A 72089-nucleotide genomic window follows, 5' to 3' on the forward strand; every position below is an offset into this window, starting at 1 on the left:
ATTATTCCTAGGATGCTACAACTATTGTACAGACTAAGCAAGCGTTCTCTTTTTGGTGATAAAGGGGTATAGTTTTAGGTTCCCTAGCTATCCCGATCTCATCAGAACGTGTGTTAGTTATACTTTGGAGAGAATGTAGTTGATCAGGCTACATCCACTCCTTGGTACCACTAAGAACAGTCCTGAATTAACCAAGATACTAGCATTATTTTGTTTGGTTCGGCGTTATGTTCCTCGTTCCTAATGCAAGCAAAGGTGTTTTATTGTTGTATTTTACTTGTTTTGTTCAGAGTTATGTTAGTCCCTTTTTTTTGGTTTATAGTTGCATATCAATGTATGGTTCGATATGCTAGTTCACTATAAACAGAGCTTTGATACCAACCTGTCACACCCCCGAACCAAACAGCGGAAACGTCCGAGGGCTATTGTGACTCAATTGAATACCATCACAATGAATATACATGAAACATAACATCATACAATACCAAGCATTGGAATATTACAACTGATAGCGTTTACATTCGGTACATTGATCCATAATATTACATGCCCAAAAGTAAATTGTTCGGTACTAATTAAAACAACAGCAAGACGTTACTGAGTACATTTTTCCTTTTCGATTTACCTGTTACCTGAGAATACAAGTATTTTGAAAAACGTCGACATATGAAATGTTGGTGAGTTCATAAGTAGTGTTTGAAATATAGTGGTTTGTATTGTTTTGAAAATCACCAGAAAATCCGATATTTTCTGAAAAGAACTTAGTATAAAAAGTGTGAAGATCCGTAAGTATGCTTGTTTGTTTCTATAAATGTAAAAGTACAATTTGTAAAACTCGGTATGTAACTCGTAGGTGTATTAATTGAAAACCCTAGGAAAACCCGATGTTTTCCTAATACTTTGCATCAAATGATTTATATCTTGTTATTTCGTTACGACGGGTGTATTCGTTGAGTCCCGGTGACATTGGATTAATTATGGATTGTGAATTGTTATAAACACACATTAATGAAAATGACTAGTTTACAACCATACAAACGATCCCTTAGGCGTCGCTCGCACTATTCACTTAATCCAAACACCCGGACTTCATGTAGCCCCACAACCGAGGAGGAAAAGAGGGTGCGAAGTCCCGATATTTTCCGTAAGTCGTTCAAGGCTATCGTGAATGCGAAGGGCCCTTAGCCCGACTCGCATTTGGTGAATTCTTGACTTTACTAGCAGCACCAGAGGGCCCTTGGGGTCCAACAGCACAAAGCCTGTAAAAGTCCTTTTACACGAAATTAGGTCGTATAAGACCCAACTACATGTAAGCGAGTTTCCTTCGGGCCTAAAGATCATGCCATTCGGCTAGCTAGGCCCAACAAACACGATTTGAAACTTTTGGGCCCAAAGACGGTGTATCGACGTCTAGTGTATTCTCACGTGTGTATTGACTTCCCGAAATTTCCGCGTGTGTATTGAAGTTTCGTCGTGTTAGTAATTTCGGATTCACTATTGATTCGAGACCGAATCAATTCGTTTGATAACGATTTTGGTGTTGAAGGTGTATTATAATTTGCCGATAGTCGAGGTGCTAGTATTTCATCATGACGGATTTATTATTTAAAACATTAGGATATTTCATTATTGCAGCCCCTTTCTTTTGGATAATTTACACATTTAACCCTTTGTATAAAATAAATTTCTATTTTAGTCCTCAAACCATTTTTCTTGACACTTCAGTATCAAAACTTGTAGAAAAGTTATTTTTCAGCCCAAAGTTATTTGAAAAATAGTTTTAGTCCACCAAATGAAATTTTTCTCGGCTGAAACCCTTATGTTTGCAGTTTTTACACTTTTGGCCCAAAATAGAAAAATTTTGCATTTTTGGTCCCTTTTAAATATGAAAAGCATTTTTAACCCTTGAAATGGACTTGGAGCACTAGTAGTCCCCTGTTTTACAGAAAATCACAGTTTCAGCCCCTCTAATTTGAAAATCTCGCATATTGGGCTTTATTGGGCCGAAAAATTCATTTTTGGCCCATTATGCTTAAAAATTTCACATTTAATCCTTCAAAGAGAATATTTCCAGAAAAATACCTTATTGAAACTGTTTTGACTCATTTCATCCATCAGAATTTGTATTTTGTCATTTTGGGCCCTTTAACTTTATATTTTCAACATTTTGAGTCCAAAAATGGGATTTTTAGCCCAATGAGTTCATATTAACCAACTTGGTTATTTTTCTAGAATTGATTTGTGTGTAATAATATGTTTAACACTTGTTTCATACATCCTAATGCAAATCTCGATTTTAAGGACTTTTTGACTAGTTTCAACACCATAATCACATAAGAACATGTAAACAAACATATAAATCATACAAAGCATACATATACTCATAGATCTACACATTTGCTTGTATTCCCCCCCCCCACAAAACTTATAAAAACTTAAAAATAGGGGGTATGAAGCTCACCTTTGGGTGTGGTTTCGGTTTTGGAGAAAAGATGGAAGAAAATGAGGTGATTTTCGGCCCTAGCACACTTTGATGAAGATCTCGACTTTGAGGTGATTCTAGGATGCAAGATCATGATTTCTTATGAGTTAAGAAGAGATGTTTGATAAATCAAGGAACCTAGATCATAGATTTAAGTATAAACTTACCTTGGATGGTGATTCTTGTGAAAAATCTCCTTGAAATGCCCTTAAATCTCGAAAATTTAGTGAAGAGAGGTGAGGGTGTTCTTGAGAGTGTTTGATAAGTAAAAAGTGATGGAAGTGTGTGTGTGTGGGTGCTTTCGGCCGAGATCAAGAAGAAGAGAATAGAGAGAGAGTTGAGTTGACAATCCTAGATGCATGTTGGTCCATGCATGGAGGTATGTGAGGTATAAGTGAGGTGGCAAGGCTTAAGTCAACTCTTCACTTCTTGGATTTGGGCTTTGGGCCGAGATTTTGGAAGGAAAAGGAGATTATTGGGCTTTAATGCCCCTAAGCCCATATTATAGTTAGTTTGGATGATTTTTGGCCTAAAAAAAATATAAATATGATTTTTATACTTTGTTGGGCTAGTTTAGGTTAATTATGGTTCATAATATTTAATTTATTTCATTCTAGGCCCAATATGGCCCAAATGTTGAAATAAATGAATGTGGGTCCAATTAGAGCCCATTTAAAGGTTCTAATCCCATGATAGTCAAATTGGAAGCTTATTGGTCCAATGAGTCCAATAAGGAAGTCCTAGCCCAAAATGGACCTAACAAGAACTTCTAGGGTTTCCAATTGCTTGTTGACTATTTGTAGTACTTATATGGTGTATTGGATTGAAGTTTTGTTGTCATAGAGTAAGCATCATACATGCTCTTAAGTTTTTGATTCTACCTTTTACTTGAGTGTAGTGATTACAAGACACAAAATTTCTAGTTGTGACAAGAGGGCAAGGCCCTGGTTAGTTTTCGGACTTCGATCCGATGCAGCTTCCGGACTTCGCTCCGATGCATAGGGCAAGGCCTTGGTTAGTTTCCGGACTTCGGTCCTATGCAGTGGGCAAGGCCCAGTATGTGCTTTATATGTTATTGTATGGTATGTGGTAGTTTGGGGGAGCTCACTAAGCTTTGTGATTACAATTTTCAGTTTCAGTTTCAGGTACTTCTGCTAGCAAAGGGAAGAGCTCGGGATGATGGCATCGCACACACCACAGCTTCAGCTTTTTATCCTGGGTGTTTATTTCAGATACTATGATATGTTGATACAGTTCTTTTGTTATGGAATGTAGTTTGTAATAGTTGATTGTTCAATTTCTTGAATGTTTTTGTAATGCAATTGTTAAGTGTATTATAAATGCTCATTTAAGATGGTTTTGATTTGCAATTGAAATGTATAATGTTATTAATTGATCTATGAAGGGTAGTACACAAAACAAATTAATTCATTACCAAAATGTGCATACTGCATACACACCATTACATGCAAATTTTTAAAGTTCTTAACACAACCATCATACTAAGTATCAAAAGACCTACAACACAAGCTTGACTTAAGTTTCAAAAGACCTACAACACAAGCATTACATGCAATTCCTGAAAAGTTCTTAACACATCTTCAAACAATTACACATGAATTTAGTTTCAAAAGACCTACAACACTAGCACCAGGTCCAACTACTAAAAATACTTTTCAGCCCCCTCCAACTTCACCACTACCTCCCTGCCCTTTACATGTTCTGGAATTGTGCCCTTTGTTATGACACTTAGAACAAGTGACTGCCAGATATTTCCTGCTCAATCTACCAGCTTGGCTGTTTGGCTCATCAACACCCCCTCCTTCTCTTCTTCTTAGGCCTTCCAACCTACACATATTGATCCTGCTTCTCTCCTACAAGGTTTTCTTTCTATTCATTTCAGGTGACACACTATCAGGCTCCAACTCTTCAATAACAACTTTAGAAGGAGACTTGTAATAACTAGCTACCCTTGTCTAACCAGTTTCAATATACACCCTAATAAGTCTGTGTTTAGGGACATATGATACCATTTTAAGTATATATTGGTCATTACCTAAAGGCATTAAGCCATAGTCCACAGGGTATTCAGGGATACAGAAATAGTAGTAAAGGGTTTGCTCAGTTTCGTACCCTAATTCTCGGACCATGTCATCAAGCTCATGAACTGAAAATAAATCAATGTAAACATCATCTACATGTTGGATTAGTGTCTAAGTCCATAACTATTTTGGTATGTACTTGACCCGATGGTGCATGGTCCTTTTGGGTTGCTTTCACCAAAGCAACTTGATTGGAGAAATGAATTAAGAGAGAGGTTATTATGATTTATTAATATGTTATAAGAATAATATATTAAAGGAGAAATCATATTTGTTTAATTAATATTGGTCAATAATTAATTAAGAATTAATTTTGTGATCAAATGTAATTAATTAAACTAGAGGGGCTGAATTGTAATTATGTGATAGTTACAAAATAAGGTAAGGATTATCTTATTAATAGGTTGGACGAATTTAAGGTGATAAGGCCTTAGAATTCGACTAGGGTAAGGGTTTTCAAGGCTTATCTTATGGTTACTTGGTGGGCAAGCAACTAGATAAGGATAAGGACTAAAACCCTAATCTCTACACCTATATAAAGACCCCAAGGCTCATGAATTCGTCCATGCCTTCCCAAGAGGTCCTAGAGATGAATTCTAATACCTCCCCTCTCTCTTTATACCTTCTCCATTTGCTCTTGGTGTTTGTAAGCCATTAGAGGAGTGACACTTGTGACTCTAAGCCTTCCAAAGTCAATTCAAGGAGGAATTGGAATTGTTATTGCTACATAACAATCAAGGTAATATCATAAACCTAATTATATGTTAATATCGATTTCCATATGCTAGAATTAGGGTTTATAGTCTTGGATTCAAATCATGTACAATAGAGAAACCTAGATCCAAGCATTAGGGTTTGTATGAGCACATAGGATGTCTTACGACCAAAACCCATCAAGTGGGTTTTATCAATTAATAAGATAATTGTTTCCTTATGATATAAATCCGATTTTATGATATATTTGACTATATTCTTGATCTAATTGAAGATATTTATCAATTAATAAGATAATTGTTTCCTTATGTGATAATTGATTAATTATTTTGATTAAATTGGTAAATTGTTTTGCAAGAAATCATTAAATAAATCAAATATGGATAATTATGTGATTAAATGTTAATATTAGATTATTTGTTATTTGATCCTTGTGTTATGAAATGTTTCATATTTTCCCCTTTAGGTTTTATAGTTTAAATTTAAACCGAAAAGTTTTGTTGTTTTGAAATTTAAATAGTTGAAACCCTAATGTTTTGAAAAAGGTTTCAAAACTTGCCCTCAAGTTTTGGAATTTAAATTTTGAATTAATAGTTTAATTTTGATGTATATTTAAATTCTAAACCCTAATGTGTTGAAATGTTTCAAAACTTGCCCTCAAGTTTTGGAATTTAAAAGTTGATTAAAAGTTTAATTAGGAATGTTAAATTCTAAAACTCTAGTATAGTTTTGAAAAAGTTCAAATCACACCCTTATGGTTTTATTAATTAATTAAGGTGTATAATTAAAAGAAGTTTAATAAATCCATAAAAGTTTTGGTTTACAATTTAATTGAATTAAAAGTATAATTGTTAAATTTAACCGCCTAATATTTTAAAAGTGTAAAATACACCCTATGCTATATATAACATTAAAAGTCTAACATTATATATATGCATGACTAAAAGTCAGTCTTACCGTTAGTAGGCCTCATTCACGAAGCTGGTCTATAAGGGGTGTTTAAGGAAATTGCCTATAAAATGGCGATTGAATGGGTATCCACTCTTACCCACCGCACTCTTGACTAGTGGAGGGTCGTTAGCCGAACAGGTAGGATAGGACGAAACCTTCCATTATAAGTATAATGAATTATTAAAGTAACTAAATGTTTTCATAAAATTCCCAATCTTAGTTACTTAGGCAAAAGTGAATTGATGCAATTCCATGAAATTACACTTTGTGCCCTTGCGAAGACGTTAGTGGAGCGTGTGTGGTTTACCGGCACACTAAATGGTTCTAAGAAAAGGTAGCAAAGGGTGACTCAATGTTTGTCATAGTTCGGTGGAGCGTGTGTGGTTTACCGACACATCGAGTAGTTGACTGTAACATGTGAGGGCACCATGTAAGTTTGCATGGTTATTCACACCCGCTTTGTGATCCTCGGCATCCCAGTCACAAACAAGAGGGGCATATTGAGATTTAAACATGCCATTGAAATGTTCAATGAATCTCAAAGGATCTAGGAGTTTTCATAGATTTAAAACTTAAATTCTTTTTCGTTTTTCGTGGTGGAAATTAGTGAATCGTCATTCACTTACCTTCAAAGATTCTGCAATTAGGGTTACGGCATCCCTCTCCCGAGTTGTAGAATATTGTGTTGGGTCCTTGCCTTAGTATCTCATTTGGGTGATTTACTAAGGACTCAATCAATCAACTAACTTGAATTTGTTTTCTCCCGTTTTGTAGATGTCAAAGTTCGACAACTATGGTCTTCCCAAATCTCGTGGAACAAGTATTCCACATGAAGATGATATTCCACGATTCGATCGAGGAACAAGAGATCATACTTCACTTCCTCCTCCTCCTCCAATTATTCTCCCTAACCCACAAGTTCAAAGGCTTGAAAAGTTCAAGATCACTCAAGCCCTTTTGGCAAGTAAACATAAAGAAGGAAAGTCGGTGTGTGCACACGCCCTAGGGATGAAGTCACACGTTGATAGGTTAAGAATGTTGTGATCCATTGTCTGTGAGGAAATGGCTGTTGATTGGGTTCTTCAGTCACTTCCTAACTCATATAGTGAGTTCGTAAGAGAGTACTATATGATGAACCGCGACGTGACCCTTATAGATCTCACCTATATGCTTATTGCTGCTGAATCAGCAATGGTTTGGCGCAATAGAAAAGCAAAGTTGATTGGTGAATCTGCCTTCAAAGACCTCTATGGATATAGACAATGACAACGACATGCTATGATCGAAACGTTTGATCATAAGAGAAAGGAAATGTCTGAAGTAGTTCCATGTCATGTTCCAAAAGAGTCAATTTGTTTTTATTGCCAAGAGAAAGGGCATTGGAGACGAAGCTGCCCCATTTACCTAAGAGATCTAAGAGATAGGAGAGTCGAAACGTATGGCTCTAATATAGGTAAAATCCATTAACTAACTCTTTTAAGCTTCTATTCTAGATTCTTAATACATAATGTGATAAGATCACAATTGATGGAAGAAGTGAGCAGAATCTAACCGTGAAGGAATGGATTTCGATCGCATTTCTCAAAGATTAGATTCTTGAGCTACTACTTAGAGTTAGAATTAGATTGCCAAGAAAGATGTATTAGCATAGTTTTTCAATGAATTGCATTGTAAGGACAAATTTTTCCGCAATAAAATAAATTTTGATGTTATATTATTTATTTATCCTTGCAATGGCATATATGAAAAATTGATGTTTGAATATTAGCAATAATGGATTTGGTTCTTATTATGTTATTTATGGAAAGTCAAGAATTTACCAAATAGGGAGAGTTTCTCATCGCCCAAGTTTCAATTGGACAGAAACTTGGAATCATGCAACTTGGTTGCACGATGAATGAGAAATTTCATATTTGGAAATTAGACTAATTCATTGACAAAGTGTCAAGTGAAGGACTAGGAGATCGAGCACACAAAGTTGTGTGTTGATCAAGTTCACCATAAGAGTAACAAAGATATTCGTCATGATTTACTAAAGGTTCAGTAAATATGATTATACTTATAAGATTAAGTGTAATTCGGAATTGATTAAAAGGGTTTAAATCAATAGCAAAACGAATAAGAAGAATCAAGTAGGCAGAAAGATAAAAGTTTCTCCATTCTAAGAAGAAGGGAGAGTAGCTTTTATGCTTTATGATAGGTCTTAATGATTAAGAATCATATCTCAATTGATCCTCTAAGTGAGTCTTAGTACAATTGTATGTCTAAGAAGAGGAATCAAGAATTGAAGAAATGGTTAAATCAAGAAGTCTATCATATTTCGTTCCAATAACAAGTCTTAAAGTTAAGATTGTGACAATGAGTGAAAAGTATTAAAGGTTTATAACATTCATCAAATGTGGAAAGTTGTGATGTCTTGAATAAGACAAAGACCAACTAGGACCAATTTATGAAGTGTTTTGATAAAAACTACACTAACTCTTGAATATTTGTTTGTCAAGAAATGTTCATTGACAAGAGAATCTTATATGTCAAGGAGTCAGTGGGAGTCTTATTGGTCTTGAAAGGTTTCAAGAACAAATCAAATAAACCTTATCAATCATCACTAGCACACGAGTTGAGGTTTACAACCTATCGTGTTGACATTATTTGGTTTCTGTGCTGTTCCAATTGAGTTAATTATGCATGTGAGTTCTATGAATTCTCATTTTGAACGCATAAAAGACAAGGCACCTTAATCAATGAAAGGTACATTGATAGGAAAAGGTGAGCTGCTTAACTACTTGGAAGACGTGGTGGGCAGCTGTACTACCATAAGGCAAGAAATCGAGATTAAGAAAGTTTGATCCATATGAGGTTGAATTTGTCGTGAACTTTGGTTTTGACAAATTCACATGGATAGGAACACATACACCGTTTAAATCTAAGTGTCATAAGATTTCCTCCTTCATGAAAATGATTGTGAGGAAATGCTTTCACTAAGAAAGATTTTAGGAAGATAGTGATTGTAAAATTGCATTCTCGAATTCGATTATGGTTACGGTATCCCTTTCCATAAATTTGAATTGTGAGGTTTGGCAATTGTTTACACACACATATGAACTATCTAAGGCAAAGGTGTATAAGTTCAAGAAGCCTTGATAAAAGATTATCAAAGCACTAAGTTTTAGAAACATGAACTTAAGAAATTCAATAAGCATTGTTTTTCTGAAAGTTAAGCTGTTTCTAAAGACATGTCGAAGCTAGTGGGAGCATAAGTGTTATGTTTTATAATAATCATCATGATAGTGGGAGCATAAAAGTTATGATTGTATGATTATTAAGGCACGTATTGCAAGTTGGCAATACTAATTATAGAAAACAAGAGTTATACCTTGCAAAGTCGTAAGGGTTGTAAAGTTGTTTTGCTATAATTAAGGGAGATAGTATTATGCTTCATTTCAAATCTAAAGGCTTAGGTTGAGAAATGTTAATAAATTTAGTCAAAGGTATATAGTGTGTTCTTAAAATTTCGATTATGATTACGGCATTCCTCTTCACAATTCGAATTTTGAGAACATAGCAAATAAAACATTATGTGTCGTGTCCCATACGCTTCGGGTATAGGATCGATTGCAAATGCTTTAATGTTTGACCATTCTAAAATTTTCCAAATGTTGAGCGCATTTAGAGGGAAAAGGGACTAGAATTGGTTTTGACTAAAATAATTAAACAACTATCAAAGGGCAATCCATAGTTTGACGAGGATTGGTCGCTTGTGAGTAGTTGGAAGCATGGTATTGAATGGACCATATCGACTTATTATGAATAGAAAAGATTCTATTAAGAATGAGTTGTCATATGGAAAATATGGAAATGTTTTCATATTGGATGGACCATATCGACTTTATTATGAATAGATAAGATTCTATTAAGAATGAGTTGACATATGGAAAATATGGAAATGTGTCCATATTGGGAATTGAATATTAAAAATCTATGTCTAGATTAGAAACTTTTATGCAAAAGGATGTTCAAAGGAATGTACTTTGAGTGAGAGACATCATATCTATGGAATTGTCTTGTAACAATCTCCGTTAGAGGACTTTGTAATTTCATTGGCAATAGTCTTTGTGACTTTGGTGCAGTGATATTACGAAAGGATCATGGCATAAAATGTTAGAATCTAACATATTCTATAAGTGGCAAGAATTTGATATTCTTACACTTATGAAAAGGGATTTGGAGTTGTGAAATGAGAAAGATTGGAAATGTGTTCAATTTGATCTATTTCACAAAGTAAGAACCATAGGTAAACATTGTGTGCATGCTAGGAGCATGGGACAAGTGTTGTAATTCAAGTAAGAAGTTGATTACCCGAAACGACAAATAATGAGTAATCGATATGGTGATAAATAAAAGGTGTTTTATTTATACTCAAGGGTTTGAGGCCATATGGGATTAGTATTATTCTTGTGTTTCACATTTGCATGTTTTGACTTCCAGAATAATTGAATTTATTAAGAATAATCGAATTATTCGAACGGGCCACAGTCGTTCATATGTTGGAAGTAGATATGAATGAAGACTGTCGTGAATTGGTGTGTGGATTGTCTAGAGGAGTATTAGACATAAGCAAATGTTTGCTACAACGTTCATGAGTACTTATGAATATGATTTGAGCATTGGATTAAACCCACGCTCACTTGGATCACTCCATGAATTGTATCACGAGTGATTGGTGAGACGATAACATCTTATATTCTTGAAACCGAGATGTGTGAGTTGTATCTTGCAAATCGGTTGCACATTGATAATATGTAAACGCACCAGTAACTTGGTGTTATAAAACATATTATTTTGTGTGATTCGGTGAGTGAGTGCAAGCAAGCATTGTATCAAAGTTTATCCATTCCTTTTATCCAAAGTAGGATAAAAGCGATATCTTTGGGCCCCTCGATGATTTAGTGATGACAAACGTAAATGCTCGGCCGGGCTAGGGCTAATTTGATTTGTTCAATTAGTCAGTCGTCATAAATCGGGAATCGAGATATAGTACAAAGAGAATGATTTGAAATCATATCTCATATGATATCTAGAATGGAGGAATATATGATCCCTTATCTAAGGACACGCGTATCTGATAGGATCAGAGTTGACAGCAGCTTTGGAAAGCTACGATTACAGATCAAGATTTGAAGTCATACGCAGAATAGTTGTTAGACTTATCCAAGTGGGAGACTGTTGGATTAGTGTCTAAGTCCATAACTATTTTGGTATGTACTTTACCCGATGGTGCATGGTCCTTTTGGGTTGCCTTCACCAAAGCAACTTGATTGGAGAAATGAATTAAAAGAGAGGTTATTATGATTTATTAATATGTTATAAGAATAATATATTAAAGGAGAAATCATATTTGTTTAATTAATATTGGTCAATAATTAATTAAGAATTAATTTTGTGATCAAATGTAATTAATTAAACTAGAGGGGCTGAATTGTAATTATGTGATAGTTACAAAATAAGGTAAGGATTATCTTATTAATAGGTTGGACGAATTTAAGGTGATAAGGCCTTAGAATTCGACTAGGATAAGGGTTTTCAAGGCTTATCTTATGGTTACTTGGTGGGCAAGCAACTAGATAAAGATAAGGACTAAAACCCTAATCTCTACACCTATATAAAGACCCCAAGGCTCATGAATTCGTCCATGCCTTCCCAAGAGGTCCTAGAGACGAATTCTAATACCTCCCCTCTCTCTTTATACCTTCTCCATTTGCTCTTGGTGTTTGTAAGCCATTAGAGGAGTGACACTTGTGACTCTAAGCCTTCCAAAGTCAATTCAAGGAGGAATTGGGATTGTTATTGCTACATAACAATCAAGGTAATATCATAAACCTAATTATATGTTAATATCGATTTCCATATGCTAGAATTAGGGTTTATAGTCTTGGATTCAAAGCATGTACAATAGAGAAACCTAGATCCAAGCATTAGGGTTTGTATAAGCACATAGGATGTCTTATGACCAAAACCCATCACTACATATGCTGCAACACCATCAATGTATTTCCTTCCAGGTGCTTTGGTGAAGACACCACTGTAGTGTATCCTCAACGTGAAATAGTTGTCATATCCTTTTGCAAACACAAAAGAAAGAAAGAGTAAAATCAATGATTTTTCTACGTGAACACAATCAACCAAGAAAAAACAAATTTTGTTGTAGTGTTGTACCGTATCTTTTTCCTAAGTCCTCCAGTGTTACAAATTTTTCTCGAAAACACCATATTGATAGCACCATTGCAATTCTTGCAGCTTAAAACCCTAAATCCCAATTTATGTTCTTACTTCTATGATGAGAATAAACCCGATGAATATAGATGTAACTGGTTATCTTCTTGGGAGAGGGACGGGTAGTGACGTGTAAGCAATAGGTAATCATTTCATATTAAAGAGAGAAGGTTACAACTTAAATGACGAAATTACCCTTGCAATATAAAATTAAAAAATGAAGTTAACGGTGAAATGCTAACGGAGTGAGCCGGAAGGACCAAATGTTAAAAGTTTTGAAACCATAGAGACCATCTGTGAGGTTTTTTGAACTTAGGGACTAAACTTGATATTTTTGAAAACCACAGGGACCATTTTTGAAGTTTTGTCAAATAAATAAATAACATTATATGAAATATCAAAATAGGGACAGAAATTTGTAATTAGAATCTTTTAGGGACCAAACCCATAAAAATCCGCTAAACTCAAGTACCAAGAATGTAATTTGGAGACACACGGTAGAAAATCGACAGCAACATGTATTGTTAATCAAGTTTGATGAAGTCACCTCGTAAGTCGTAACCGGATTAGATTCTCCTCATTCAAAAATCAACGCGACTCCAATTCCAAACTACAAACTCAAAATCTCAGTATGGGCCTACCGGAGATCGTCGACGTTGCTCGGAATTTCTCCGTCATCATCAGAGTTCAGGGCCCTGTAAGCTTCTAGTTCTACCTATTTTAAAGTCAAAACCCCCTTTCTCCGTAACCTCAAATTCTGAACTGTTTTTTTTCCCCTCATATTTGATTAAATTCAGGACCCAAAAGGACTGAAGATGAGAAAGCACGCTTTCCATCATTACATGTATGTTAATTGCACTTCAAACTGTTAATTCCGTAGTTACTTCAGCTCTTCATTCTTGTTCTATCGATTAATTCCTAATACGTTCCTGTAATTTTATGTTAATCGTAATTATCAGTTTTCTTCCAACTCTTAACTGCTTCGCCAAATCTATTCTATAATTAGTCAATCAATATCATAATCAGTTTTTGACCAACACTTAAACTGATAATTGCGACATCAATGATGCCACTGGTGATTTGAATTTGATCATGAGTAGTGATTACTGATAAATTAAACCTGAATTTGGTTTATTCCAACAAGGAGAAACTCCATTTCTATGTGTTTGGTGTTGGTTTGGAACAAACAAACCCTACTTTTTGATTTAACCCTTTTGATTATCCAAAGTTTTGATTCTACTTTTTGGTTATTGTAGCTCAGGGAAAACGACTCTTTCAGCATCTGGAGTGTTATTGCCTACTTCATTTAACGTTAGCAGTGAGTCAATGTCATTGGTTCTCACAGTTGCATCCATTATCGAACCATTTCTTTCATCAAAACATAGAGATCACATGTCTCAGGTCAAACATGAGTTGACTTTTCTTATAATTTTGGTATCATATGAGATATTGGTGTGTAAATCTGATTTTTTTTTTCTTTTTTGTTTATAAATTTGATCAGGTCAAACCTGAGTTGATTTCTGGTGCTCAGATAGATATATTTGTTGAGGTAAAAGATATAAATTACTTATACTACTGTTTCTCTTTTTTAACTTGATGCAAAAAGAATAATTTAATCAAGAAAAAAAAAACAAGGCCTTAGTGCAGTTTTGTTTATTTGTTGATAATCTTTACACATGCAGGGGAATGCTAAAGGAACTCCTCATTGGATACCTGCTGAACTTATAACGTTGGTAGACATGTTTTTTTGCTTTTACTTCTATTTGTTTTTTTACTAAATTACCCTTTGGTGTCAACAAAAGATGTACACTTTGACTTTTAAGGTCAAACAAAGTTAAATATAATTTGAATTCTCAAAAGATATATAGACGATGTATCATTTATTATACTCAAAGGTCAAAAAGACTATATCTTTTGTTTGGGAAAAGACAGCTGCAAGTTTTTATAGATAAATTGTGTAATCTTTTTTAAAAAAACAATTAACTTTTTTTTTTTTTTTTTTGGATGAAGGTTGATATTCCAGGTTCATCTGTTGCTGTTGAATCTTTAGTAGGAGGGTCAATGGATCATGGGTGGGAAGTTGGTTGGTCTTTAGCCTCATATAATGATGCTCATCAACCGTATTTTGATTCTAAACAAAAAGAGGTATTTAATTTAACAAACATCATTTAAAATTTAAATACTATGAATCATGCAATGGAATTGTTGATTCCATTGAAACGAAAAAAAAAAGTATGATTGTTTTGTGTGATAGAATGGAATGGATCATTCCTGAAAGAATGCGAATTAATGAAAAAGTCCTTTTTTTTCAACAGAAAAGTCCCGATTATTTAACATTTTGCCCAAATTAACGAAAAAAATCCTCCTTTTTTTTTAATAGGAAATGATAGAGTATGTGATTTTCCCAAAATAATGGGATTTTTTGTTCAAAAAAAAAAAAATAGGACTTTCTCAAAAAGTTTCCCAAAATAATGGGACTTTTCTGCATAAAACCCTTATTATTTATGTAAACCTCCAATGACTTCAATTTTTCTTTTTTGAAATTTCATGGGTTTAGTTAAATTATAGTTTTTTGTTTCTGAAAATAACTAGGAGATATATTATTACTAGAGTTAATTACACAAATAGTCCCTATGGTTTGGGGTAATTTGCACGTTTGGTCCCTAACTTATTTTTTAAATTCGGAAAGTCCCTACTGTTTGTTTTTGTTATGCGTTTGGGTTTTAATGTGTGTTTATTATGCTAAAGTCTTCAATTGTTATTTTGGAATTTGGAATAAAAAATTGCAAGATAATCCATTTTAGTTTCCGTTATTTTTAAAGACAATCTTTTTTTTATTATTAATATAATTACAATTTTTAAAAATAACAAAAAAACTCTGATATCTATTGCAACTTTTTGGGGTTTACCGAGCTTTTACTATGTTTAATTTTTTAGTTTTTTTAAATAAAAGTTTGTTAGTTCTAATCATCTATTGTGTTCAGATGTAATATAAAAAATATTAATTGATTATTTCAGACTCAAAGATCTTCAATGCTGGAATCACAATCAACTGATCCAACTCTAATAGGAAATTTCGGGACTCGAATTGCAATACTCAAACTTTCCACAAAAACTTTTCAGGTGCTTTTAATTTTTCTTTCAGCAAATATATTTTGTGTAAAATATATTCTGTTATTTTGTTTTTGTTTTCAGTTGCATAAATCTGGAGAATTAGTGGAAAATGATTTTGTGTAGGATCTTCCAAACCTAAAGATATGTTCTCCAATTAAGAGAGGAGATCTTCTTCTAGCAATTGGTGCTCCTTTTGGTGTCTTGTCTCCTTCCCACTTCTCCAACAGGTCATTCAACAAATAGCAACCTACTTTCTTTTTCTTTTTCTTTTTCTTTATTTATTTATTTGTTAAGTCATTCTATAATATAAACAAGTTTATGAAAAGTTTAATCTTATAATGAACAAATAAATCAAAACTTGGATGGTTTTAGTAACAACTTTTAGACTCCAATCACCAAATTAGAAATGAAATAAAAACATGTTGCTTTTATTGTAATGTGAGTAAATTACACGAATGGTCCCTATGGTTTGGGGTAATTTGCACGTTTGGTCCCAAACTTATTTTTTTTAACTCGGAAGGTCCCTACTGTTTGCTTTTGTTGCGCGTTTAGTCCCTATCTTACCTAAAAAGACTATTTTGCCCTTGATTTTTTAATTTATTTAAATAAACAAACCTCCAACCCCATTTCCACCTCACCTTACCTTACCTACCCCACACTATTTAAATAAATTAAAAAATCAAGGGCAAAATAGTCTTTTTAGGTAAGACAGGGACCAAACTTGCAACAAAAACAAACTGTAGGGACCCTTCGAGTTAAAAAAAACAAGTTAGGGACCAAACGTGCAAATTACCCCAAACCATAGGGACTATTCGTGTAATTTACTCTTGTAATTTTGTCTCTTATTATTTTAGACAAAATTACAAAAATGGTCCCTATGGTTTGCCAAAAGTCACAGAGTTAGTCCCTGTTAATTTTTTTTGACGAACATGGTCCCTGTGGTTTCCAAAACTTGCATCAATGGCCCTTTTTGCTGACGCCGTTACTGTTCATCCGTTAGTGTAAGGGTATTTTGGTCTTTTCAAGTAGCAGGGACTGGGTTTGTGACTATGGGTAAACCATAGGGACCATTTATGTATTTTTTTCTATATTTTATGTTTATGAGTCTTTGACTTTTCCACCCATTTACATTTTAAAATATCACTTTGAACCCTTCACTTTGAACTTTGAAAAATGTTACTTTCACCCCTCTATTTTCTAAATTTTCATGTTTTACCCCGTATTATATATAATTTGTTTTTTATTAATAACTTTTGTTCGCTAACCTAAAAAAACTATTTTTACGTGTTTATTTTCATATATTTGTCGGTATAATTCAAGGTGATCAACGTTTCGACTATAATTTAGAACTTTCTTTCGTTATTTTTTTATAAAGTTACACGGTTTTTTTTATAAAATTGTCGGTTTAAATTCGAGCTTATTTTTCGACGTAGTTCTTTTTTTTTTTTTTTTTTTTTTTTTTTAACTTTATGTACGTTTCCTAAGTATGAGACGGGTCATATATAATAACTTTCGTTTGTTAATTTTAAAAAATATATTATATTCGAGATTGTCGATGTTTTGATGTATTTTTTATACATTATGTGCTTAATTTTATATACATTCCTACGTATCATTCAGGTCATATATAATAAATTTCGTTTGTTAGCTTAAAAAAATGTAGTATATTCGAGTTTGTCTATGTTTCGATCTAACTTTTGTTTCATGTTTTTTACGTATCAATATAGATTCGAGTTCGTCTATATTTCGACGTAATTTTTTTTTATGTTTCGTGCTTATTTTTATGTACGTGTTTTTTTCATTCATGTTTTTTTACGTCGAAATGCAACTTTTATGACTATAATCACCAAAATTCAACTTACAAAATTCAAGCTTATAATTACGCTTTTATCTATTATATGTAAACAAACTTATACGTAGAAACATACATAAAATAAGCACCAAAACGTACAAAAAAAATTAAATCAAAACATAAAAAATAAAGAAAAAGAAAAACTCAAATTTATATCAGCACGTGCATAAAAATAAGTAAGATTTTTTTAAGTTAACGAATGAAATTTTAAATAATAAAAAATATATAATATGTGACCCTAGTCATAAGTAGGAAACGTACAGAAAATAAAGCACGAAAACGTTAAAAAAATATGTTTCGCAAAACGTTTTGGTGCTTATTTTATGTATGTTTCTACCTATAAGTTTGTTCACATATAATAGATAAAAGCGTAATTATAAGCTTGAATTTTGTAAGTTGAATTTTGGTGATTATAGTCATAAAAGTTGCATTTCGACGTAAAAAAACATGAATGAAAAAAACACGTACATAAAAATAAGCACGAAACATAAAAAAAAATTACGTCGAAATATAGACGAACTCGAATCTATATTGATACGTAAAAAACATGAAACAAAAGTTAGGTCGAAACATAGACAAACTCGAATATACTACATTTTTTTAAGCTAACAAACGAAATTTATTATATATGACCCGAATGATACGTAGGAATGTATATAAAATTAAGCACAAAATGTATAAAAAATACATCAAAACATCGACAATCTCGAATATAATATATTTTTTTAAATTAACAAACGATATTTATTATATATGACCTGTCTCATACGTAGGAAACGTACATAAAGTTTTAAAAAAAAACTACGTCGAAAAATAAGCTCGAATTTAAACCGACAATTTTATAAAAAAAACCGTGTAACTTTAAAAAAAATAACGAAAGAAAGTTCTAAATTATAGTCGAAACGTTGATAACCTTGAATTATACCGACAAATATATGAAAATAAACACGTAAAAATAGTTTTTTTAGGTTAACGAACAAAAATTATTAATAAAAAACAAACTATATATAATACGGGGTTAAACACAAAAATTTAGAAAATAGAGGGGTGAAAGTAACATTTTTCAAAGTTCAAAGTGAAGGGTTCAAAGTGATATTTTAAAAAGTAAATGGGTGGAAAAGTCACAAACTCATAAACATAAAATATAGAAAAAAATACATAAATGGTCCCTATGGTTTACCCATAGTCACAAACGTAGTCCCTGCTACTTGAAAAGACCAAAATACCCTTACACTAACGGATGAACAGTAACGGCGTCAACAAAAAGGGCCATTGATGCAAGTTTTGGAAACCACAGGGACCATGTTCGTCAAAAAAAATTAGCAGGGACTGATTTTGTGACTTTTGGTAAACCATAGGGACCATTTTTGTAATTTTGTCATTATTTTAAGATGATTGACAATTTGACATATTTACCCTTTGGTATTTGGAGCAGTATATCGGTTGGCTATGTTTCCAATTACTACCCTCCAAGTTCCTCTCACATATCATTGGTGATGGCAGATATTCGATGTCTTCCTGGTGAAAAACATTTATCTTTTTTATTTTTTAGTTGCATTAAAAAATTAAAATTGATTATATATATATATATATATATATATATATATATATATATATATATATATATATATATATATATAATTTTTTTCCAGGAATGGAAGGAAGTCCTGTTTTTGGAGAACAATCAGAGATAGTTGGCATGCTTACAAGGCCACTGAGGCAGAGGGGTAGTCGTGCTGAAGTTCAGGTAATATTTTTTTTTTAAAATTTTTTTTATAGAAAAAAAAAATACAATCAAAGCACAACGCCTTAATAAGAAAAAATTTGAAAGTTCAAATCTTGTTTTGATAACAGCTTGTGATTCCATGGGAAGCCATTGTAACATCATGTACAAGATTTTTATCACCCAACACAAAAACCCCCTTAAAAAGCCACGTCATCCCTCCAAATCCGATAGAAAACGCCACGTCATCAATATGCCTTATAACAATCGGTGATGGTGTATGGGCATCCGGTGTTGTACTCAACCACCATGGCCTTATTCTCACTAATGCTCACCTCCTTGAGCCATGGCGCTTCAAGAAACCTCATGCAAACCATAAAAACACAATTTCCAATATCTTTTTCACACATTCAAAAGAAGCTAAACAAGAAAGAGAATTCAATCAAAGGGTACAAGTTCGAGTGGATAATCGTGTTTGGTGTGATGCAAATGTGGTGTATGTTTGTAAAGGACCTTTGGATATTGCAATATTGAAGCTTGAGTTTGTGCCTCATAAGTTGCAACCGATTGTTATGGACTTTACTTGTCCCTTGATTGGATCCAAGGTTTATGTTGTTGGACATGGACTTTTTGGACCTCGTTGTGGTAAATATTTTTTTCTTGTAAATGCTTTTTTTTTTTTAATGTTTTTGCTCATAAAAACACCCCCTTTTGCCACAAAATTAGAATATTTCATTTTCTAGACAAGAATAAAAAAAAAATAGAAACATACTTACGTTGATTTGTTTGTTGTAACATTCTACTTTCAAAAATATCGCGCGTTTATTGGACATAGTCGTGGTATGCATTATTTTTCATGACTTCTTTTTAAAGTTTAAGTTCATAAAAAGTATACTTTTGTCGCATGCACATTAGAATATTTCTTCTTTTTGTCAAAATTATAAAGTTAAATGCAAAACATAACAATGCATCCACTTATGACAATGTCATCCAAATACAAAACTATTTTCACTCTTTAATTAGGTAGATTTTTCAAAGTATAATGCCCAAATAAGAAAAAAATTTAATGTACAATTCTACGATTGGGTAGGTTTTTAGAAGTACAATGTACTAATAGAAATAACTGAAATATTGTTACAATGAAATGGATGAAACGACATAGGTGGATTCAGGAGTAGTTTAGAAATAGATTAGATTTGTTGTTCAAAAAAAAGATGAAAGCACATTGCTATTTTTTGCATTTACCACTAAAACGAAATATTTTTGTAATAGGAAGAAATGAAAGTAGGATGCTAGACTAATTACCAAACAAAATTACATTCCTATTCTCTTGCATTTTAAACCATTTATTCATATGAATTTTGCATCAGATTTTCTTCCATCAACTTGTGTGGGTGTGGTGGCAAAAGTAGTTAAAACTGGCGGAGATGGGGATATTCCGGCCATGATTGAAACAACTGCCGCCGTGCATCCTGGTGGTAGTGGTGGTGCTATTCTTAATTCAAATGGTCACATGATCAGTCTTGTTACAAGGTAACTAAAATAAATCAATCTACAGATTAATAAATTAGTAAGAAATTCATTTTATTGCATAAATTTTGAAGTTAACGAGTTTTTAATTTTTTTTTTAACAGCAATGCTAAGCATGGTGGGGGGACAGTTATACCTCATTTAAACTTCAGCATTCCATGTGCAGCATTACAGCCTGTCTTCAACTTCTCAAAAGGTTCATTTTATTCATCATTACAACATTGAGTAGTTACATGAATGGTCCCTATGATTTAGGATAATTTGCTCGTTTGGTACCTAACTTATTTTTTTAACTCAGAAGGTCCCTACTGTTTGTTTTTGTTACGCGCTTGATCCCTGTCTTACCTAAAAAGGAAATTGTTAGGTAAGACATGAAAATGGGTTAGGTACCAAGCATGCAAATTACCTCAAGCCATAGGGACCATTCGTGTAATTTACTCTAAAAAGAAAATGGGTCTCATTTGGTGTTTTCTTGCAGACATGAAAGATATATCAATCTTGAAAGATCTTGACAAACCAAATGAACAACTTTCTTCGGTTTGGGCATTGATGCCAGGACCAGCATTGCCCGACCCACTGCCCGGGCTGCCCGGAGACGAGAGAAAGGGTTCCAAATTTGCCAAATTTATAGCTAACAGACAAGAATTTCTTAAACAAGTATCGCCTCTTGACAACAAAGATGCTGATTCTTCAAAATATCTTCCCAGCAAATTGTGAAAGTATGATGTAATTTAATGCATACTAAGGCGTTTTTTTTTCTGATTCCTATCAAGTATTGTATGTATAAAGTGTTGACTGAATAAATAATAATGGTTAAATAAAGTTTAAAAAATTAACGATTGAGGAAATAGAATAGAAAATTATAGAGTAAATTACTGAAATCGTCCCTAGTCAAAATTGCACGTTTGGTCCCTAACTTTCTTTTTGCACTCGGATCGTCCCTGTGGTTTGATTTTGTTGTTTTTTCGTCCCTTACATAAACATAGGGACCAAATGTGTAATTTTGACTAAACCATAAGGACAAAAAACGCAACAAAAACAAACCATAGGGACGATCCGAGTGCAAAAAAAAGTTAAGACGATCCGAGTGCAAAAAAAAGTTAAGGACCAAACGTGCAGTTTTGACCAAACCAAAGGGACGATTTCAGCAATTTACTCAAAATTATATAAAGGCAAATTTCTAAAAGTTATGACTATGGTGTTCTGATTAAATGTTGTTTGTATGAGTTGTAGTTTGGATAAACGACGATATATTAAGAAAAGGAAAGAGACAATAAATAAGGAAAAGTCTGTAAAAGGTTATAATTTAATTGGGAAAGGTCTCAATTTCTAACTTTTCCCTTTTTTTGTATTAAACAGAATAAAAATATTGATGTATAAATTAATTAGTTGTGAGACCCATGTATTATATGGGTTAATTTAAAAATATATATATAAATGTCAAAATATGTGACAACTTTGAATTTATAAGAAAATAAAAAAGTTTAAATTATTATAATAAAAATGTTTTTTATCTTTTAAAGTTAAACAAATATTAATTTAAATAAATAAAAGAACTAATAAGCTTTAATTTTGAGAAATTTGAAATTAGAAGTTAAGTTCATTAATGAAATTGATATTTATTTATTGCAAGTATTAAATTAAAATATTATGTTGAATTAAATAAAATAGAAAAACTCATAAAATGACACTGACACGTGGAAAATAATTAATTCAAAATAATCACAAAATGACACTTGACAAATTAAATGAAAATGTGACATATGGCAAAAAAAAACATTCATTTATTAGAGAGGATGAATTAGATAGGTCCCGTCGAATATATCAAATAAAATCATGATTTGTTGTAAATATATCAATTTTTTGCATGTCACAACTTACAAACGTGAAATTGATCGTGAAGTTTATGAGATCTTAAGAGGGGATAAGATTTTCATCGTTTTAAGTAAATGTTTTGATTGCATCCTCTCATAACTCTTAAGGTTGCCATTTGATTAAAAAAAATATAGAAGGAAAACTATTCCATTATGATGACCTAGGTACATGAACCCAACTCACACAAATTTAGTTATTTGTTTTTAGGTTTTTTATTCCATGTGGGTTTATTTTAACTAAGGTTTTATGATATATATATATATATATATATATATATATATATATATATATATATATATATATATATATATATATATATATATATATATATATTAATAGTTGAGATATCATCTTAAAAATCCAACATCATCTCAATAAAATTTAAGTACCAAATCCATAAATATATATATATATATATATATATATATATATATATATATATATATATATATATATATATATATATATATATATATATATAATCTTGACATACTTCATATTCAATCTTTACTCTTCATTTCTAATCTCTTTTGATTTCGTATTTGAGATCATAGATCATTTATATCCGAATTTTGTTTTAAATCTTGGTGACGCTTACGATTATCCAAACTTTAAATCTATGAACTATGCTATCAATAGTGTGCTATAGCGGTGTTATGGCGACACTATAGCGTTTTGCGGTGATACTGAACCGCTATTTTAAATTAGCGTTTATGAATAGCGGCGACGATATTATTGGTGCTATTAACCGCTATTTACTACGAACCCCATTAGTGTTATAGTGACGATACACCCATTTTTACAATTTCGTACACATTGGGCTACTTTGACAAAGAAAAAACCGATTGTGGGCTATTTCAATATTAAATCTTTAATTTTTTAATTAGTCCACTGTAACATCCCGGAACTCAGGTATATCTTTTCGATCCTTTTCTTTCCTCAAGTTGTCAAAGTTGGTCCTTGAAAAGAATGTGTGGCATTTGAGTACGTTGGGCGTAATGGGGAGTACGCTACGCGTACTCATGAGCGTGTTCTTGACGCGGAGGCTACCCAGTACGCTGGGCGTACCATAGTGTACGCTGCACGTACTAGGTTCAGATTGTAACCCTAATTGTGGGGGTGAGCCCTATATAAGGAACATATTGGCCTCATTTTTAGCCACCATTTCTAGAGAGTAAAACCCTAAGAGTGCTAAACCCTCGTTCTAGAGCTTGTGGGTGTATGGTTGAGCTTGATAATGTTCTTGTGTGCTTTTGAAGTGAAGAAGGTGCCATTGAAGAAGCTAGAGTTGGAGTGCAAGCCTTGGATCTAAGCTTTCCAGAGGTTGGAGCATCAGTTAGAGGTAAAAAGCTCGAAGCTTTCTTAACCTTTTTGGATTTGTGCATTATGGACCATTTCTAGGGTTTATGTCCCGAAGGTGGAGACTTTTTGAGTAAAGGAGCTCCATAGACCTTGATCTGCACCATTTCAGTGTATATTGTGTTATAGATCCATAAAAACCCAATCTTGGACGTTAGGAGTGAACCATGCATGAGTTATGAGCTTCTTAAGGAAGGACGTTGTGTGATTTGGGTGTTGGTGACCTTTACAACCATGCAAAGGCTTAAAGTCACCAACTTTATGGATTGAGATACTTTAGAGTGACCAGATATGGGGTATGAGCTTATGTCTTAACCGATTAAGAACAAAATCATGAAGATTGTGAAAACTGGGTGTACGTTAGGCGTAATCCCAGTACGCGCAGCGTAGGGGTCGGGTGTCCCCGATTTTATATAGCATTTGAGTACGCCCAGCATACAGAGTTGTTACGCGCCGCGTACTCCTTAGGGTTGACTTTTAGGGTTTAGTCAACAAGTGGACTTTTGGACCATTGGAGGGGTAGAATGGTCTTTTACCCTTCTGAGAGAGCATAGGAAGGGATTAGTTTAGCCTTTGAGAGCCATTATTAATTAGAGATAATTTATGTATGTGATTAGGCGGAGGCTAGATCAGTGTTTTAAGTTTGAGATCATTCGAGTTTACCCGAGGTGAGTCTTCTCACTATAAATTACCTAGGGTGGTATCTATATGTGGACCAGAAGGTCATATGTGTTGTTTGAGATTATGTGTATTGTGATTATATATACTATGTGTTATTTTGACCGGACCGGAGGGTCCAACGATTTACGAGACCAGAGGGTTCTCAACCAGACCAGACTGGAGGGTCCAACGAGCTAGACCGGACCAGAGGGTCCAATAAGCTACGGGACTGGAGGGTCCCGCTGAGACACACTGACCAGAGGGTCGTACAGAGTATAGCCTCGAGTGGCGAATTGTTGTATGTGGTATTTTAGGTAACTCACTAAGCATTCGTGCTTAGTGTGTTATGTGTTATGTGTTTCAGGTACCCCAGAGGATCGCAGGAAGGCACCGGCGTAATTGTACACACACTCGAGATATGGAGCTATGTTTGTGGATCCTGGATTTGAATAATTGTTTTGAAAACTTGTTATTGATTTTAAGAATTAATGTTGAGACATGTGTTTTATGAGTATTTTGCTCATTTTGAAGGAAGCTTTGAAGATTGAAGGTGCTTAGCTTGGAAGGAAGGTCATAGATCCAAAATCTCTCCACTTGTTGCAATCTCTTTGAGGTATCAAGTTCATACCTTGACTTGTAGATGATTAGATCTCCTCATAGTTTGTTTTATTATGCTTTTAGCTCCTTTTTGGGTTGTTTGAGGAGTTAAGTCATTTTGTGGGCTTGTTGTGTTAGATATGAGCTTCATATGGTCTCCTTTAGAAAAAAGGTGCAAGCTTTATGAGATTATTAGTCACATGTATGCATTAAGTCCCTTATTAAGCCCCTCTTAAGCTTAAGAGCTTCATTTAGGCATGCATGAACGTAATGTTTGCAACTTTATGTGGTTTTCCAACTCAAGGGAGTCAAATTTATGTTTTAGGGCTATGTCTTTAAAGATTAAGTGCTTATTGGTTAAGCCCTTACTCCATTAAGCCTAGGGTTTGGGTTTTGGACCCATTTTGGTAGTTCCTATGAGTAAAGTTGGAAACTTTACCCTTCTAAATCTTATTTTGGTTTAGATCTGAGCTTTGGAGCTTTTGGAGTCGAAAAAGGCAGCTTAATGTATTAAGTTGTTGGAACTCAGACAAACATGGCGTGTTTGCAAGTCAACACGGCGTCTTGGCTCCCAATCATCAAAGTCAGTGTCGAGATAAAATAGTACTAGCCGTCTCCCTAAGTGAAAAGTGTGCCACTTAGAACGTCACTTATGGCAGCCCTGCACCAATTGTAAGCAACTATGCGCGGAGCACGATCTACTAATCAAGGACCGTTTTCCCCTGCCACTTCTGAAAAGGTAAAAGATTCTGTCAGGGGTTTGCTCCCCCGATTACAGGTATAAAAAGGTCTCTTCTCCTCCAAGTGAGGGACCGAAAAAAGATTATCTTCTAGCCGTTTCATAAAACCTTCACATTCTCTCTAAGAAATCGAGTAACTTGGTCATCAGAGCTTCGTTCTGGGACTACCTCCTGGACGAGGACCGATGGGCTTGTTCACCTCGCTATCCAAAGTCGCCACCTGAGCTTCCACAATAGTATTCTCCCCGGACAACACGAGGTAGCTCATCAAACTTGCGCCACTCCTCTTCGAGAACCCAAACCTTCTCCGCGAGCTCATCACGCTTGGATTTAACAGTAGCCAGCTCCGCCAAATCAGCCCCTATGTAACAAAGACGACCAATAGCCACTACCAAGTAGGGAGCAACCTGAGTAGTGATATATTGAATATCGTTCACCATGTGAGTTTAAGAAAGAGCGTCGAGAGCCTCCAGGGTAGCCGAAGGAAATGCATGTCGACACCATTCACAGACATGTCCTTGTTTCGAAAAAAAGGAACCAAACGTGAGACTCCGCCCAGGGAGATATACACAAGTAGCGCCCAAAGACAAAGGAACCGCTGCCAACGGGGTATCACCAGGAATAGAGGGAGGTACGGAGTAAGTGCCCACAACGCCTGGCTCCCCCGGTCGATGCAAATCCGCTGCTTCCATCGCTTGCGGGTCGTCAGTATCAGCATTCTCAATAACAACAGGGGACTTAGAAAATAGAGGATCAATGTTGCGTTTCTAACGCAAATGCCGGCTAATAGAACTTCTACCGACATCTTCCTCAAGGGCGAAATCGACGGCAGCAGACCGACGATGGGAGACGAATTTACCACTAGCCACACTTGATCCGCGGACCCCCGCCTCAACAGGAGGGACATCGCCTTAAAAATAGGGCCAACTCTTGCTGGAGCCTCTAGCGTCTCCACTTGAAGGACTTCGTGATACTTTAGGTCCCCTGTAAAGTCCCCCATAGCACTTGTTCAAGAGACAGAAACCTCTCGCCACCTGCAACGACAAACAACGCACCCCCTTTTTTCTTAGCAAAAGAAACCATACACCAAGCAAAGGAAAGCAAAAAGGGGGAGGGGTGGGGGGGAGGTAACACTTACCATCATTGCCCACAAAAAACCGAGGCATCTTTCTACATGACCGCCAAGCAGCACTCATTCCGGCTGTTGCCAATACACAATCCAACTAGTCTTCGCCGTTGAAACAAATTCCTCTTAACATGCGAGCCACCAACAAACCGATCCCCGACACTTGGGGTGCCCAATCCGAAACCATGGGCACGCGAGGATAGCCTACCCCAACCAAATCACTGTTAACCCCAGCCACCGATCCTGCCAGTTCTTCCGAGGTGCCTTCTGGTTAGCTATAAAGGAATGTGTGTTACGACATTGAGAGAAAGTGCGAACGCCCGAATAAGTAGACGAATTGAAGAAACATTGGAATACTTGGTGATGGGAAAGCACCCCCAACACTCGACACCCTAATTCAAAACTAACTATCTTGTTCACAACATTCGGGGTCAAGTCTTGGACAGAGAAACCGCATTCCTGCATAACCTCATCAAAGAAACCAGAAACGGGAAGTCGAAACTCGACCTCGAAGATCGCCACCGGAATACCCAATTTCACGGCCGGTGGTTGATATATGGTAGACCCTTCCAACGGGAATTAAACCCCATGGTCAGGCATGAACCCAAATTGGGTTTGAAGGGACTCAAACTCCTCGGGTGTAGGAGCGACTCCAGATCTAGCAGAGGCCATCAAGAATTAGAGAAAACAATATAGGTGAACTAAGAAATGACAATAGAGGATGGGACGATGTAGTATGGGAAGAGGAAGCGTATAACCATTCCCAAAGATAGAGAACCCTTAAATAAAAAGAAAAAGGAAGAAAGAGAAGAAGAAAAAATGAAGCGAAGCGACGCTGTCTCGCCAGAACAACTCTATTACATGTCAGGGATCGTTCCCACCAAACGCGTGCCTAGATCTAAGCTAGAACTACTCAGCTACCCTAAGAAAACGCTGATGTCTACTAGCCTAGGGGACTTGTTGACATATCCTACGAAGAATATGTCAAAAATAATGGAACCATCAGATGGTCTGAGCAAAGACCGGCGTACGCCTAACGCTGGGCCCCTGCTCTCACCCTCGTTCTCGCGATCCCAAACTCATTCCTTGGCGCCCAAGCATTAAAGCCGGTGTCGAGACAAAATAGTACTAGCCGTCTCCCTGAGTGATAGGTGTGCCACTTATAACGTCGCTTCTGGTAGCCCTGCACCAATGACAAGCAACTACGCGCATAGCACGATCTACCAATCAAGGACCGTTTTCCCTTACCTCTTCTGAAAAGGTAAAAGATTATGTCGAGGATTTGCTCCCCCGATTGCAGGCATAAAAAGGTCCATTATCCTCCAAGAGAAGGGACCGAAAAAAAAAAGATTATATTCTAGCCCTTTCATAAAACCTTCACATTCTCTCTAAGAAATCGAGTAACTTGGTCGTCGGAGCTTCGTTCCGGGACTACCTCCCGGACAAGGACTAATGTGCTTGTTTCCTTTGCTGTGATTCTCAGGCACTCTATCCCATCCATCAAAGAGACGAAGTTAGGTCGGAGACCTGTCACAACACTATGTTAGTATGCTATTTGTTTGCGTGACTCTTACATGTGTTATGTGTTTATATGCTTACCGAATTGGTCCCGGTGTCGGGTGGGGTCTGCTGACCATTTTGTATGCTATGTATCTTTGTGACTATTGCATGTGTATGTACTGGATATATTTTATATATGTATGCTGGGCGGGGCTCGATTTGTTTACCGAGCAGGGCTCGATGCTGGGTGGGACCCGATGCTGGACGGAGCCTGATGCGGGTAGGGTCTGATGACAAGGTGGGGCCCATTATGTGTTTATTTGTGTATGCCTGTTATATTGTAGCACCTGGTTCTTGGTACGTATTCTTTGTAATTAACTATTTAAATATTGCATTTTTGGCATTGGACTCGGCGAATTGAAGAACCAACTCGCCAAGTAGAAACGGGATAAGACGCGGGGTCTAAGCTGTGGACTCAGCGAGTAGACCCTGTCTGGGCAAAAACCCTAACCCAGGTGTTTTCACCCTATTTAAACGCTCTAACTCGGCCTCTGTAACGTCCCAAAATACGGGCCAAAAATTTCATTTTTTAATTAAGTGATTTGCAAAATGTTTGTAACAAAATATCATTCGACCATATCATTTAACAAAACATGTCTCGTATCTGTAAACCAAAACGTAAATCATAATAATATCAGAGTACAAATCCCAGAATGTCTCATAGCGCGGAAAAACAAGAACGTGTGTGTGATATGCCGCTACCGCGCCAACTCCTTCCCCTTGGCTGAAGAGGTACCTGAAACAACAACTAAAAACCGTAAGCACGAAGCTTAGTGAGTTCCCCCATTGTACCACATACCATATAATCACATATCATACATATATTGTCAGGCATATCTGGGTGCCCGACCTACCCCTTCGGTCCTCTCGACCGGATATTAGCTAGCATATCTGGGTGCTGGCCTCCCCTTCGGTCCTCTCGACCGGATACTAATTAGCATATTTGGGTGCTGGTCTCCCCTTCGGTCCTCTCGACCGGATGCCGGGGACTATTTCACCCCTACTACTACCATATAACACATATCACATAATCTATCTAGCATGGATGGGCATGACTGCCCTTTCGGCCCTATCGACTGGTAAACTGGGGACTATCTCCCCCACTGTCACTAGCACATAGCATCATATCATACTAGTACATAAGCATAATGCAGGTGGTAGCAACCCTAGATGAATATCACAGAGACAATCATCTAATCATACTACTACTAGTGGGCCGACATTATGTCACAATCAGGAATTTTTGTGCCTTGTAACTACAATACTTAAGTCAAATTATGAATCCAAAAACATAAGAGCATGTATGATGCTTATTCTATGACAACAAAATTTCAATCAAATACACCATACAAGCATTACAAATAGTCAACAAGCAATTGGAAACCCTAGAAGTTCTTGTTTAGGTCCATTTTGGTCTAGGACTTCCTTATTGGGCCCAATGGACCAATAAGCTTCCAATTTGAGCATCTGGGGCTTAGAACTCTTAAATGGGCTCTAATTGGACCCACTTCCATTTATTTCAACATTTTGGGCCATATTGGGCCTAGAATGAAATAAATCAATTACATGAACCATTTTGGGCCATATTTAACCTAATGTAGCCTTAATAGGTCATAAGAATCATATTTATGGTTATTTGGACCAAGCACCACTTAACATAAACATGAAAAAGGCTTAAGCATGCAAGGCCCAAATTCTTTTCTCTCCCTCTCTAATTCTCGGCCCAAGCCCATGTAAAAAGGGACAGTTGACTTTCATGGCCACCTCATTTTTACATATTGGGTTTCCATGCATCTTATCTCATATTTCCATGCACATATCACTTCAAGATCTATCCCTTTCTCTCTCTTGCTCTCGGCCGAGTTCAAGCACACACACACACACATTTCACTCACTCTTCTCTCAAGAAAACTCTCCCATACCTCCTCCATATTTTTGAGATTCAAGGACTTTGCAAGGAGGATTCTTCACAAAACTCATCATCTAGGTAAGTTGATGCTTGAATCCACACTCTAGACTCCTTGTTCTATACAAAAATCTCTTCTTAACTCATATGAAATCATGATCTTGCATCTTAGAACCACCTCAAATTCGAGATCTTCATCAAGGTGTTGCTAGGGCCGAAAATCACCTCACTTTCTTCCTTTTCTTCTTCAAATCAAAACCACAACTCAAGGTGAGCTTCATACCCCCTATTTTTCGGTTTTTATAAGTTTTGTGGGGGGAGAATACAAGCAAATGTGTAGATCTATGAGTATATGTATGCTTTGTGTGATTTATATGCTTGTATATATGTTCTTATGTGATTGTGGTGTTGGATCTAGTCAAAAAGACCTTAAAACCGAGATCTACATTAAGTTGTATGAAATAAGTATAAATTATATTATTTCACACAAATCATTTCTAGAAAAATAACCAAGTTGGTTAATATGAACATCTTTGGGCTTAAAACCCATTTTTGGACTCAAAATGCTAAAAATATGAAACTAAAAGGGCCAAAATGTCAAAATACAAATTCTGAGGGATGAGATGAGTCAAAACAGTTTCAAAAATGTATTTCCTGGAAATTTACCCTTTTGAAGGATTAAAATGTGAATTTTTAAACATAATGGGCCAAAAATGAACTTTTCGGCCCAATAAAGCCCAAGTTGCGAGATTTTCAAACTAGAGGGGCTGAAACTGCACTTTTCTGTAAAACAGGGGACTACTAGTGTACCAAGTCCATTTTAAGGGTTAAAAATACTTTTCAAATTTAAGAGGGACCAAAAATGCAAAAAAATTCCATTTTGGGTCAAAATTGTAAAAATTGCGAAATTAGAGGTTTCAACCAAGAAAACTTCACTTTGAGGGACTAAAACTGTTTTTCAAGTAAATTTGAGCTGAAAGTTACCTTTTCAACAAGTTTTGATACTAAAGTGTCAAGAAAAATGGCTTAAGGACTAAAATGGAAATTCTTTTATATAAAGGGTGAAAAGTGTAAATTTATACAAGAAAAGGACTTCAAAAAGAAAAATTCTAAGGTTTTAAACAATAGATCCTTTATGAAAAAATACTAGTACCACGATTACCGACGAAATATAATACACCTTCAACACCAAAATCGTTACCAAACGAATTGATTCGGTCTCGAATCAATAACGAATCAAAAATCAAAACACGACGATACTCCAATACACACGCGGAAATTACGGGAAGTCAATACACACATGGGAATTCACCAGACGTCGATACACCATCTTTGGGCCCGAAAGTTTCAAATCGTGCTTGTTGGGCCTAGCTAGCCCAATGACATGATCTTTAGGCCCGAAAGAAACTTGCTTACATGATATTGGGTCTTATACGACTTAATACCGTGTAAAAGGACTTTCAATAGCTCATGTGATGTTGGTCCCCAAGGGTCCTTTGGCACTGCTAGCAAAGTCGAGAATTCACAAATGCAAGTCGGGCCAAGGGCCTTTCGCATTCACGATAGCCTTTAACGACTCGTGGAATTAACGGGGGCTTCGCACCCTCTTTTCTTCTTAGGTTGTGGGGCTATGGGAAGTTAGGGTGGTTGGATTAGGTGAGTAGTACAGATGACGCCTAAGGGTTCGTTTGTATAGTCGTAAGCTAGCCATTTTCATTAATGCGTGATTACAACAACTCACCACCCTTAATTAATCCAATGTCACCTGAAATTATCAAATACACACGTCACAACGGTATAACCAAATATAAAACGCGTATTTTAAAGTATTAGGAAAACATCGGGTTTTCCTAGGGATTTCAACTCTTACACCTACGTGATGCATACCAAGTATAACAATTTTTCACACTTATAGAAATAAACAAGCATACTTACGGATCTTCACACTTTTTCTTACTTACAATAATCTTTTCAGAAAATATCGGATTTTCTGGTGGTTTTTCAAAATAATACAAAACATTATGTTTCAAACATTACTTATGAACTCACCAACATTTCATATGATGACGTTTTTCAAAATACTTGTATTATCAGGTAACAGGTAAATCGGAGGGAAAAATGTACTCAGTGATGTCTTGTTGTTTGTTTAACTAGTATCGAACAATCTACTTTTGGGAATGTAATGTTTTGAAACAATGTATTAATGTAAACACTACCAGTTGTAATATTTCAATGCATGGTGATGAATGATGTTATGTTTCATGTATATTCACTGTGATGATATTCAATTGAGTCACAACAGCCCTCAGACATTTCCGCCGTTTGGTTCGGGGGTGTGACAGGTTGGTATCAGAGCTCTGTTTATAGTGAACTAGCATATCTATCCACACATTGATATGCAACTATAAACCAAAAGAGGGACTAACATAACTCTGAACAAAACAAGTAAAACACAACAATAAAACACCCTTGCTTGCATTAGGAATAAGAACATAACGCCGAACCAAACAAGATAACGCTAGTATCCCGGTTAATTCAGGACTGTCACACCCCGAAAACCAAAGGCGGAAACGTTCCCGGGGTTGACTCCATGTTGTGTATCAAATCCAATGTACATAGTAATCACAGTAAACAACCATTACATTATATATATATATATATATATATATATATATATATATATATATATATATATATATATATATATATGAAAGTTTACATTTGGTTCAAAAGTAAATTGTACAAAGTTATACATATATCATATGAACAAAAGAGACGAGTCTTCGGAGCACTCCATCTTCACCAAAAGATATCGCCGGGTACCTGTCTAACTTGGACCTGAGAATACAAGCAGTTTGAAAATCAGCATAAAGCTGGTGAGTTCATAAGCGGTTTTGTTTTGTGAAAATGTATCGATTTCCTTTAGTTTTCTGAAAAGATTTGATATCCAAGAAAATCCCATATTTTCTTATGTAAAGTAGTTAAGTTATCTTTCGTTACAGTTCTGTTACAGATATAAGTTAACCCCAGGAAAATCCCATATTTTCCTAGTTGTAAGATTGATTTGGATAACACATAGTATAGTTTAATTCACAAAACTATAATTTAGACGAACTGTAAATAGGAAGTATTTTGAAAACCTTGGGACTACATCCCGAACCAGTTATAAGATAATTCGATAAAAACCATGGGATCACTATCCCGAAAGTAGATATAAGATAGTTTGATAAACCATGGGATCACTAACCCGAAACTAGATATAAGATAGCTTGATAACCATGGGATTACTAACCCGAAACTAGATATAAGATAACTTGATAAAATCATGGGATTATCAACCCGTAAGATTTAGTTTCAAAACCATGGGATTGCCATCCCGAACGAAATATAGACACAAGATCATGGGATTATCATCCCGAACGAAATATAGACATAAAACCATGGGATTACCATCCCGAACGAGATATAGATTACAAGACCATGGGATTATCATCCCGAACAAGATATAGATTCTAAACGAAATCCTAGCTGTGAATAAGTTTATATTAATACGTATTGTGAGTCGGGTAACCATACTAATACGACAACGAGACCTCCTTGACGTTAGTCAGACGTCGAATGATATCCAGAATTTGTCACCCTAGGCGTGCCCGCCTAACTGTAGCTAGCAGTTAAGGTGTGGGATTGTCAGTCCCGAATAGATCTATTCACAAATTCCTCGCTCTCCCTCCAGGAGACTCTGGTTACACTTCCGGAGAGGATTTACTTGATCATCCATAAAGGGTAGTGACTATCTCACAAGCTAGTATTAAACTATTCACAGGATTCTCATACGATACCAAACATATAAAGATTTCAAGACATGATACAGTGAAAAATAGATATATACAACGAAACTATCTGGCAAAACATTCAAATGATATAGAGATAAACTGAATCAGACATAGTTTATCTAATAACTTAATACAGATATCAGTACATGATATAAAGAGAAACATAGAACCCCAAATTATTCCCATAATAATTTGATTAGTTTGGTTATTTTCTTAACTAAAATCCATTTAGTTGTAATTGATAAATCTTTCCTTATGCTCAACATAATACATAAGGAGTAAAAGAGTTTATAAGATTGCCAGATATTATTTGAAACACATAAATGTTATGATTTGAAAACAGTTTTGGTTTGCTTGTATTCCCCCATGAAAACAGTTAAAAACAGTGAAAAAGGCGTAGGGGTATGAACTCACCGGACGAGAAGTATGACGATTTGGATGCTAAGAGTTGATCCGGGGCTTGTAAATACATGAGGTTCCTAATTATAATGTAAATATACACATTTGTATCTAATTAGGACTTAGATTGATTGTTGGATAGGGACAATTGCTTCTAGTCGCGAAAACACTCCGATACGAGTGTTTGGAGGGACCCGGGTGGCGTTTAAGGATGTGAAATGACACTAGGGACTTGGGACTTGAGTTTACTCCCCATGAGTAAACTTATACAAGAGTGTTAGGTCCAAAACACCCATTCCCCATGAGTTTACGGCCGTAAACTCATGGTAGGGTGGTTTATGGTGCAAATTTGGGTCATAAATGGATATGGACACTTGGAAATGCTTGGATTAATTTTTCTTAAGGCTTGGATTGAATTAAAAACATCATTTACAACACATAAGGGAGTTTACGGCCTAGGCATGGGGTCTTTGGCCGTAAACTCTCAATTCTCCAAGATTTAGTGTTTTTAAGGTGTTAAAATCAATCACATGTGATTCTAAAAATTCCCACAAGCCTAGAAATGAGTTTATATGGGACATATGAGGGATTTATGGAGTTTACGGCCCATGAAACCCCCTTCATGGCCGTAAAATCTAATATATGAAGCTACAATGTGTTTCAAGGTCTAAAACTTGCATAGAATGGCTTCTAAAATTCATCTAAGGGCTTTAGGGGTGTTTAGTTTGCATTCTAACACCAAAAATTTTGGAGTTTACGGCCCAAGAACAGGTCTTGGCCGTAAACTCTTAGAAATCCCATGAATGATGTGTTTAAGGCCCTTAAAGTATTTTTGGTTGGTCCCTTGATTTATTCCAAGGCTTTTGGTGGTGTTGGATGGCTTTCTAACACCTTAGAATTGGATTTATGCCAAGTTTTGGGGAGTTTACGGCCCAAGCACTATCCTTGGCCGTAAACTCATCTAAATCCCCCAAAAATCATGTTTCAAGTGTCCAAATGCTATTACCAAAGTCCTATAATTCATATCTAAGCCATAGAAGTGATTTGGAAGGGTTTAAAGGCATGAAAAACCCCATTAACATGAGTTTACGGCCCAAGCTTATGCCTTGGCCGTAAACTCCTTCAAAGTCCTCAAAATCAAAGTTTTAAGTGTTCTAAGTCCATATCTTGAAGTCCCTTAGCCATATCTAAAGTCCAAATGAGTTAAGGAAGGAGTTTAAGGGCTAAAAACCCTTCTAAATGGTGTTTACGGCCTAGGCAGCCTCCTGGGCCATAAACTCACATATATTGTCCAATTTCATGATTAAGTGTCTAATTTGGAAGCTAAACATGCTATAGATTAAGGCTAGGAAGGTACCTTAAGGATTTGAAGCCTTAAATTTGAGTTTTTGGACACTTAATCTTTGGATTTAGGAGAGAGGTTAGAGAGAGAGTAGAGAGAGAAGGAAAAAGCTTCAAATGAGTGCTTAAACATGTTTATATAGTCCCTAAAACTTGGACACGGTGGAATTCTACCCGATACCGGCCTTAAACGATGCTTTGGGTCGCACCCGATTGAGTTTCCGTCACCCGACGAGGATATTTCTAAAACTTATGAAATAAATGTTTTGGGCTAAATTCATGAGTTCCTAAATGATTTGGACCCTCATTGAATGAAAATAAACATATAATTTTAGTTAACTAAGCCCAAAAACGATAACAGGACATTTCGATTTCCGACGAGTTATTCGGGTAGAACGGGTTTTCGGCGATGAACAACTTCGGGTTGTTACAAGGACTGTTCTTAGCGGTATCAAGGAGTGGATGTGGCCTGATCAACTACATTCCCTCCAAGGTATAACTAACACATGTTCTGATGAGATCGCGATAGCTAGGGAACCTAAAAACAAACCCCTTTATCACCAAAAGAGAAGAACGTCTGTTTAGTCTATATCATAGTTGTAGAGTCGTAGGAGTAACGATAGTTTATACCTTCCCCCAGTCTTCATGGAGGGAGAGCAGCCGGGTATCCAGTTTCATCAAGTCCTAGTGGCTCACGGGATGCTTGAAGATGAACCAGAAGGGAATCCGGAGGAAGCACACGACGTCGGACCTGATGAATACATAGACAACGACTACGAGTTCGGGGAGATCGACGATGACATCGAGGAAGGACAAGACCCGGACAAAGATCACACCACGTCGTTCGTGGACGAGGCGCAACCAAACCACCCCGCCCCACAAATGAACCCCCCAAGGGAGAACCGCTCTCCCGAAGATGAGATCGCCACCCTGCGGCAACATTTGTACGCCATGGAGGCACGTGCAGTGCGAGTTGAGCACGAGAGGGATGAGGTTATTGGAGACATGACGAAGATGGCTCAGTTACTGGCACAACACTTTGGCATATGACCCCTCCACTACATAGGACGCACCATGGAGTGTTAGGGATAGACTTATATTACTAGGTCATTAGGAACTATGCTATGTACCCCGACTCTATGTTTAAGTGACTACACTACTCATAAAGCCGTTATGTTGTCGAACTAGTGTCACTCATGTATGCTCTTACGAGCAAAATTTTCATGTATCAAATGCGGATAATATTAGTAAACTTTTACGTGCTTTGTTATGATATTACAAATTGCTATGTGTTGCGAATCTATGATTGTATGCTACATGATAGAAGTACTTAAGTTCGTGCCATACACCTAGTCAGTAGGATCACAACCACACGAAAGCCACGTACACTCAACATCTTTCTGTTTCATCACAGAAAGATGCCTCACCGACCTACTCGCGGAAACCCTGGACCAACCCCACCTGAAGTTGACTCAGCCGCATTCCAGGCAGCGGTCTCTGCTGCGGTCACTGCAGCGATGACACAAATTCATCAAGGGAACAATGGAGGAGTCAACGGGCAAGGTGCCTGGAGTTCGAACAACGGAATGAATCAATGACCCACCAAAACATGTACCTACATGGATTTCACAAACGCCAAACCACGAACCTTTAATGGCACTGGAGGGGTGATCACTCTAAAGCGATGGATCGAGAAGGTGGAATCGGTATTCGAGATATGCGATTGTCCTGAGGAGATGAAGGTGAAGTTCGCAGCCTGCACATTTTTCGATCAAGCGCTCACTTGGTGGAACGGACACGTGGAAGTCATGACACTCCCTGTAGCCAACTCCATGCCGTGGTCGGAAATGAAAGAAATGTTGATGGCTAAATACTGCCCACGAGGTGAGATTCAGAAAATGGAGCAAGAGCTGTGGAACCTCACTGTGCGGAATGCGGAAATCGATGTCTACATATCGAGATTTAGTGAACTATCTCTGTTATGCCCGGGTATGATCACCTCGGAAGGATAGAAGATCGAGCGATTCATCTGGGGACTAACCTCTCCGATCCAAGGAAACGTGATAGCTGCAAATCCCGAAACTTTCGACAGTGCTAAAAGATTGGCAAAGAAGCTGTATGACCACAACAATAAGAAGGGGGGGAAGCCAACGGAGACTGAGGCCAAGAAGGAAAGTGATGGCAAGAAAGGGAAAAACAACAAAAGGAAGGGGCGTCAAGGCTCCGAGACTTCTAAGAAGCAGCAGACAGTGGCGGTTAATGATGCCACCGCGCAAGTCCCAGCTACACCACATGCTCCAGCCTTAGCTGCCCCAAATGCTCCTAGACCTTATTCTGGTAATCTTCCCAAGTGCAACAAGTGCGGTTTCCATCATAATGGAGAATGCAAGGAGTTGCAGTGCACCAGTTGCAATCGGAAGGGACACACGACGAGGTACTGCAGGACCTACCCTCCTCAAAATCAACAACGGGAAACAACAACAACAACAACCGCAACAACAACAACATCAATGTTGGGGGCAACAACGCCGGTCCTAGCCACACATGCTATGGGTGCGGAAGGACTGGGCATTTTCGTCGCGATTGCCCTAACAACAACAATCCCGGAAATGGAGGAACGAGAAGGGTGCTGGCCATGGGTCAGGGGGAAGCAATTCAGGATCCCGCAGTTGTTACCTATACGTTTCCCCTAAACCACACTTATGCATGCATCCTATTTGACACCGGAGCGGAGCGAAGTTTCGTAAGCAATAATTTTAAGCATTTATTAAAACAACAACCCCAGAAGCTCAATGAAACCTTTACGGTGGAAATGGCCAATGGGAAAACCGAATCCACAGGGGAAATCTACATCGGATGTACCCTAACCCTGAACCAACACGTCTTTCGAATAGACTTAATGCCTATGTCCATTAGGAGTTTCGATGTGATTATTGGCATGGATTGGTTAAGCCTCTACCATGCTGAGATTATGTGTCACGAGAAGGCCGTTCGCCTTCTCCTTCCTAATCACGAAACCCTAGTTATTTACGGAGACAAACCTAGCACGAACCTTCGCCTCATCTCGTGCATCCAGGCACAAAAACATCTACGAAAGAAAGGTTTGACATTTCTGGCTCACATAGTGGATAAAACCAAGGAAGAGACCAACATTCAAGATATTCCAGTAGCACGTGAATTTCCAGACGTATTTCCTAAAGATCTTCCTGGAGTACCCCCAGAGAGGCAAGTTGAATTCCGAATTGATCTCGTTCCAGGAGCAACCCCTCTCGCTAAATCACCCTACCGGCTAGCTCCTGCTGAAATGCAGGAATTGTCCAGTCAACTCAGTGAACTCCTGGACAAGGGATTCATCCGACCTAGTTACTCACCATGGGGAGCTCCGATCCTGTTTGTCAAAAAGAAGGACGGATCTTTTAGGATGTGCATCGATTACAGAGAGTTAAACAAACTCACTGTCAAAAATCGCTATCCACTCCCACGAATCGACGATCTATTTGACCAGCTCCAAGGAGCTAGTTACTTCTCTAAGATAGATCTAAGGTCCGGATACCATCAACTCAAAGCCCGGGAAGAGGATATTCCTAAAACCGCTTTCCGAACTCGTTATGGACATTATGAATTTGTCGTAATGCCCTTTGGTCTAACAAATGCCCCTGTCGCATTTATGGATCTGATGAACCGAATCTGTCAACCATTCCTCGACAACTTTGTCATTGTCTTCATTGATGGCATTCCCTTCTATTCCCGAAGCGAGGAAGAGCATGGTCAACATCTCCGACAAATTCTAGAAACTCTGCGATCAGAAAAGCTGTACGCAAAACTCTCCAAGTGTGAGTTCTGGCTCCGTAGTGTGAACTTCCTAGGTCATGTTGTTAGTAAAGAAGGAATTCATGTGGATCCTTCCAAGGTCAAAGCCGTCGAAGGATGGGCCGTCCCGACAACACCCACGGAAATCTGTCAATTCTTAGGTCTAGCAGGCTACTATAGGAGATTCATTCAAAACTTCTCTAAGATCGCCAAGCCACTTGCCTCACTTACACAAAAGGGCGTACCATTCAAATGGATGGACAAACAAGAGGTTGCATTCCGAACCCTGAAGCAAGCCCTCTATAGTGCCCCGATACTATCTCTACTGGAGGGAACGGAAGATTTCGTGGTCTGCTGTGACGCGTCAAATCAAGGCTTAGGTTGCGTTCTCATGCAGCGTGGAAGAGTGATAGCTTACGCACCCCTCCAACTAAAGACGCACGAAGTGAATTATACAACCCATGATCTGGAATTGGGAGCTGTGGTCTTTGCTCTGAAAATTTGGAGGCATTACCTTTATGGTACAAAGTGCACCATCTTCACGGACCACAAAAGTCTCCAGCATATCTTGAATCAAAAAGAGCTGAATATGAGGCAACGAAGATGGGTCGAATTATTAAACGATTACGAGTGTGAAATCAAGTACCACCCGGGCAAGGCCAACGTGGTAGCTGACACATTGAGTCGGAAGGAGTACTCTAATCGTCGTGCGAAAACTCTCTCGATAACCATCCAATCTCACCTAACCACCAAGATCGGAGTAGCCCAGTCAGATGCCATGAAGATGGAAAACAGAGCAAGTGAAGCTCTACGCTGTCACGCCCCCAAACCAGAACGGCGGAAACGTTCAGGGGCGGAGGACGTCATATTCAGTATCATAACAGTTCATAGAAAAGAAAGTACATGTGACAACCCGATATTTCAAGACGATATGTTGGGACGCAAGTCAAATTAAGGTCAAAATTTAACTTTCCTAAAATCTTATTTGGGGTAAATAAAGTAGAAGGAATAGTATCAAGGTTTCCAAGCATATAAAGAACGCTAAAATCCGAGTTATAACGAAGGAGTTATGACCATTCTAAGTTTTTCCGACAGAAAAACGGCAATACGAAATTACGTAAAAACTCGAATCGGAGATCGAGCGACTTTTGGCCGGAATGACCTAAACGGGAATTGAAGGTCTCGTTATTGGTATTTCAGCGGTAAAAAGTCTGGCAAAAACCGACGTCAGATAAAGATGTTGTGAATTTTTAAAGAAATTCCTTAATCACGTCATTTTAATAAATAAATAATAAAAATTACTTCATAATTTGCCAACGGAATCTAAACGAAAGTTGTAGATCATAGTCTCACCTTCGCGTGGATATAAAGAACGTCGAAAACGGAGTTCGTATGAAGGAGATATGAATTTTTTAAGTTTATTTAATATAATTATAAATTTAAATAACAACTCCCGGTATTATCCGAAGGGGAGTCATCGGATAGGGCCGGAGTACGCCCTGCGTACCCACGTACGCCCCGCGTACTCAGATCGAAGGCCTCGGATCGTCCACGTCGCCCTATGCGAAGCTACCGACCCGCCATCCGACCCGCTCCATCCGACATACGTAAGCAGTGACGTTTCGTACGCGCTGCGTACCCTCGTACGCCCAGCGTACCGAGGCGGTTCAACACCCCTATAAAAGGGATGCGAGGGCTTCCGAGAAATTTGCTAAATTCTTCTCTTTTCTCTTGCGTCTTGCCTCGTTTTCCGTGCCCGTTCAAACCCGAAGCTCTGGCCTTTTTGCTCAAGTCCTGAGGGTCGATTTTACTCCCGAGATTCCCGAGAATCCCGAGAAAAATCCGTTTCCCGAGACGAAACTCTGCCCGGTTTTCCATCTCACTATCTTCAAACTTTCAGGTGAGTTCATACCCCTATAATCCACACTTTTAAATGTTTTATAAATATTTTTATATGCTTTTAAGGGGGGGAATACAAGTAAAACACACGATGATTATCGTATGTTATATAAAGTTTCGTTTTATACTTTTTATCAACGGAATCTTATGTGATTTATAATTATTATAAAGAAACTTTCGTATGCAAAATGTATCACGATAACATCATATCTTTTGAAATGAAAAGTGTTGTTATTTATATATAAATCAAACACACTGCTTATACTGTATGTATATGTGTCCACCTATCATACTACAAACATACGATTATTTTGGCACGAAAAACATCAATATTTTGGGATACTTCTTGTTAATAAATCAATCTTATGTGATTTATAACTAGTATACAAATGGATTTACTACAAGTTTAACAGTTTCACTAAACATATTACTTCAAATGACTTTCTTAAACGTTTTTACATGATTAAAGCTCGTTATCAAACTGTCTTACATACTGTAAGCTTCCTTTCAAAATCGGTTACAAAGGTGTTTTCAAACAATGGTTTTCCGTGTACTTGAACTGTCTTATCAAACAAAATACTTTCAATCATTTTATAAATGGACATCAAGTCACAAATTCTTTATTAGACTTTTTCAACGATTTTACAAAACTTCTTTATGCTTTTATATTATAAATTGCATGCCTCTGTGTGTATAGTTATATAAGAAATGTTTAAAAGACTTAGAAAGGCTATCCACCCTATTTCCTTTTCGCGCCTTGAGATGTGGTCTGGTGGGATATTGGGTATTCGTCCGAAAGTCGTTTAAATATTAGTTATATATCATGTATACATATATGGTCATAAATGTTCCATCAGTTAATTTAGTTCCGATACAAATAGATATCAATGGTGTATAAACCTACTTTGTCACTCATCAATTACATCCTAGTAAACTATTATAGGAATAGTTTAGAGTAAACAAAACATTTTCCCTACTACAAGAAATTACACCAGAGTCAGTTCATTCATGAGTCCATACTACATGTTATATGAAAGAATACTCTTACATGAATACTTATACATGAATACTTTTACATAGACACTATATGGCAGATTACTACTACATGTTATATAAAAGAATACTCTTACATGAATACTTATACATGAATACTTTTACATAGACATTATATGGCAAATTACTATTACATGTTATATGTCTAGATACGGTTATATTGTTCGCCTTTCTATCTTTACCTTGTAATTCAATCACATCATCGACGAGATAGACTGGGACTTTATCTCCTAGTACCACATCATACTTTGAGGGACTAACCATTCCGACAACCACTGCTAGCTACAGAGGTAAATGAACAATCTACGGATGTTTTAGGTTGATACCATTATGGGTATACATAAGGGACTAACTATTCCTAAACCCGGCTGTTAGCAACAGAGGTAAATGAACAGTCTACGGATGTTCTAGGTTGATACCATTTCAGGTATACTTAAGAGACTACTAATAAGAGTTAAACAAGGAAAAACCATCACATTTTCAAGAGATGCGTACTTTCAAAACAGTCAGGTCTAGGTAAAAGACTACTTTCAAAACATTCGAGTCTTGGTAGAAGACTACTTTTATACTAGTAGGAAATATGGGATTTTCTAGAGCTTTTCATACTTATACTAAATGTTTCATCATTCATTTACCCGTCTTTCATATCAACTAATCAAAGCAATGACATTAAATACTTATGAACTCACCAGCTTAAATGCTAATCTACTCTTTCAAAATAACTTGTATTCTCAGGTTACAAATAGGCAGGTGTCGATACAAGGTTCAGAGAAGACGGAGCAGTCAAGACTCGTCTTTTATTTTGATAAGTTATCATCATGTCTTGTTCTATGAAAGAAAACACTTGTAACTAAAATTATACTATTAATGCAATGGATGATGTTGTTGCTTGTTTACTACTTTACATTTGTTGTGATGCATACATGACGTCCTCCGCCCCAGAACGTTTCCGCCGTTCTCGGTTTTGGGGTGTGACAGTACACACCACCATACATATATAAAGGTTTTAAAAATATTTACATCATTGTATTCATTACATGCTCAAAAGATAAATGCATAAACATCTTTCAAAAGAAGTAATTAACGCCAGCGCGTTAATCCCTAAAAGTTGATTTCCAAACCTGCTTAGCGGTTCCCTGAGAATACAAGTTATTTCCAAGAGAAAGTGTCAACAATTAAGTTGGTGAGTTCATAAGTGGTTTAGAAAGTTTGTATGCCATTCCAAATTGAGTGTATGTTTTCCAAGAAAATCCCTTATTTCCTTATAAAAGTGTGAAATGCATGAGAATATATGTATTGAATAATATAGATAGTTGAATCAAGAAAATCCCGTATTTTCCTATTAGTTGTTTGTTGTGTATACATGGAAAATCCCATATTTTCCTAAAGTAATAGTTAGCCTAATGTCCCAGACTAAAAACCGAAAGCAAAAGACATGCTTTAGAAGGTTGAAGCATAGATTTATATAATGAAACCTATTAGAAGATTTCAGTTTGTTAGATGAAGAATAGTTTTAATAACTACTCATTCATCAATCAGAAGTACTATAATAATTGTATATCCGATGAGTTTTATAACCATACTAAACATAATATGCCTGTAGCGACGTTCTTCAGGCGTCGTAGCGTTACGACAAACTGTCACCCCAAAGGACGGACTGTAGCTAACAGTCAGAGCGCGGGATCATGACTTCCCGTATAGATCTATACTTATTTGACACGTTCTCCGAACAGGAGACTCTGGTTATAAACAGGACTTGTAGCGATACCTTCTAGCAAAAAGGCAGTGTTTGAAGATGTACTTGTCTCATGGATTCTCAACTAAGTCTGTATTAAAGTAATAGTTTTGTATGCAAAGATCATCATTTCTCACAAAGTTTTGACAATGCATAAATCATAAGTTTTTAAAATATATTAAAACGGTTTAACAACGAAGGATACTTTGGAATTTCTAAATACTTTGTATAAATCTAGTGCATGCAAAGTATGACAAGAGTTTTCACATAATAGTAATAAATCACAAGTGATTCATTTGATAAAAACGAGTAAAGTGAAATTTTTGATGTAGAAGACAAGTTTGTAAACAAAACATATATATGTATATGGTTATATATATGTATAAGTTTTAAAAGATGATTTGGTATGTTTCGTAATTGTTGTTCATATTCTTACGTTTTTATTAGAAAGTTTGCATGAAATAATCCTTAAGTTTGATACTAAAGACCTTTTTGTACTTATCACTTTTGTAAAAATGGTAATTAAACATATTTAAATGATCGTGTTTTAACTTCCTTAATGTATAAACATTGCTCAAAAATGTTAGAAGGTGTTAATAAATCTATAAACCACTTTTGACAGTTTTACCCTTTACTGTCCCTGTTTTTAGAAAACTCATAGAAAAATCATCGTAAGTCAAAAACTGAATCCGTCACCTCTGAGAGTTTATAAAATGAGTTTACTTTGTTTCCAATTTTTATTATGATTTTTAGTGGTCTCAAACTAGTGTGAAAATGAACATCTTCACAGACTAGTCCGAAATCACTTCTGAAATGACAGACAATTTTATAAAAATTGCCATAAATTGTAGAAAAATCGTATGAACGCGTGCGAGTAGTCCTTAGAAAGGTATAAACTTGAACTATTTGCATATTGTATAGTTTTGAAATATATTAAGTTTAAGATGGTCAAAACAGTCCGTGAACAGGACTCAACTTTTCTGTAGAAAGCTGTCATTTAAATTTAACTTATGTTTAGTGTTCTAACTTGTATTCCCCCCCCCCCTTAAAACTTGAAGAAAACATGAAAATGTAGGGGTATGAACTCACCTTATGTGAATAATTGAAGAATGGAAGGTTGAAGATGAACTTTTGGTTGTTGGTTTGATGCTCCAAAACAGCCACTCTTTTGGCTATGTTGCTGTCACGAAAATTTCACAGCAAAAGAGCAAGAAAAAGGGTAGTTTACTCACTGTTTTGAATCAATAATTTTGAGTATCATAACAAGTAACTTCCAGGGGTATTTTGTGGTAAAAATATCAAGCAAAAAGGAAGGTGTAGATGGGTAAAATGGTGGCTGGAACACAAAAGGGAGAGCAGCCCTTTAGTTCATGGTTTTGATGGCTTTGGAAGGAAGTTCTTGTGCTTGAAAATGAGATGAAGGTTGAGAGTAATTCCCTGGAGTATTGGCTAGTCAAATGAGGGTAAAATGAAGAGGAAATTTCGTGGATATGAAGGAGGAAAGAGTGGAAGAGGATAAGGGGACAAAACCTAAACTAGCTTGTGATGGGATGTGAGTTTAAGTGATGTGATCTTGTCTAGCCACTTGCTTGGGTGGTTGCTTAGAGATAGGGTTAGTTAACTAACTAACTACTAGTTATTTAGTTAGTTAGGAGTTCTAGTTAAGGAGAGGGAATGTCTTAATCTTGAAAATTAGAAGAGGGATTAATAAGCATTCTTAGTAAAATGTCTTAAGTGATTAAGCACTTATTATTTAAGTTGGCACTTATCACCACCAATTCTCTTATCTTAATTGATTTAGAAATCATATTCCTTACATGAAATCACTTTAAGTAATGACCCATAACTAGTCATTCACTAGATAATAATACATATGTACAAATACATACATGTATATTTAGTATAAAATAACAATGTAGTTTTTGTGTATTTGAACTTTAATGTTTATGTTTTATTCTTTTTATTCAAAAACACTTATATACATTTTAATTATACCTTATAATAATTCATTTTATATTTTAATTTATTTAAATATAAAATTTATTGACCAATGTATAATTTCGTGACATTTAACCGGTTAACCATATCGTTAAACACGTTTTGTCACTTTGGTTCGTATATTTGTCGAATTTAGATCTTACACAACTATTAAGCACACATTTTACATAGAACCTAAATTAATTATCAACTAGATACATGTTGATACAAAAATTAAGTTTGTTGCGTTCAAATGATGTTATATGCTAATTTCACAAACCGGTGATGGTTCATAGCCATACATCATAACGAAATTTATCAATAGCTACTTGTTTTATATTTCACAATAACTTATTTAAATAAAAGCGGTTAAATTCCTTCAACCATTCTTGATAAAATACTCATATTGCTTAATAATCAAAACATAACATCGTACGATCGTTCCTATTTTTACCAATTGTTACATACGCGGAATGGAAAAGAATCTAGAGGTGAGAGAGAACGGAGTATACTATTTCATGAACCGTATTTGGGTCCCTAAACTCGGAGGATTTAGGGAGGCAGTCATGAAGGAAGCTCACAAGACGCGATACTCCATCCATCCCGGTTCGGACAAGATGTATTTAGATGTTAAACAATATTATTGGTGGCCTAACATGAAGGCAGAGATTGCCACCTACGTCGGTAAGTGCCTTACTTGCATTAGGAATAAGAACATAACGCCGAACCAAACAAGATAACGCTAGTATCCCGGTTAATTCAGGACTGTACTTAGCGGTATCAAGGAGTGGATGTGGCCTGATCAACTACATTCCCTCCAAGGTATAACTAACACATGTTCTAATGAGATCGCGATAGCTAGGGAACCTAAAAACAAACCCCTTTATCACCAAAAGAGAAGAACGTCTGTTTAGTCTATATCATAGTTGTAGAGTCGTAGGAGTAACGATAGTTTATACCTTCCCCCAGTCTTCATGACGGGAGAGCAGCCGGGTATCCAGTTTCATCAAGTCCTAGTGGCTCACGAGATGCTTGAAGATGAACCAGAAGGGAATCCGGAGGAAGCACATGACGTCGAACCTGATGAATACATAGACACCGACTACGAGTTCAGGGAGATCGACGATGACATCGAGGAAGGACAAGACCCGGACAAAGATCACGCCACGTCGTTCGTGGACGAGGCGCAACCAGACCACCCCGCCCCACCAATGAACCCCCCAAGGGAGAACCGCTCTCCCGAAGATGAGATCGCCGCCCTGCGGCACCAGTTGTACGCCATGGAGGCACGTGCAGTGCGAGCTGAGCACGAGAGGGATGAGGTTATTGGAGACATGACGAAGATGGCTCAGTTACTGGCACAACACTTCGGCATATGGCCCTTCCACTACATAGGACGCACCATGGAGTGTTAGGGATAGACTTATATTACTAGGTCATTAGGAACTATGCTATGTACCCCGGCTCTATGTTTAAGTGACTACACTACTCATAGAGTCGTTATGCTGTCGAACTAGTGTCACTCATGTATGCTCTTACGAGCAAAATTTTCATGTATCAAATGCGGATAATATTAGTAAACTTTTACGTGCTTTGTTATGATATTACAAATTGCTATGTGTTGCGAATCTATGATTGTATGCTACATGATAGAAGTACTTAAGTTCGTGCCATACACCTAGTCAGTAGGATCACAACCACACGGAAGCCACGTACACTCAACATCTTTCCGTTTCATGACAAAAAGATGCCTCACCGACCTACTCGCGGAAACCCTGGACCAACCCCACCAGAAGTTGACTTAGCTGCATTCCAGGCAGTGGTCTCTCCTGCGGTCACTGCAGCGATGGCACAAATTCATCAAGGGAACAATGGAGGAGTCAACGGGCAAGGTGCCGGGAGTTCGAACAACGGAATGAATCAAGGACCCACCAAAATATGTACCTACAAGGATTTCACAAACGCTAAACCACGAACCTTTAACGGCACTGGAGGGGTGATTACTCTAAAGCGATGGATCGAGAAGGTGGAATCGGTATTCGAGATATGCGATTGTCCTGAGGAGATGAAGGTGAAGTTCCCAGCCTGCACATTTTTCGAACAAGCGCTCACTTGGTGGAACGGACACGTGGAAGCCATGACACTCCCTGTAGCCAACTCCATGCCGTGGTCGGAAATGAAAGAAATGCTGATGGCTGAATACTGCCCACGAGGTGAGATTCAGAAAATGGAGCAAGAGCTGTGGAACCTCACTGTGCGGAATGCAGATATCGATGCCTACATATCGAGATTTAGTGAACTATCTCTGTTATGCCCGGGTATGATCACCTCGGAAGGATAGAAGATCGAGCGATTCATCTGGGGACTAACCTCTCCGATCCAAGGAAACGTGATAGCTGCAAATCCCGAAACTTTCGACAGTGCTAAAAGATTGGCAAAGAAGCTGTATGAACACAACAATAAGAAGGGGGGAAGCCAACGGAGACTGAGGCCAAGAAGGAAAGTGATGGCAAGAAAGGGAAAAACAACAAAAGGAAGGGGCGTCAAGGCTCCGAGACTTCTAAGAAGCAGCAGACAGTGGCGGTTAATGATGCCACCGCGCAAGTCCCAGCTACACCACATGCTCCAGCCTTAGTTGCCCCAAATGCTCCTAGACCTTATTCCGGTAATCTTCCCAAGTGCAACAAGTGCGGTTTCCATCATAATGGAGAATGCAAGGAGTTGCAGTGCACCAGTTGCAATCGGAAGGGACACACGGCGAGGTACTGCAGGACCTACCCTCCTCAAAATCAACAACAGGGAAACAACAACAACAACAACAACCGCAACAACAACAACATCAATGTTGGGGGCAACAACGCCGGTCCTAGCCACACATGCTATGGGTGCGGAAGGACTGGGCATTTTCGTCGCGATTGCCCTAACAACAACAATCCCGGAAATGGAGGAACGAGAAGGGTGCTGGCCATGGGTCAGGGGGAAGCAATTCAGGATCCCGCAGTTGTTACCTATACGTTTCCCCTAAACCACACTTATGCATGCATCCTATTTGACACCGGAGCGGAGCGAAGTTTCGTAAGCAATAATTTTAAGCATTTATTAAAACAACAACCCCAGAAGCTCAATGAAACCTTTACGGTGGAAATGGCCAATGGGAAAACCGAATCCACAGGGGAAATCTACATCGGATGTACCCTAACCCTGAACCAACACGTCTTTCGAATAGACTTAATGCCTATGTCCATTAGGAGTTTCGATGTGATTATTGGCATGGATTGGTTAAGCCTCTACCATGCTGAGATTATGTGTCACGAGAAGGCCGTTCTCCTTCTCCTTCCTAATCACGAAACCCTAGTTATTTACGGAGACAAACCTAGCACGAACCTTCGCCTCATCTCGTGCATCCAGGCACAAAAACATCTACGAAAGAAAGGTTTGACATTTCTGGCTCACATAGTGGATAAAACCAAGGAAGAGACTAACATTCAAGATATTCCAGTAGCACGTGAATTTCCAGACGTATTTCCTGAAGATCTTCCTGGAGTACCCCCAGAGAGGCAAGTTGAATTCCGAATTGATCTCGTTCCAAGAGCAACCCCTCTCGCTAAATCACCCTACCGGCTAGCTCCTACTGAAATGCAGGAATTGTCCAGTCAACTCAGCGAACTCCTGGACAAGGGATTCATCCGACCTAGTTACTCACCATGGGGAGCTCCGGTCCTATTTGTCAAAAAGAAGGACGGATCTTTTAGGATGTGCATCGATTACAGAGAGTTAAACAAACTCACTGTCAAAAATCGCTATCCACTCCCACGAATCGACGATCTATTTGACCAGCTCCAAGGAGCTAGTTACTTCTCTAAGATAGATCTAAGGTCCGGATACCATTAACTCAAAGCCCGGGAAGAGGATATTCCTAAAACCGCTTTCCGAACTCGTTATGGACATTATGAATTTGTCGTAATGCCCTTTGGTCTAACAAATGCCACTGCCACATTTATGGATCTGATGAACCGAATCTGTCAACCATTCCTCGACAACTTTGTCATTGTCTTCATTGATGGCATTCTCGTCTATTCCCGAAGGGAGGAAGAGCATGGTCAACATCTCCGACAAATTCTAGAAACTCTGCGATCAGAAAAGCTGTACGCAAAACTCTCCAAGTGTGAGTTCTGGCTCCGTAGTGTGAACTTCCTAGGTCATGTTGTTAGTAAAGAAGGAATTCATGTGGATCCTTCCAAGGTCAAAGCCGTCGAAGGATGGGCCGTCCCGACAACACCCACGGAAATCCGTCAATTCTTTGGTCTAGCAGGCTATTATAGGAGATTCATTCAAAACTTCTCTAAGATCGCCAAGCCACTTACCTCACATACACAAAAGGGCGTACCATTCAAATGGACGGACAAACAAGAGGTTGCATTCCGAACCCTAAAGCAAGCCCTCTATAGTGCCCCGGTACTATCTCTACCGGAGGGAACGGAAGATTTCGTGGTCTGCTGTGACGCGTCAAATCAAGGCTTAGGTTGCGTTCTCATGCAGCGTGGAAGAGTGATAGCTTACGCATCCCACCAACTAAAGGCGCACAAAGTGAATTATACAACCCATGATCTGGAATTGGGAGCCGTGGTCTTTGCTCTGAAAATTTGGAGGCATTACCTTTATGGTACGAAGTGCACCATCTTCACGGACCACAAAAGTCTCCAGCATATCTTGAATCAAAAAGAGCTGAATATGAGGCAATGAATATGGGTCGAATTATTAAACGATTACGAGTGTGAAATCAAGTACCACCCGGGCAAGGCCAATGTGGTAGCTGACGCATTGAGCCGGAAGGAGTACTCTAATCGTCGTGCGAAAACTCTCTCGATAACCATCCAATCTCACTTAACCACCAAGATCGGAGTAGCCCAGTCAGATGCCATGAAGATGGAAAACAGAGCAAGCGAAGCTCTACGCGGGATGGAAAAGAATCTAGAGGTGAGAGAGAACGGAGTATACTATTTCATGAACCGTATTTGGGTCCCTAAACTCGGAGGATTTAGGGAGGCAGTCATGAAGGAAGCTCACAAGACGCGATACTCCATCCATCCTGGTTCGGACAAGATGTATTTAGATGTTAAAAAATATTATTGGTGGCCTAACATGAAGGCAGAGATTGCCACCTACTCAAGCAAATATGTCTTCATTGTGAGAAGCTGAACTAGCATATAATGCTACGCTCATACTACCAGGCATAACCTAAATAGTTTGTCCTACTACTGTCTACTCATTACTAGCATGCAATCCTCATAAGCTGAAGCACATAAAGCAGGCACATAAGGCATCACTCCTAGATCCTTAGTCCTATTCTAGCATGCTGTTCTACTGAAACCGTTGAACATAACATAAACTTGTATGGGTACTTTGGGGAATACTTACTTGAGCTTGGCCGGTCGCGCACATCACACACTTCGTTCTTTCTTAAAACTCTTTACTTAACCCCTTTATAAAGCTTTTTCTTTTTCGAAATTCCTTAATCCCTCGATTTGAGTTCAGACACCCCGAAGGTGTGTCTGAATCCCTCAAACCAGGGCTCTGATACCAACTTGTAACGCCCCGAAATACGAGCCACAAATTTCATTTTTTAATTAAGTGACTTGCAAAATATTTGTAACAAAATATCATTCGACCATATCATTTAATAAAACATGTCTCGTGTCTGTAAACCAAAACGTAAATCATAATAATATCAGAGTACAAATCCCAGAATGTCTCATAGCGCGGAAAAACAAGAACGTGTGTGTGATATGCCGCTACCGCGCCAGCTCCTTCCCCTTGGCTGAAGAGGTACCTGAAACAACAACTAAAAACCGTAAGCACGAAGCTTAGTGAGTTCCCCCACTGTACCACATACCATATGATCACATATCATACATATATTGTCGGGCATATCTGGGTGCCCGACCTACCCCTTCGGTCCTCTCGACCGGATATTAGCTAGCATATCTGTGTGCCGGCCTCCCCTTCGGTCCTCTCGATCGGATACTAACTAGCATATTTGGGTGCTGGTCTCCCCTTCGGTCCTCTCGACCGGATGCCGGGGACTATTTCACCCCCTACTACTACCATATAACACATATCACATAATCTATCTAGCATGGCTAGGCATGACTACCCTTTCGACCCTATCAACCGGTAAACCGGGGACTATCTCCCCCACTGTCACTAGCACATAGCATCATATCATACTAGTACATAAGCATAACGCAGGTGATAGCAACCCTAGATGAATATCACAAAGACAATCATCTAATCATACTACTCCTACTAGTGGGCCGACATTGTAGCCGTAGACCCACTGCAACTGGAAGGTAACTCACCTCGAAAGTAGCTGCTGAAAATCTGCTTGCTGAGCGCCTGACTGCTGAACCGGTAATCCTCCAGCTATAAATCATGAACATAGATTAGACACTGATAAATACCCTTAGGTCAAATGACTGACCCTCCCCTGGTCCAAGGTCAACTCCGTGGTCAAAGTCAACTTCCAGTTGACTGGACTCACCGAGTCATGACATAGACTCGCCGAGTCCTTCACTTACTAACCCGGTCCTACTCGACAAGTCCTTCTTCCCACTCACTGAGTCACCCCTTAACTCACTACTTGGGATGATTGAACTGACTCGCGACCCGACTCGTTGAGTCCAAGAACAACTCGCCGAGTCCCCACGAGCAGATCTCTTGCTCGCTTCCAAATCCTCAGCAGAGCATCTTTTTTTTTGAGGATTTGGGTTTCTAGGACTATTGCTACACGCTAAATTGCTAATTCCACGTGTAGATACGAAGGGTTGGACCTCCAACACTTAAACCCCTCTCACGCAGTAACAGTTCATCTGACTCGCCGAGTTTGAAGAACAACTCGTCGAGTACCAGGCAATCTTCATAGGACTCGCCGAGTTGTTCATCCAACTCGCCGAGTCTAAGGCCATCTTCATAGAACTCGCCGAGTTCCGCTTTGGGACTCGCCGAGTCCCTTCGACCCACTTCCCATACAGACCAAATCTGAGACATGCAACGCTTCCAAACCATATATCTATGTTCCTAGGGCATGATTATCACGTAAAGTTGCAAACTTTACGTGCATGCATGGCCCTACAAGCTCCAAAAGTCAAATCCAAGCTTTTTATGAGGTCAAAAACTAAATGGGGACCTCAATCATTCCAACCACGTAAACTTTATACTCCTAATACGTCCATAAGGTCTAGATCTGAAGTCCTTTTGGATCATTAAGCACAAACACAAGGAGTATGGTGTTTTAGGGCTTGAAAACCACCATTTTAGGGACAAAAAGGGATCTAATGAACTAATGATCAAGGTAGGGACTTTTCTACCTGAATGGAAGCCTCTTGCAGGGTAGATGCCGGATCTACTTCCCCTCCTTACACTCCTCCACCTCTTTCTTCTTCTCTTAAGCTTCAAACTTCCTTCAAAAGGCCAAAATCACTCACAAGGTCAAAAAGGGGCTAGGGTTTCACTCTTCAGCTCTCTCGAAGTGTTAGGGACAAATGAAGCCAAGTTAAAGCGTTTAAATAGGGTGTAAACACCCGGATTAGGGTTTTTGCCCAAACAGGGTCTACTCGCCGAGTCCAAAGTTCAGTCCTCGCGTCTTATCCCACTCCTACTCGGCGAGTTGGTCCATCAACTTGCTGAGTCCAAGGCAAAAATGCATTATTTTAAAAAATGTTAATTACAAGGAGTACGTACCGGGAACCAGGTGCTACAGCCTCCCTTGTCCCTAACACTTCCAGAGAGCTGTAGAGCGAAACCCTAGCCCCCATATTGTCCTTGTGAGTGATTTTTGGATTTTTTAAGGAAGTTTGGAGCTTAAGAGAAGAAGAAGGAGGTTGAAGAGTGCAAGGAGGGGAGTATATCCGAATTCTACACTGTGAGAAGCTTCCATTCAGGTAGAAAAGTCCCTACCTTGATCACTAGTTCATTAGATCCCCTTTTTATCCCTAATTGGTTGTTTTCAAGCCGAAAAACCTCAAACTCCATGTGTTTATGCTCTATGTTTTGAAAGGACTTCAAATCTGGACCTTATGGACGTCTTAAAAGTGTAAAGTCTCTATGGCTGAAGTGATTAAGGTCTCTATTGAGTGTATGACCTAATAAAGAGCTTGGAATTGCCTTTTGGACCTCATAGGGCCATGCATGCACGTAAAGTTTGCAACTTTACGTGATAAGCATGCCCTAGGAACATAGATATATGGTTTGGAACCGTTGCATGTCTCAGATTTGGTCTGTATGAGAAAAAGGGCTGAAGGGACTCGGCGAGTTGCAAGGTGGACTCGGTGAGTTCTATGAAGATGGTCTTAGACTCGACGAGTTGGATGAACAAATTGGCGAGTCCTATGAAGATTGCCTGGAACTCGACGGGTTGTTCTTCAAACTCGGCGAGTCATATGAACTGTTACTGAGTTAAGAAGGGTTTAAGCGCAGAAGGTCCAACCCTTCGTAGTTGCACGTGAAATTAGCAATTTAACGTGTAACAATAGTCCCAGAAACCCAAATCCTCAAGATGGATGCTCTGGTGAGGATTTGGAAGCGAGTAGGAGATCTACTCGTGGGACTCGGCGAGTTGTTCTCGGACTCGGCGAGTTAGTCTAATCGTCCCAAGTAGTGAGTTAGGGGTGACTCAGTGAGTGGGAAGAGGGACTTGATGAGTTAGTACTGGATAGTAGGAGAGGGACTCGGCGAGTCTGTGCCATGACTCGATGAGTCCAGTCAACTGGAAGTTTACTTTGACCAAGGAGTTGACCTTGGACCAGGGGTAGGTCACTCATTTGACCTAAGGGTATTTATGAGTGACTAATCTATGTTTATGGATTTATAGCCGGAGGATTACCGGTTCAGCAGTCAGACATCTAGCAAGCAGACTTTCATCAGCTACTTTTCGAGGTGAGTTACCTTCCAGTAGCAGTGGGTCTACGACCACAATGCCGACCCACCAGTAGGAGTTGTATGTTAGATGATTGTCTTTATGATATCATCTAGGTTTGCTACTACCTGGTATGTTATATGTGATAGTAGTAGAGTTCGGTTGTTAGGACCGAAGGGTAGGTCAGGCACCCCATATATGTTTGTATGCTGGCATGATATGTTTTACGTGCATGCATGGCCCTACAAGCTCCAAAAGGCAAATCCAAGATTTTTATGAGGTCAAACACTAAATGGGGACCTCAATCACTCTAACCACATAAACTTTATACTCCTAATACGTCCATAAGGTCTAGATCTAAAGTCCTTTCGGATCATTAAGCACAAACACAAGGAGTATGGTGTTTTAGGGCTTGAAAACCACCATTTTAGGGACAAAAGGGATCTAATGAACTAATGATCAAGGTAGGGACTTTTCTACCTGAATGGAAGCCTCTTGTAGGGCAGATGCCGGATCTACTTCCCCTCCTTGCACTCCTCCACCTCCTTCTTCTTCTCTTAAGCTTCAAACTTCCTTCACAAGGCCAAAATCACTCACAAGGACAAAAAGGGGCTAGGGTTTCGCTCTTAAGCTCTCTGGAAGTGTTAGGGACAAATGGGGCCAAGTTAAAGCGTTTAAATAGGGTGCAAACACCCGGATTAGGGTTTTTGCCCAAACAGGGTCTACTCGCCAAGTCCGAGAACCGACTCGCCGAGTCCAAAGTTCAGTCCCTGCGTCTTATCCTGCTCCTACTCGGCGAGTTGGTCCATCAACTCGTCGAGTCCAAGGCAAAAATGCATTATTTTAAAAAATGTTAATTACAAGGAGTACGTACTGGGAACCAGGTGCTACAGATCTTCCCCACTTATCTTAGACTTCGTCCTCGAAGTCTGCTGCTCGATCCTGAAACAGCTCGGGGTAGTGCTCCATCATCTCTTCCACCGGCTCCCAAGTCCACTCCGATCCCTTCCTGTGCTGCCATTGCACCTTCACGAGTTCCACCCTTTTGTTCCTCATATCCTTCGACTTCCTGTCGAGGATTGCCACAGGTCGCTCGATGTAATTCAGGCTGTCATCGACCTGAATATCCTCCAAAGGCACCACTGTCGAGTCATCCACCAAACACTTCCGCAACTGAGAGACGTGGAAAGTGCTGTGGATCTGGCTGAGTTCGGCTGGCAGGTCCAACCTATACGCCACCTTGCCCACCCGGGCTACAACCCTGAATGGCCTGATGTACCTTGTGTTGGATTAGTGTCTAAGTCCATAACTATTTTGGTATGTACTTGACCCGATGGTGCATGGTCCTTTTGGGTTGCCTTCACCAAAGCAACTTGATAGGATGTAATATGGAGAGAAAGGATTAAATATGATTTATTAATATATTATGAGAATAATATATTAAAGGAGAAATCATATTGTTTAATTAATATTAGTCAAGAATTAATAAGAATTAAGTTTGTGACTAAAAGAGATTAATTAAACTTAAGGGACTGGAATTGTAATTTATAAGATAATTGCAATTGGGCTATGGATTGCCTTATATTATAAGGTTGGACGAATTCTATGGGGAAACCCATTAGAAATCGTCCTAGGCCTTTAAGGAAAGGAGTCCATGGGTTGCTTAGGGCTTAAGCATCCAAATTAGGGTTTCCTTGTTAGATAACCCTAATAGCCTCACTATTTAAAGAGCCCTTATGGCTCAAAAACGTGGTGAACTAATTGGTTAGGGTTTCCACACGTTTTTGAGAGCCTCCTTCTCTTCTCTTCTTCATCCTCTTGCTCTTGGTGTTTGTGAACCGTTAGAGGAGTGACATTTGTGACTCTAAGCTTTCTAAAGTCAATACAAGAAGGATTTGAGATTGTTATTGCTACATAACAATCAAGGTATGATCTAAACCCTAATTTATATTTTATATTGATTATCATATACTAGATCTAGGGTTTATAGTCTTGGATGAATTGCATGTACAATAGAGAAACCTAGATCCAAGCATTAGGGTTTGTATGAGCACATAGGATGTTCTTATGGCTAAAACCCATCAGTGGTATCAGAGACTGGTTGGTTTCTATTGTATTGATACCTTGTATGTTTGTTCAAGTTGGAAAATTTTGATTTTTGTGAAACTGCCTGATAAACTCGGCGAGTCCCATTGTGGACTCGGCAAGTTGACCCCTACTCGGCGAGTCCATATGGGTACTCGGCGAGTTCGAGCGTCAGAAAGAGGGGATTTTGGGATTTCTTGCTGTTTTTCTTATGGATAATTGCCTTATCTATTTTAGATCATTAAAATCCGATTTTAATCATATTTATGAGTATATCCTTGATTAAACAAAAGATAATTACCAATTGATTAGATAATAACTTCCTTATATGATTAAAGTTGATTATTTGTATTAATTGGGTAACTTATTTTGCAAGAAATTGAAATTAGGTCAAATATAGATAATGACAAAATTAATTGTTTAATTTATATTATTTGTTATTTGATCCTTGTGTTATGAAAAGTTTCAAATTTTCCCCTTTAGGTTTTATAGTTTAAATTTGAACTCAAAGGTTTAGTTTGAAATTTAAATAGTCGAAACCCTAATGTTTTGAAAAGGTTTCAAAACTTGCCCTCAAGTTTTGGAGTTTAAATTTTGATTAAAAGTTTAATTTTTATGTATATTTAAATTCTAAACCTAATGTTCTGAAATGTTTCAAAACTTGCCCTCAAGTTTTGGAATTTAAAAGTTGATTAAAAGGTTTAATTTAGGAATGTTAAATTCTAAAACCCTAGTATTGTTTTGAAAAGTTCAAATCACACCCTTATGGTTTTATTAATTAATTAAGGTGTATAATTAAATGAGGTTTAATAAATCCATAAAACTTTTGGTTTACAATTTAATTGAATTAAAATTATAATTGTTAAATTAGACCACCTAGTATTTTAAAAGTGTAAAATACACCCTATACTATATATAACATTAAAAGTCTAACATTATATATATGTATGAGTAAAAGTCAGTCTTACCGTTAATAGGCCTCATTCATGAAGCTGGTCTATAAGGGGTGTTTAAGGAAATTGCCTATAAAATGGCGATTGAATGGGTATCCACTCTTACCCACTGCACTCTTGACTAGTGGAGGGTCGTTAGCTGAACGGGTAGGATAGGACAAAAACCTTCCATTATAAGTATAATGAAGTACAAAAGTAACTAAATGTTTTACAAATTCCCAATCTTAGTTACTTAGGCAAAAGTGAATTGATGCAATTCCATGAATTACACTTTGTGCCCTAGCGAAGACGTTAGTGGAGCGTGTGTGGTTTACCAGCACACTAAATGGTTCTAAGCATAGGTAGCAAAGGGTGACTCAATGTTTGTCATAGTTCGGTGGAGCGTGTGTGGTTTACCGGCACATCGAATAGGTGACTGTAACATGTGAGGGCACCATGTAAGTTTGCATGGTTATTCACACCCGCTTTGTGATCCTCGACATCCCAGTCACAAACTAGAGGGGCATATTGAGATTTAAACATGCCATTGAAATGTTCAATGAATCTCAAAGGATCTAGGAGTTTTCATAGGTTTAAAACTTAAATTTCTTTTTCGTTTTTCATGGTGGAAATTAGTGAATCATCATTCACTTACCTTCAAATATTCTTCAACTAGATTACGACATCCCTTTTCTAGGTTGTAGCATATTGTGTTGGGTCCTAGCTTTAGTATCTCATTTGGGTGATTTACTAAGGACTCAATCAATCAACTAACTTGAATTCGTTTTCTCCCGTTTTGTAGATGTCAAAGTACGACAACTATGGTCTTCCCAAATCCCGTGGAACAAGCATTCCACATGAAGATGATATTCCACGATTCGATCAAGGAACAAGAGATCATGCTTCTCTTCCTCCACCTCCTCCAATTATTCTCCCTGACCCACAAGTTCGAAGCTTGAAAAGTTCAAGCTCACTCAAGCCCTTTTGGCAAGTAAACATAAAGAAGGAAAGTCGGTGTGTGCACACGTCCTAGGGATGAAGTCACACATTGATAGGTTAAGAATGTTGGGATCTGTTGTCTGTGAGGAGATGGTTGTTGACTGGGTTCTTCAGTCACTTCCTAACTCATACAGTGAGTTCGTAAGAGAGTACTATATGATGAACTGCGACGTGACCCTTATAGATCTCACCTATATGCTTATTACTGCTGAATCAGCAATGGTTTGGCGCAAGAGAAAAGCAAAGTTGATTGGTGAATCTGCCTTCAAGACCTCTATGGATATAGACAATGGCAACAAAAGACATGCTATGATCGAAAAGTTTGATCATAAGAGAAAGGCAATGTTTGAACTAGTTCCATGTCCTGTTCCAAAAGAGTCAATTTGCTTTTATTGCCAAGAGAATGGGCATTGGAGACGAAGCTGCCCTATTTACCTAAGAGATCTAAGAGATGGGAGAGTCAATATGTATGGCTCTGCTTTAGGTAAAATCCATTGACTAACTCTTTTAAGCTTCTATTCTAGATTCTTAATACATAATGTGATAAGATTACAATTGATGTTTTGTAGTATCGAATAAAATAGAGGAAGCTTAAGGGAAGAAGTGAGCGGAATCTAACCGTAAAGAAATGGATTTCGATCGCATTACTTAAAGATTAGATTCTTGAGCTACTACTTAGAGTTAGAATAAGATTGCTAAGAAATATGTATAAGCATAGTTTTTTTTTAATGAATTGCATTGTAAGGACAAATTTTTCCGCAATAAAATAAATTTTGATTTTATATTATTTATTTATCCTTGCAATGGCGTGTATGAAAAATTGATGTTTGAATGTTTCTAATCTTAGCAATAATGGATTTGATTCTTAATTATGTTGTTTGTGGAAATGTCGAGAATTTACCAAATAGGGAGAGTTTCTCATCGCCCAAGTTTCAATTGGACAGAAACTTGGAATCATGCAACTTGGTTGCACGATGAATGAGAAATTTCATATTTGGAAATTAGACTAATTCATTGACAAAGTGTCAAGTGAAGGACTAGGAGATCAAGTACACAAAGTTGTGTGTTGATCAAAGTCCACTATAAGAGTAACAAAGATATTCGTCATGATTTACTAAAGGTTTAGTAAATATGATTATACTTATCAGATTAAGTGTAATTCTGAATTGATTGAAAAAGTTTAAATCAATAGCAAAACGAATGAGAAGAATCAAGTAGGCAGAAAGATAAAAGTTTCTCCATTCTAAGAAGAAGGGAGAGTACCTTTTATGCTTTATGATAGGTCTTAATGATTAAGAACCATATCTCAGTTGATCCTCTAAGTGAGTCTTAGTGCAATTGTATGTATAAGAAGAGGAATCAAGAATTGAAGAAATAGTTAAATCAGAAAGTCAATCATACTTCGTTCCAATAACAAGTCTTAAAGTTAAGATTGTGACATTGAGTGACAAGTATTAGGAAGGTTTATAACATTCATCAAATGTGGAAAGTTGTGATGTCTTAGATAAGACAAAGACCAACTAGGACCAATTTATGAAGTGTTTTGATAAAAACTACACTAACTCTTGAATATTTGTTTGTCAAGAAATGTTTATTGACAAGAGAATCTTATATGTCAAGGAGTCAGTGGGAGTCTTAATGGTCTTGAAAGTTTTCAAGAACAAATCAAAATAAACCTTATTGATCATCACTGGTACACGAGTTGAGGTTTACAACCTATCGTGTTAACACTGTTTTGTTTCTGTGCCGTACCCAGAATGGCTTGACATGGGTAGGTCAGCACCCCAAAATGGCTTGACACGGGTAGGACGGCACCCTAGAATGGCCGCACGGGTAGGTCGGCACCCTAGAATGGCCGTACCGGGTAGGTCAGGCACCCCAGAATTGTCTGGCAGTATGCATGTTATGTGATTGTATGGTATGTGGTACAATGGGGGAACTCACTAAGCTTCGTGCTTACAGTTTATAGTTTTGGTTTCAGGTACCTCTTCGGCGAAGGGGAAGGAGCTGGCGCGGTAGCGACACATCATACACACATCTTGTTCTCCGCACTATGAGATTATTCTGGGATTTGTACTCTGACACTATGGTTGATTTCATGTTTTGGTTTTCATACTCGAAATATGTTTAAAGAAATGATACGATCGAATGTTGTTTATTTTCTAATGTTTTGCAAAGTGTTTAATTAAAAATGAAAATTTTGGACTTGAAAATTGGGTCGTTACATATGTGGTATTTTGGGGAACTCACTAAGCTATGTTCTTACGATTTTCAGTTTATGTTTCAGGTACTTCTAGTTTCCAAGAGAAATGACTCAGGATGATTGCAGAACACACACCATCTCGTTCTGCTTTTTGGTGTTTTACTCTATTGTTATGATGTTTGATACATTACTTTTGTTCGATGATGTTTTTAAAAATACTTGGTTTTATTAAATAAAAAATAAAAAATTTGGATCATATTTTTATGATGTTTCAAATATACTGTTATACAATTAGATATAATGTCTAGTATGTTTTAGTACGTTGAAAATAAATCAGTTTTATAAATTAAAACATAAACAAATATTTAATATGCAAATCAAAACGTTACACGAATAAAACATATCATTGGAGATTGAAACATATTTAGTACATCATGTATGTGTTTTAGGCATGTAATATGAAGGTTAGGATGAACATATACGCATCCAAATTACAGATTTAAAAAGTAATTGTATACGAATTATCGAAGTTTATTTTGATATTGTTACCTAACAATGTTTTGTTTCGTTTTTAATAAATTGAACAAAATTAAAGTAAGGGCATCCCTAGTTTTACCGGAGATTAAAGGAAGAATTATAATCTTCCAAATGCCAACGTGTCGATCTGTTTCCACATAACTCAAGGTTAATAAAATAAAATAAAGAAATATATAAAAAGGTAATTCGGCCAAAAAAAGAAAGACCACTACGCTATTCCTCTCCCTCTCTGCATCGTAGCCTATAATCTATCTCTCCGCCCGCCGTCCGGTGAGTTTTATCGGCGGCGAGTAGAGTCAATGCCGGCACAAAAGCGTTCGCACGAAGCTCTTTATGAGGACGATGACGACGATGTTGAGCTTCAACGTAATAATCAGAACATTCACGAGGAATCCGAAGAAGAAAACGATGACCAAGACGTAGAACAAGATGAGCAAGGTTTGTTTATGAAGATTTTGGATTTGTTTACTTATTTAATTTAATGAGATTTTATCTGTCGGAGATTACGTGATTTCTACTCCGCATTTGTATCGATCTTTTCATTTTTTGTTTGTTCGATCAGCGGAAACGGATGATGATGGAAGCGCCTCCTCTAGTTGCAGTGACAAGGACGAGTGAGTTCTTTCTCTACACACTTCATGTATCTATATCTTTCTGTGACTGTATCTTGCATCGTGAGTTATATATGCTGATTTGTGAGCGTGTTTTTGACTTTTATACGATCAATTTTGATTCGAGATCTGCATGTTGTCTAATTTGTGCTGTATGAACTCGCTACTACACAGTCGTTTTTTCTCATTACGCACTGCTTAGTTCTATCTGAGTGACCATTTGGCCGAATGCCGTGAATATGCGAATCATGTGGATAGTAAAATGGAAATTAGCGGTTTTAGTTTTGCGCCTTCCAGACCCTAGATTTATGATACATTTCTGAACTATCTTCTCAAAATGCCCTTTCTGAATTCTGATTTAACTACATATTTAGTATAAATATTTTCAAGTAGCGAGGTTAAGAATTGTGGTTAGGGATGTATTAATTGGAAACAAAGAATGCTACGCTTATCTCAGTTGGTTGAGCTGAGTACTTGAGTTAATAAACAAGTTCCAGTGTTAAGTTAGCAACACAATCCAGCAATAGGCTCAACCTCAAAAGAAAGTTAAAGCTTTTCTTTATGGAAAATAGGGCAATTTTATTGCTGATGTGACATATATTTACTAAGAGCATTGATTGAAATGGAGATTGACCATTCTTTGATGGTGATTGTTGAGCTACTTCTTTTGGTGGAATGTATGCTCTTTTTATAGATTTCATTGCGTTTAACATTGTTTTATAGGTTTAGAGCAATTATAAAGTTCTCTATTGAGAGGGTCTTCTGCTTTGGTTTCAGGGAGCTATGAATCTGTGATTTAAGTTGAAATTAACTTCTGTTTAGTTGTGCATCTTTTTCCTTCTATATTTCATAAACAGGGCAGAGTTAGATGTTAACATAAGGAGATTCTAACTCTTGAAACCCTGGTACTTTTTTTTTGGGGCAAAGTGGAACTGTTTCCAGTTATAAGCCATGTCTTCTAAGGTTTTTATAATAGATGTGAAGTGGGGTTCCCGTTTAATGTCTTTTAAGATCAGCAATTAGAATGTATATTTCTGAAGTTTTCATTTGCTTCTCTTGGAGAACATATATACATAATAGGTTGCTTCCTATTGTGTTTCTATCACAATCCAAAAGATAACTGTATAGTTTCAGGATACCCTGCTCTTTGCTTTTTCAAAGATGCATTGATTCTTTATTTATCAAGGATTAGTTCAACTATCATATATGTGAGAGAATGTATTCAGAATTTCAGATCTGCATCTGGTTAATTCTTACTGAATTTTAATGTCATAACCCAAAACACATAATAGTTAAGCTAAGTTACTAATATCTTGTTGTTAAATTAGATAAAAGTCGTTACAATATTAATTTGTATAATGTTGGAAGTTATAACAATAACAAACCAAAATTTTGTTACACGAAGAAGGTTTTATTAATACTTCAAATAAATAAAACATTTTTCTGTCTATGAATGCATATACTTCTAATGTTATTTGTATCTTGTTCATTATCATGTGTAACAATTAGTACATTATCGCACTAATTTACACAGATACACATAGTGGATATGATTAAGAAGAGGCTATGAATATTTAGAAGTTTATGCATCTGTTATCTGATGGATGTTAAAAGTCTATGTCTACATATGCATTCATAAATGTTAATATGTATATATAGGTCCCATAATGTACATACAATATAGCTTAGGAATTTGGGTATGATTAAGAAGAGGCTATGAACATTTGCTTACTACAACATTATACTTCCATTTTTTTTTTCTTTTTAAGGCATTGCACTCTGAAAACTCTACCCTATTATTTCATTGTTCTTTCACATTTTTCTTATTATGACATTGTACTATGAAGAATCTAACCAAATATATCAGTGAAAGTTGCTTTGTATTTATATGACACTGCTATAATTGGGTAGATTTACATTAATAGAAAGAAATGAAAGTAGAATGCTATAATAAACAAATAAATGAAACTATCAAAGTAAGTTCCTATTTCTTTCATTTAAAACCATAGAAATTTAACTATGCTTACTTTTAATCCAGATAACAACTGGTATTATATCATTATATGTTTTCATAGTAGATTTTACTCTTTTTGTGGGGATGTTTTTTTTTTCCAGATTTGTCCTTATAAAACTAGCTGAAATTCGCAAGGAGGTGCAATGCCCAATCTGTTTAGGTATTACTTTTCATTGTCCTTGTATGTATGATTTTGGAGCTTTCTGTGATAATTGTATACTGGAGCAAAAGTTCACTATTTGAATACACAGATAGAATTCTCAAAGTATAAAGTCCTAAACCCTAAACCCTAAAAAAGAGCACTTGTTAGTTGTTGTATATTAGATAAAACTGATTACGAAGCTTGATAAACAGGAATTATTCGGAAGACAAGAACAGTTATGGAATGCCTACACCGGTTTTGTAGGGAATGCATAGACAAATCAATGAGACTCGGGTACACATTCAAATCATTGCAAATGCTATTTAATGACTTGTCTTTTTATTTATTTTTTTGGAAAAAAGCTTCTCTTTTATTAACTGACACCTGGCAGGAACAACGAATGCCCTGCATGTCGTGCTCATTGTGCAAGCCGTCGATCTTTAAGGGATGATCCGAATTATGATGCCCTCATTGCAGTTTTGTATCCTGATATTGATAAATATGAGGCAGAGGTTTTTTTTTATTTTTATTTTTTTATTTTTTATTTTTTATCTTGGTGTATGTTGGCTGCTTTTGTTACACTAGACTGGACAAGCTTTCTAGGGCTCTTTTTCATCATGAGGATGAGGAGGGCATTTATGTCTTTTGCATAGACAAGAGCGAGTCACTGTATATCACCTTTTTGGGTGGGAAAAATTGGACATTTAGTCCAAATCCCAAGTACTAGACGGGACTGGACAAGCTTTCTAGGGTTATTTTTGATGATAATGATGAGGAGGGCATTTACGTCTTTTGCACAGACAAAGAGAGCTGTATCACCTTTTTGGGTGTGAAAAATTGGGCATTTAGTTCAAATCCCAAGTACTGGACGAGACTAGACAAGTTTTCTAAGGCTATTTTTGATGATAAAGATGATGAGGGCATTTACGTCTTTTGTACAAACAAGAGAGCGAGTCACTGTATCAACTTTTTGGGTGGGAAAAAATTGACATTTAGTCCAAATTCCAAGTACCTGATAAGCTTTCTAGGTTTTTTTTTTTGATGATGAGGATGAGGAGGGCATTTATGTCTTTTGCACAGACTAGTATTTTCCATCTTTTTGGGTGGTAGAAAAATGTGTAACAAATGGGACCCATATATTTTGTTAAACTTACTATTGCTTTTATGTCTGGAAGCAGGAGTTTGCCTTTCATGAAGAGGAGAGAGCTCGGAATAAGCAGGTGAGATAATTATTTATTTGTTTTTATTCATAGATTGCATCCACCTATTCTTTACTTATAATTGCAATTCTAGTTCAAAAAGAATAAGAGGAAAATTATCCTCTTTATCTATCTATATTGAAATAAATAAGATTCCCAAATTAAGATGTTTTTACAAAAAGCAGAAAATTTAAATATAAATAAACCCTAAACCCTAAACCCTAAAAAATGAAACATGGTTTCATATTTTGATTTTACTCACATCTCCTAGAATAATATATCGTATCATATCCACAGATCCAAGCTTCAATCGCCCAAACATCTCGAAGACAACTGGAAGCATTAGGAAAAAAACGTACAAACGCTAAAGCGACAGCTGCAGTATTCATGAGAAGATCACAGGCAAACACACGAAACCTAAGAGGAAGAAGAAGCTGGAAATCATCTGAACCCCAAGAAGAATCAGACAACGATGAAGATGATGGAGGAGGAAAAGACTCATCTTCTGGCGATGAGCCTGAGCCTGAACCCGAGCCTGAGCCTGAGCCTGAGCCATGTAATGAGCCAAGACCAAAGAGGTACAAGAGATGGGGTGGGAGTGGGACCCGCTCTTCGTTGCCGTCAAGTAGTGCCGATGGTGATAACGAGGTGGAAACCGCCAGGGAAACGGCGGTGGTATCGGCGGGGATTGGCGGCAGTTCGGAGATTCTGGCTTGGGGTAGAGGTGGCATTAGGAGTCATACAAGGCATGGGAGTTTAAGTAATAGTGGTGGGAAGAGTACAAGGAACAGTAGGGTTTCAAAGATTATGGATCATCTTCGAAAATTACCACAAAATAATGATAAGGTAAAATTATGTATAAAGTAAGACATAAAACATTTCATTAAAAACATGTTTTTGCATATGTAATTACATCCTAAACCAATTTATTTTATTTTATTTATATATTTTTTTTCCAGCTGGAAATTCATCTTAAGCTCATCTCCTTGGATGACCAAAATATACCCAATATGCCACATCTATACCTTTGCTGCCCCCCAACCATGCCAATCATACATGTTGGCCAGGTGAAATATATTTCTATTTTTTTTTCAACTTTACAATGTGACAAATATATATGTGTGTGTGTGTGTTTTTTTTTGTTTTGTTTTTTAATATTAAAATTGGGCTAAATGCAAAAAATAGCGACCTACTTTTATTTGTTTGTTATAACTTATAACAAAAATCTATTATCATAAACCTTTTGAAAAGCTTTTTTTTAGAATGAACTAATTTAACCTTTATCTTAAATTAAATGTTTTATAAATCCTCCTTGTATAATTTTATAAACATATTTCATATTCTCGAAAAAAAAAACATTAAATTTTAAATTAATAAAATAAAAAAACGACAACTTATTATGTGATTGCAAAGCTTTATAATGTTAGGTTTATTTTGAAAGTTTTGTCAATTACATTTAAATGCTAATGCTGTATCTTTTTATAAAATATATTCTTGTTTATATTGTATGTTTAACTAAATAGATTAACTAATAAAAAAAAATACTAAAGATATAATATCTAAATATCACTAGGGTATAAAATGAAATGTTATTAGACAAGGACCTATAAGATGCTTAAAAGGTTAAAAGGTTACCACTTAAAGTAAAAAGCTATCGAATAAATTATTCAAATTATAAAAATAATAAATATATTGTACTTTGGATGATAGTATCCCTCTTTAAGTTTTTCGCAGCTGAAGTTGGTGTGTTTTTATTTATTTATTTATTTATTTTTATGAATTCAGTATGTTGCTGTTGAGAAAGGTTTGCAATATGATGAAATTGAACTGCTGTTGGTGAAAGGGGATCATTCATCTGGTGAACAGCCTGAGCCTGTTGTTATAAATCCTTTGACTGATGAATTGCAGTTGTTGGAAGAGCATCAAACCTTGTTGGATGTTGCAAAAAATTCACCTCACAAAGATCTCGTAACATACTTAACCCTTTCAACAAATATCATCATACTTTCATTTATTTGTTTATTACACTGTCTTAATTTTGACTTCATAATATACATTTTTTTTTTGTTTATGTGATTACAGACTCTTGCATACAGGAAGAAGTTGAGTAGCTCATAATCATGAGTGAGTGAGAATATGATTGGTTGGATATGAGAAACGAAATTAGTAGTTGGTATGAATTCGCTTATGAATATGTTTATTTAAATGGTTTTATTAGTAGTTGAAACAGATTGGATAAAATATATAGCTCAACAATTTGTCGATATTTTTGTTATAGTTAGGAAAAAAGGTCGTAATGTGACTATTATTACCTTTATTTTTATTGTAAATTAAGATAGTTGCTCCTTTTTTATCATTATATTTTATTTTTAAATTTTTTCAAATCGAGATTCTGAATTTTGAAAATTTAATTTAATCCTTCTTGTTATAACTTTATGCTTTGAAATATCTAATCAGTAATGACAGTAAAAAATACTTTATGTTTTGTGACATTCTTAAGAGTAAATTACTTTTATTAGAAATTAAATATCATCCTACCTTTTGTTCCTATTTTTTTCCTATCTATTTAAGATGATATCTATTTAAGATGATGACAAATATACAAATTCAAAATCTCAATCAAATTTAATGACACTTGTCACCATCTAAAATAGGTAGGAGGATATTAGGAACAAAAATTAAGAGGCTATTTAATTTCTCTTACTGAAATTGTGTTTGATTAAAATTGCACGTTTGGTTCCTGATTTATATTTTGCATTCGGATCGTCCAGGTTTGATTTTGTTGTGTTTTTCGTCCTTATGGTTTAGTCAAAATTACACATTTGGTCCCTAACTTGGTGTATGCAAGGGACGAAAAACACAATAAAATCAAACCATAGGGACGATCCGAGTGCAAAAGAAAAGTTAGGAACCAAATGTTGATCAAATTAATTTGCCTATTCTTAATATATTTGCAACAGAAGAAACCTAAACCGGAATTTAACAGATCTAACTAGTACTAAACTTGGCCTAGAAAAACTTGTTAATTTACAACAATATGATATTGACTTTATAATTTATGAATTTTGACGTCTTTTTCGGTTATTATCTTATCACCCATTGATAAAACTTTATATATTATTTGCATAAAAGAATATATATAAATTGGATTTTTTCCGGATTACACTTTAATTTTATTTTAATTTTTCTAAAAAGTCTTTACATTTTTTCATTTTTTTTATTAGATCTTTAATGAATCTATTGTTTAAAACATCATTTTAAAAGAATTAAAAAATATTATACATGTTCAACCTTTCTAAATAGGGCCTGGTTTGAGATTCACCACCTAGTTTCTTAGTGTAAGTCATTTGTTTGGCTTTAATCATTTTGGCATTTTGAGACATTCCTAAATTTTCAATGGGCCCCTTAAGTTCATACAGGTCGGCCCTTAGGCTAACGACCCATAAAACACCACAGGAAGTTACAAACTAAAAAAAGTTTCTAGCAAGCGTCGGTTCATTTTTCATCCCATGTCTTTTGTCTATTATATATACTATTAATTGACAAAAAAATGGTGAACAGTAAGCTTTCTGAATTCTCATTTATGCCACTTTTCTTCCTTTGCTTACTACTTTGGCCCCCACATAGATTTGGAATTCTGCCACATAAGTATTTGGATTCACAATTTGACCACCAAAGTTTTACACTCTCTCTTTTCGTTCCTATGACACTGCCTTCTTTAGCCAATCAAAACGCCACCGCCATTCACCTACGTCCTCTTCTTCAACAAAAAAACAAACCCCGATGTTACACCGTTCTCTCGAATTCTGCCACCGGAAGCAGACCACCAGTCAACACAACATCTTCACCGCCATCGCCCCTGTCGCCCAATCAACTGTTGCATAATTATATCGCCGCTTCCGCCGACATCGGCAGTAGTGGATGCATACATCGATCGACCACCACTAACTCTAACTATCCAATACACCACTGACTCCTCAAACCTCATCAATCTTGAAGCGCAAACATGCGACGCGTAGGCCTTCCACCGATGTCCGGTGAGTCAATCTTTAGGGGCCATAATCGACCATAATTATTCTTGTCACAGTTTATCTTAAATCTCTTTCATCTTTGGAAGATTTATTTCTTTCTGGTAATTTATCGAATGATTGTAGGGTTTATTCGAGGTGTACGTCGGTTGAAGACAAAAAAATCCACCAAGATGAAATGAGGAGGAATTATGGAAGCCTCCGACAAACTCCCAAACCTTTAATCGCAACCACCACGGTCACGAGTCACCGTCGATTATCTCAGAGTGACGTCATATTCATTGGACCTGGTGTCACCGGTGCTTTACTTGCTCATACCCTTCGCAGGGTGAGATTCGATGTTTGCTTTATTGAATACTAAACTTTAATTTTACATTTGTTTATTTATTTGCTGTTCGTTTTGATGTGATTTAGGACGAAAAGTTGCCCTAATTAAAAGAGATTTAACAAACCCAGACAGAATTATAGGTGAATTGCTACAACTAGGGGATACCATAAGCTAATTGAACTAGGTCTCCAAGGTAATACATATATTATCTACCTTCCATTCATCTATCACAATATAAACTTAAAGAAAGTGACACGGTTTTCTCTTTGCAATTGCAGATTGTGTGGAGGAAATAGACGGTCAAACGGATACTTGGATATTCACCCCTTACAGAACTTTCATTCAGACGTATCTGATCGAAGCTTTCATAATGAGTGCTTCATACAAAAAATACGAGGCAAAACTAGCTCTCTCCCAAAGTCACATTAATTATCCTTTTAAAAAAGTCTTTCTTTCTGTTAATATTTCCATTAAATTTTCAGTGTAAACTAGAACAAGGCACAGTAACATCCCTTCTTGAAGATGAAGGCACTATAAGAGGCATTCAATAAAAGAACCAAATCTCATATTAGTCGTAGAACTTGCACTAGAACATTATTTCTTTACACTATTATATAGATTCATTTTTTATAAAAGTTGACTATTATAGCCACCGAGACAGACTTTGGGCTGATGATTAGCTATTTTGCAAAGGAAGGGGAAATGCATCAAGCAAGAACAATGTTTGGGGCAGAGGTATGGTCTTGGCTACTGTCACACCCCAAAACCACAAACGACGGAAACGTTCAGGGGTGGAGGGCATCATGTACAGTATCACAACAGTGTAATATAATAAACAAGCAACAACATCATCCATTCATTATAAGTAAAGTTTTAATACATGTGTGTTCTTTCATTGTAGTAAGACACCAAAAATATACAATCAAAATAAAAGATGAGACTTGTCTGCTCCGTCTTCTCAAAACCTGGCCATCGTACCTGTCTACTGTTGACCTGAGAATACAAGTTATTTTGAAAGAGAGTATTAGCTTTAAAGCTGGTGAATTCATAAGTATTTAAGTGTCATTTTCTTGCCTTGAAAAGCTGTTTTAAAAGTCATGCAAACCTTTAAATGAAAATGTTGATATAAGTATGAAGAGCCCTAGAAAATCCCTTATTTTCTATCAGTTTGAGATGTAGTCTTCTACCAAGACCCGAATGTTTTGTAAGTAAAATGATAGTTTTTCCTTCAATTGATTAGTACTAAAGTACTTAGTCTAACTCATCGTTTATGTGAAAGTATCACAAAATAAAGTAAACAGGAAAATGTACTACTGTAAGTGTTGTCACTGGGTACTAGGACTAACACAACATCGCATTAAGCGAAATATGTAACCTAATGAACATCCGAAGATTGTCCAGAAAAAGTAATAATGTAAGTGTCATCGCTGGGTACTAGGAGTAACACAACATCGCAATAAGCGAAAAGTATAACCATATGAACAATCGA

General features: G+C 37.0%; 2 protein-coding genes across 4 annotated transcripts; both read left to right on the top strand.

The window, feature by feature from the left end:
* The first annotated feature begins 13053 nt into the window (after positions 1-13053).
* LOC111899593 (glyoxysomal processing protease, glyoxysomal) lies at positions 13054-21574 on the top strand. 2 transcript variants are annotated; one of them, XM_023895421.3, is made up of 14 exons: positions 13054-13216; positions 13317-13363; positions 13776-13920; positions 14021-14068; positions 14202-14252; positions 14530-14664; positions 15538-15642; positions 15757-15860; positions 18921-19006; positions 19138-19232; positions 19340-19853; positions 20579-20741; positions 20843-20934; positions 21217-21574. In XM_023895421.3, exons 1-14 carry the CDS (start codon positions 13151-13153, stop codon positions 21453-21455), a joined length of 1890 nt encoding a protein of 629 aa, XP_023751189.1. In that variant the 5' UTR covers positions 13054-13150; the 3' UTR covers positions 21456-21574. The 2 variants fall into 2 exon arrangements, with proteins under 2 accessions (XP_023751189.1, XP_042751645.1); XM_042895711.2 differs by lacking the exon at positions 13317-13363 and having other exon boundaries at positions 13065-13216.
* A 40896-nt stretch (positions 21575-62470) lies between these two features.
* Positions 62471-68600, top strand: LOC111899594 (putative E3 ubiquitin-protein ligase RING1a). Of its 2 annotated transcripts, none has more exons than XM_023895422.3 (10): positions 62471-62716; positions 62841-62892; positions 65005-65063; positions 65258-65339; positions 65437-65557; positions 66224-66265; positions 66542-67090; positions 67204-67311; positions 68030-68212; positions 68327-68600. In XM_023895422.3, exons 1-10 carry the CDS (start codon positions 62578-62580, stop codon positions 68360-68362), a joined length of 1371 nt encoding a protein of 456 aa, XP_023751190.1. In that variant the 5' UTR covers positions 62471-62577; the 3' UTR covers positions 68363-68600. The 2 variants fall into 2 exon arrangements, with proteins under 2 accessions (XP_023751190.1, XP_042751648.1); XM_042895714.2 differs by having other exon boundaries at positions 65437-65551.
* The last annotated feature ends 3489 nt before the right edge of the window (positions 68601-72089 follow it).

Source organism: Lactuca sativa, chromosome 1 (genome assembly GCF_002870075.4).
Source record: "Lactuca sativa cultivar Salinas chromosome 1, Lsat_Salinas_v11, whole genome shotgun sequence".
Lineage (NCBI taxonomy): Eukaryota > Viridiplantae > Streptophyta > Magnoliopsida > Asterales > Asteraceae > Lactuca > Lactuca sativa.

Bases quoted from the DNA above. Each gene is read 5' to 3' on its own strand.
- LOC111899594 (XM_023895422.3), top strand. From the start codon at position 62,578: ATGCCGGCACAAAAGCGTTCGCACGAAGCTCTTTATGAGGACGATGAC. The intron at 62,893-65,004 runs GTGAGTTCTTTC...TTTTTTTTCCAG, and splicing joins AGTTGCAGTGACAAGGACGA to ATTTGTCCTTATAAAACTAG. The intron at 65,064-65,257 runs GTATTACTTTTC...CTTGATAAACAG, and splicing joins GCAATGCCCAATCTGTTTAG to GAATTATTCGGAAGACAAGA.
- LOC111899593 (XM_023895421.3), top strand. From the start codon at position 13,151: ATGGGCCTACCGGAGATCGTCGACGTTGCTCGGAATTTCTCCGTCATC. The intron at 13,217-13,316 runs GTAAGCTTCTAG...GATTAAATTCAG, and splicing joins TCATCAGAGTTCAGGGCCCT to GACCCAAAAGGACTGAAGAT. The intron at 19,854-20,578 runs GTAAATATTTTT...ATTTTGCATCAG, and splicing joins ACTTTTTGGACCTCGTTGTG to ATTTTCTTCCATCAACTTGT.